Genomic DNA, 72,089 nt, shown 5'->3' with positions numbered 1-72,089 from the left:
CTTAGAGAATATGTTCTAGAGTGGGATTGTCCAAACTTTTAAACCCAGGGCTCCGTCCACAAGGGTAAAAATGCCACATGCTTCTGTAGTGTGCAAAATTAAAACATATATAGTGTGACTACTAATTGAGAGGAAAAGCACTGCTTTTTTCAGGCTACAGAAGGGATTGTACTGGCAAGTGGCAGAGCAAACAAAGTCGATTTCAATCCTTCCACGGCCTCGTGCTGGGACTTGCTTACAAAGCCCTCTGAGGCTGATCCAGTTGGTGAGAGAATGCTCTTGGATAGAGAGGAGGGGCAATGAGGGGCCCACTTTGCAATGCATGGTGGACAGTATTCCTTCCTCTACATCCCTGCTGTTTGGCTTGTTCTGTCCAGTTGGACAATGAGATTGAACCTTAAAAGTGACTCTCCTTGGGCTGGCCTGTTAGCTCACCACAATGTGGCCACAAATCCCTCTTGTGCAAGCAATCTAAGACTGAGGCATAGCACAGTAAGAAGCGATCCAAGAGAGAGGCAGAGGCATTCACAGACCTTTCCCAAAACTGAGCACGTGTTAAGCTACAATGAACATATGAATCATACAAAATAAAAAATGTCTTTTGGAACCTAAGTGTCAGTCAGAAGTGACAGATGACCACTTGTCTATATTCTACCGGTCATGCAGATCAGGCCTGAAAGAATGTGGGCGGGAATTACACAGAGTGTGGATAGCAGGAGTTGGGAACCATTGGGGACCACCTTGGAGGCTGTAAACTCTTGCATACATGAGAAATGTCAACCTTAAGTAATTAAAGAAATACGAAGGAAAACAGGATATATGTGATTCTTCACCTTTTAGAAATGTAGCAAAGGTCAAAACCAACAGTAAATGTTCATTCTAATAGGACATAAATTTGGTGTTACATGTCCAGAACACAGTTTAGCTTTACATATAGGAAGCCTGAGGAATGCAAGTGCCCGATGAATTAGTAATTTCAAGACTTCAAATGTTTCCTATGGATCTAACCATCTGCTGAAATGATTAAGGTTTTAACAAGCCTATACATCACAATATTCTCAGTAATAGCAAAGAGTTAATAAACCAGTCCACAGTAGGGAAACTGTTTAAATTATGATTCATCCTTTCAATAGGATAGATTGGAAGCATTAAAAATTACTTGTGGGAAAGTTATTTATTTCCAGGAAAAAGGATTCGTACAATATGCTGATCCAAGCAGGTCACAGATGGAGATGTATTCCATTACGTCTATAAGGTGATTATAATTTGTGTTTCTATACAGATGTGTTTACATGCCTAGAAGATATACATGAACCTGTTTAATGGGCACCTCGGGGTGGGTGAGATTTGGGATATGTTTCACTTCACTTTGCTCATCTTCATTTCTTATTTCTCTGCTGTGTATTGCTTTTATAAATAAGGGTTATTGTTCAGGTTAGGATTATGGTTCGGGATAGTTCTCAGGTTTGGTTAGGTGTTAGGGTGAGTGTAAGGGTTGGTTTCGGGGGCAGTTTCGGGTTTTGGTTCTGCTTCGGGTTCGGGTTAGTGTTAGGGTTTGGGTTTTCTTTCCAGTTTGGGTTAGGGTTACGGTAGTTTGAGGGTTCCGGTTTTGCTTTGGGGACTGGATAGGGTTTGGTTTAGGGTTCGGGTTCTGTTTTGGGTTCGGGTTCGGGTTCGGGTTCGGGTTAGGGTTATTGTTAGGTTTAGAGATTGTGTTTAGGGTTAGGGTTCTTGTTATCGTTCAGGTTTGCCTTACGGATAGGCTTAGGTGTAGTGTTAGGTTTAGGGTTTAGGTTAGGGTTAGGGTTAGGGGGAGGGTTTTCTTTCGGGTTCGGATTATGGTTAGGTTAGTGTTACAGTTCCGGTTTTGGTTCAGGTACTGGTTACTGTATGGTTTAGGATTAAAGTTCTGGTTTGGGTTAGGATTAGGATTAGAATTAGGGTTATGGTTATTGATAGGGTTAGGGTTAGGGTTCGTGTTAGTGTTCTGGTTTGTGTTTCGTTTAGGTTTAGGGTTAGTGTTAGGGTAAGTTGTTGGGTTAGTGTTGGGGTTCGGGTTAGTGTTCGGGTTCGGGATAGTGTTAGGGACAGGGTTATGGTTAGGCTTAGGGTTAGGATTGTGTTCGGGTTAGGGGTTTGGGTAGGGATAGCGTTGGGTTAGTGTTAGTTTTCGGGTTATTCTTCGGGTGAGGGTTAGGGTTTGGGATCGGATTCAGGTTAGGTTTTCCGTTCGTTTTGGGGTTAGGGTTAGTATTCATTTTAGTGTTCGGTTTCAGTTAAGTGTTAGGGTTAGGGTCAGGGTTAGGGTGAGGTTTAGGTGTTGGGTTTGGGTTAGTATGAGAGTTTGGGTTCGGGTTCGGGTCAGGTTCAGGTTCAGGTTAGGGTTGGGATTTGTGTTAGATTTACGGTTAAGGTTAGGCTTGTAGTTTGTGTTCATTTTTGTGTTAGGGTTCCTTTTAGGGTTCGGGTTAGGGTGATAGTAGGGTTTGGGTTCTGGTTCGGATTCGGGTTCATGTTACGGTAAGGGTTAGTTTTAGGTTTCAGCTAAGGCTTTGGATTTGGTTTAGGGTTAGGGTTATGTTTAGGGTTCTGGTTCGGATTAGGGCTTGAGTTACTTTTTGGTTTTGTGTTATGGTTCAGGTTAGTGATAGGGGTAGGGGTAGGGTTAGGTTTCGGTTTATGGTTAGAGTTAGGATGAGGGTTAGGGTTCGTGTTAGGGTTAGGGCCCAGGTTAAGGTTAGAGCTTTGGTTAGTGTTAGGGTGCAGGTTTGGTTTATGTTTAGGTTTAGGGTTCTGGTCCAGGTTAGGTTTCTGGTTAGGGTTAGGGTTAGGGTTATGCCTGGAGTTTGGGTTAGGTTTAGATTTCTGGTTCGAGTTCTAATTCGGGTCAGGGTTTTGGTTAGGGCTCGGTTTAGGGTTCGGGTTTGGGTTAGGGTTAGTGTTAAGTTTAGTATTCCATTAGGATTAGGGATCGGTTCCTTTGTAGGGTCAGAGTTAGTGTACAGGTTCAGGTTCGGGATCAGTTCAGGGTTAGGATTAGGGTTAGGTTTAGGGCTAGGATTAGGGTTACAGTTCGGTTTAGACTTAGGTTGAAGGTTAGGGTTATGGTTCAGGTTCAGGTTAGGGTTCAGGTAATGGTTAGGGTTAGGATTCTGGTCTAGATGTGGGTTAGTGTTAGGGTTAGTTTTAGGGTTAGGGGTAGGGTATGGGTTAGGGTTAGGTATCGGGTTTTGGTTACATTTAGGTTAAGGGTTAATGTTCGGATTCTGGTTAGGTTTAGCATTAGGGTTATGGTTAGGTTTAGGTTACGGGTTAGGGTTCTGTTTATGGTTAGGTTTATGGTCCAGGTTCAGGTTCTAGTTCGTGTTTGGGTTCGGGGTAAGGGTTAGTGGTCGGGTTCGCATTCGGGTTAGGGTTAGGGGTAGGGGTACCATTAGGCTTCGATTTAGGGTTAGGGTTAAGGTTCCGTTTGGGGATACGATTCGGGTTCGGGTTAGGTTTATGGTTAGGGTTCAGGTTAGGGTTACCCTTTGTGTTCGGCTTCTGGTTAGGTTTAGGTTTAGGGTTAGGGATCGGGTTCTGTTTATGTTTAGGGATACGGTTAGGATCAGGTTTTCAGTTCGGGTTTCTGTTAGGGTTAGGCCTAGTGTTATGGTTCAGATTCGGGTTCGAGTTGGGTTCGGTTTAGGGTTGGGGTTCAGGTTCGGTTTTGGGTTCTGGTTAGCATTAGGGTTAGGGTTGGGTTTCGAGTTCGGGGTCAGATTCGGGTAACGGTTAGGGTTAGGGTTATGGTTTTGGTTAGGGTTTGGGTTCGGATTAGGGTTTCAGTTAGGCTTAGGGTTAGGGTTAGTGTTAGGGTTTTGGTTAGGGTTCAGGTTGGGTGTAGGGTTAGGGATTGGGTTCGGGGTCAGGTTTGGGTCTGGGTCAGGGACAGGGCTAGGTTTAGGATTAGCATTCAGTTTCCAATTAGAGTTACAATTAGGCTTAGGGTTGTGGTCAGGGTCCTGGTTAGGCTTATGGTGAGGGTTATTGTTAGGGCTCTGGTTACGGTTAGAGTTAGTGCTAGGTTTCGGCTTTTAGTTCAGGTTCAGTTTCGGGTCAGGTCAAGGTTAGTGTTAGTGTTAGGGTTCGGGTTATGGTAATGGTTTGGGTTTAGGTTGGGGTTAGTGTTAGGCTTAGGGTTAGGGTTAGGGTTAACATTAGTGTCCTGTTAGGGTTCGGATTATAGTTCGTGTTAGGTTTAGGATTAGGGGTAGCATGAGTGTTATCGTTAAATTAAGGGTTCAGGTTACAGTTAGGGTTACGGTTTAAGTTCAGGTTAGGGTTATGGTTAGAGTAACGGTTACGTACAGGATTAGAGTTAATGTTACGATTAAGGATAGGCTTCGATTCTGGGTTAGGTTTTGGATTCTGGTTAGGGTTCAGGTTTCGGTTAGGTTCGGGTTTGGGTTAGGGTTAGGTTGATGGTTAGGGTAAGGGGTTGGATTTGGTATCTTGTAATGTTTTGTTTTGGATTAGGGTTATGGTTAGGTTTAAGTTGAGGGTTATTGTTGGAGTTCTAGTTAGGATTAGGGTTAGTGACAGAGTTATGGCTCGGGCTCGGGTTAGTGTTAAGTTTGGGTTTAGGGTTCGGTTTCAGGTTATGGTTAGGGTTCAGGTTAGGGTTAGGGTTAGTGATTGGGTGCCGGTTTGGGTTCAGGTCAGGGTGTGGGTAATGTTTAGGTTTATTGGTTGAGTTAGGGTTAGGGATTGGTTTAGTGTTCGGTTTTGTGTTATGGTTATGTTTAGGGTTAGGTTTCGGTTTAGGGTTAGAGTTAGGATTGGGTTCGGGTTAGATTTGTGGTTAGGGTAGGGTTAGGATTAGGGTTAGGGGTTATTTTTAGGGTTAGTGTTAGGGTTAGGGTTAGGGCTAGTGTAAGGGTTAGGGGTTAGGGGTTAGGGTTAATTTTAGTGTTAGGGTTAAGTTTAGGGTTAGGCTTCAAGTTCGCGTTAGTGTTCTTGTTAGGATTAGGGTTAGGGTGAGGTTTAGTGTTCGTTTTAGGGTTAGAATTAGATATTTGCTTAGTGTTAGGTTTAGGGTTATGGTTCGGTTTCATGTTCGTATTCGGGTGAGGTTTCAGGTTATGGTTCAGGTTTGGATTCCGGTATGGTTTCAGTTTATGGTTCGGGTTAGGGTAATGTTTAGGATTCAGGTTCGGATTAGAAATAAGGTTAGGTGACGCATTAGGGTTAGAGTTTGAGTTAGGGTTCGGTTTAAGGTTAGGGTTTGGGTACTAGGTAGAGATAGGTTTAGGATTCGGGTTAGTGTTAGTTTTAGGGTTAGTGTAACGATTAGTGTTAGAGTTCGGGTTAGGGTCCAGGTTAGGGTTAGTGTTTGGCTTCGGGTTAAGGGTTGCGCTAGGGTTAGGGTTCAGGTTAGGGTTCAGGGTCAGTTTAGGGTTAGTGTTATTGTTAGGGTTAGGCTTAGACTTAGGGTTAGGTTTAGGGTTCGGATTGGGGTAGGTTTCGTCTTCGGCTTAGGGATATGTTTAGGGTTTGGGTTACATTAAGGTGTAGGGTTATGGTTAGTGTTCGGTTTAGGGTTAGATTTTGGGTTAGGGTTTGGGTTAGGGTAAGGGTTAGGGTTCGTTTCAGGGCACAGGTTAGTTTTTTGGTTCTCTCTAGGTTTAGGATTACATTTCAGGTTAGGGTTAGATTTATGGTTCATTTTAGGGTTAAGGGTAGCTTTAGGGTTAGGATTACGGATAGGGTTAGGATTATGTTTAGTGTTATGGTTCTTCTTCAGGTTAGGTCTCTGGTTAGGGTTAGGGTTAGTTTTGGGTTTTGGGCTAGGGTTAGGGTAGGGTTCAGGTTAGGATCCAAGACAGAGTTAGGTTAGGGTTAGGGTTAGGGCTCGGATTAGGGTTCTGGTTTGTTTAAAGTTTAGACTTATGGTTAAGTTTAGGGTTAGCATTCGGGTTGTGGTTATGGTTAGGGTTCAGGTTCAGGTTAGTTTACTGGTTAGGGTTAGGGTTGGGGTTTCGGTTCACGGTTTGGTTAGGTATAGGGTTAGTGTAAGTGTTAGGTTAAGTATTATTGTTAGGGTTAATGTTAGGGTTATGGTTCGGGGTAAGATAATGTTTAGGGTTAACGTTCGCGTTAGTGTTAGGCTTAGGGATATGGTTAGGTTTAATGGTAGGGTTCGTGTTCGGCTGTGTGTTCGGGTTTATGTTCGGGTTCGGGTTAGGGTTATGGTTAGTGTTCGGGTTTGGTTTAGGGTTCTGATTAGGGTAGGTTTCGGGTTCCGGTTTTGGTTCGGGTTTGGGTTATGTTTCGGGTTCGGGTTAGGATTAGAGATCGGCATAGGGTTACATTTAGGTTTACGGTTAGGGTTGGGTTTAGGGTTTGGTTTCCAGTTAGCTTTAGATTTATCGTTAGGGTTAGGGTTAGGGTTCGGCTTAGGGTTAGGTTTAAGGCTATGGTTATGATCCGGGTTCAGGTCGGGTTTGGGTTTCATGAAGGGTTAGGGTTAGCGTTAGGCGTCTGGTTCGAGTTCGGGTTAGACTTAGGGATAGGGTCAGTGTTGGGGTTAGGTTTGGTTTAGAGTACGGGTCAGTTTTAGGGTTTGTGTTCTGGTTTGGTTTCGAGTTCAAATTTGGCTTATGGCAGGGTTCCAGGTCCGGTTTTTGTTCAGGTTAAGGTTAGGGTTAAGGTTAGGGCTTGGGTAAGGTTTAGGGTTCAGGTTAGTGTTCGTGTTTGTGTTATGGCTAGGGTGAGTGTTAGGGTAAGGTTTAGGATAAGGGTTATTGTTCAGGTTAGGATTATGGTTCGGGATAGGTCTCAGGTTAGGTTAGGTGTTAGGGTGAGTGTAAGGGTTGGTTTCAGGGGCAGTTTCGGGTTTTGGTTCTGCTTCGGGTTCGGGTTAGTGTTAGGGTTTGGGTTTTCTTTCCAGTTCGGGTTAGGGTTATGGTAGTTTGAGGGTTCCGATTTTGGTTTGGGGTCTGGATAGGGTTTGTTTTAGGGTTCGGGTTCTGTTTTGGGTTCGGGTTCGGGTTCGGGTTCGGGTTATTTTTAGGTTTAGGGATTGTGTTTAGGATTAGGGTTCGTGTTATCGTTCAGGTTTGCCTTATGGTTAGGCTTAGAGGTAGTGTTAGGTTTAGGGTTTAGGTTAGGATTAGGGTTAGGGGGAGGGTTTTCTTTCGGTTTCAGATTATTGTTAGGTTAGTGTTATGGTTCCATTCTTTCTATATATTTAACCATGTTATCTGCACAGAGGGACAAATTGACTTTCTCCTTTCCAACTTGGATGCCCTTTATCTCTTTCCCTGGCTCTATTCACAATTGCTAAGATTTGGAACCAACCTTAATGTCCATCAGTAGATAATTGGATAAAGAAAATATACATTGCACAATATTGCTCTGGTCAGAACTTCCAGTTCTATGTTAAATAAGAGTGGAGAGAGTCGGCATCCTTGTCTTGTTCCAGTTCCCCATTCAGTATGCTTTTATGTGTGGGCTTATATATGGCTTTTATTGTATGAGATTATTTCTATACCGAATTTGTTGAGAGTCTTTATAATGAAGTGATGTTGAATATTATCAAATTTTTTTCTGCATCAAGATCTATATATTATTTTGATGATTTGGTGTGTTACATTTCTTGATTTTCATGTATAGAACCATCTTTGCTTCCCTGGGATAAATCCCAGTTCATTATGGTACATAATGTTTTTGATGTGTTTTTGGATTCAGTTTTCTACTATTTTATTGAGATTTTTTGTATCTATGATTATGAAAAATATTGGACAATAGTTTTCTATTTTTTTTGTGTCCTTGCCTGGTTTTGGTGTCAGGCTAATGCTGGCCTAGTTGTATGACTTTGGAAGAATTCAGTTCACTCTGATTTTTTGAAATATTTGAATGTTGTATTATTATTAGTTCTTCTTTAAATGATTGGTAGAATTCAGCAGTAAAGCCATCTGGCCTTGCACTTTTCTTTGTTGAGAGACTTAGTAAAAACATAAAAATATAATTCAATCTTGTTCTCTGTTATTGGTGTATTTAGTTTTTCTATCTCTTCTTGGTTCAGACTTGGCATGTCATATATGTTTAGGAATTCCTCTATTTTGTCTAGGATAGAGAAATAAAAATTTTGAATTTACTGGCATATAGTTATTCATAATGGTCTCTGTTGATCTTTTATTTTTTAGTGGTATCATTTGTAATGACTCTATTTGCATATATCATTTTGTTTACTTGGGTCTTTTTTCTTTATTTCTTTGTTAGTCTGGCTAATGGTTTGTCAATTTTGCTTATGTTCTTAAAGACCTACTCTTCATTTATTGGTCTTTTATATTGCATTTTTAATTTCAATTTTATTTGTGTCTACTCGGATTCTTATTATTTCTATTCTTTTCCTTGTTTGGGGGTTAGTTTGTTCTTTCTTTTCTAGTGCCTTGAGGTGCATTGCTAGGTTTTTTATTTGATAGCTTTAGATTTTTTTGATATAGGCATTTATTTCAATAGACTTTTTTCTTGCCTCGGCTGTGTCACCTAAGTATCGTTATGCTGCATATCTGGATTCATTTGATCCAAGTTTTTAAAAATTATTTCCTTCTTAATCTATTTGTTCCATTGTTTGTTTAAGAACATGTTGTTTGATTTTAAAGTATTTGTGTCACTTTGAAAGTTTCTCTTATTATTAATATCTAGTTTATTCCATTATGGTCAGAAAAATACTTGGCATGATTTTTATTTTTTTGACCTTGTTGAAATTTATTTTGTTATCTAACGTGGTCAATCCTGGACTATGCCCTATGTGTTGAAAAAAAAATGTGTACTCTACAGCTGTTGAATAAAATGTTATGTAAATATATCAGGTCTGTCTTGTCCATGAAACCATTTAAACAGCATGTTCTTTTAAAAAAATTTTTTCATTATGTTTTTGTTCTAATGATCTGTCCAATGATGTGAGTGGTCTTTGAAGTCCCTATTATTCTGTTGACAACTATCTCTCTGTTCAGATCTAAGAATATCAACTTTATATACCTGGGTGCTCTGATGTTGGGTGCATATATATTTATAACTTATTCTCTCATTTTATTGATTCCTTTATCATTATATAATGCCCATCTTCATCTTTTAGAATAGATTTTGATTTAAAGTTTGTTTTATCTGATGTACTTATAGCTACTTTTCATTTTTGATTTCCATTTGCAGAAAATCTCTTTTTCCTTCCCTTCACTTTCAGTCTGTGTGTGTCTTTGCAATCTTCACCACTTTGGGCCTAAGATGTTCCCCAGTGGAACCTTAACATGCATTAACTTCTGGGAGTTTAAATGAGGTGAATGATATTACTTTTTTTGTGTATATGTGCAGATGGGATGGTAGTTTGCTTATTTCCTGCATCAATACTGTGGTCAAGTTTTCTTCTAACATACCTCAAAAATATTTATAACTTCCCACCAAAGGAGGAAGCTATAAAAACAAACAAACAAACAAAAGAATGCCAAGTTGATTGGACAAACAAAATTCTGCTTATTATCATCATTTTGTATCTGCTGCTTTTGTAATAGTAAAAAAAAAACAGACATTATTATGAAAAAACTTTGCTTATCTCTTTTCTGGTCTGGCTTCTCTCCAAAATTATTTATAAACTTGCTTTTCTGCCTGAATCATTCAATACCAGACTCATTTAGTTTATCTCTGGGAGCCACATGATTTTTCTCTAAGGATAGTGGTAAATTTTTCAGATTATTTAACTTTAAATTCATCATCTCCAATCTCAACTGTGCCCGTCATTCTAGACCAGGTTGTACTTTGAAGCTATTTAAACTGTTCCTTCATAGGGGCAACAGATTCTGATACCAAATTTTTTGGTTTTGAATTTTGACTCTATTGCTGACTACCTGTGTAACTTTGTGAACAGTACTTAATAATATCTGTGCCTATGTTTTCTCGTTTATTAAATAAGGATAATAATTTACCCTAGTATTATTTTTTTAACTATAAGTACATTACTTAAAAGAGAGCTGTGTATAAGTAAACGTGATATAAATGTTCTCTTATTGTTAGCAATCTTTAATTTTTATTCTTCTCCAGATTCTTTCCATTCAAATTTAAACATGCATGTGTTTTTCACATCTTAAGAATATTTATTTGTCCCACATCTGCCCCCAGGGAACATTCAGTTTCTTATGTCCAATTTATAGCCCAACGCCTCATTTCTGCACTTGAAATCTTTACATTCTTGTCTTCTTCCATTAATATCACTCATGCAAGCATCTTTTGCACTCTGACTTTGGAGTCCCCAACTATTAAAAAATCTTCAGCTAAGATCATCTTTTGTTTACTAAAATTTTGGTTACTAAAATTCCTGCTTCTCTGACTTCTCTGCATCATTTTACATGGTTGAGATATTTTTTATGGTGTTCCATGCTAGTTTTCTTTTCTTTCTAAAAAAATTTTCTTTATAATTGGCACATAATAACAACACGTTTATGGAGATACAGCATAATATTTAAATGCATGTGTACATTTTTCTAATGATCAAATGAGAATAGTTAGCATATTTATCACTTAAACAATTTATTTGTGGCGATAACATTCAAGACTCTGTTTTCTAGGTAGTGTAAAATGAACAATGCAGTATATTTAGCTGAAGTCACCCTACCATGTAATAGAAAACCAGAACATACCTTTTCTATCTTTTACTTTGTATCAGTTGACTAACCCATATGCAATTGGTTATTGCTATTTGCATTTACCCTACAATGAAAGAAAATACTGCAACTTATGTCTTCTATCTAATTGTAACTTTGTACCCATTGAGCACTTTCTCTTTATTTTCCCTCACCCTGCTCTTCCCAGCCTCTCATAACCACTATTTTACTTTCTACTTATATAGAAATAATGTGCTAAGATTCCAATATGAGTGAGATTACACATCATTTGTCTTTCTGTACTTGGTTTATCTCAATTAACATATTATTCTCCAGACTTATTTATGTTGTCACAACTGAGAGAATATACTATATGTAAATTTATTTATGTTCTCTCTATTCTCTTTCATTGTTCTCCATACATTTTTATGCCAGTATTATGCTACTTTGGTTACTATATTTTTGTAGAAATTTTGATGTCAGGTACTGCGATGCCTACAGATTTATACTTTTTGCTCAGGATTGCTTTGGCTATTTGGAGTCTTTCATGGTTTTCCACAAATTATTTATTTTTTCCTATTTGTGTAAGATTATCATTGGTATTTTTGTAGGGAGTGTGCTAGATATATAGAGTACTTTGGGTAGTGTAAATATTTTAATGTAAATAATTTTTTAGTTTATGAACACAAGATATCATTCTAATTAATTGCCTATTTCAATTTCTTTTGTAAATGTTTTATAGTTTTTATCACAGAGACTTTTAACCTCGTTTAAATTTATCACTAGTTATTTATTTTATTGTAGTTGTTGTAAATGCAATTACTTTCTCAGTATTTTTAGATAGTTTGCTGTTGGTGTTTAGAAACATTAAAATTTGTGTGTGTGTGTGTGTTTTTAATCCTGAAAGTATACTACATTCATTAGTTATAACAGTTTTTGTAAAGTCTTTAAAGTTTATATATGTAATCAAGTTTATGTATGTAATCACATTGCTTGCAAATAGATATCTGACTTCCTGCTTTACAAATTGTATGTCTTTATTCTGTTGTCTGATATTTTTGGCTAGTACTTCCAGGACTTTGTTTAAGAAAAGCAGCATAAGTTGGCAACTTTTCCTTCTTCAAGTTCTTAGAGAAAAAAATCTTTTAACTTCCCTCTTTCAGTATGATGTGGTTTTGTCATATATCACTCTTATTGTGTTTGACAATATTTTCCTCTGCTTACTTTTACAAAAAAAAAAAATATTATAAAACGATGTAGAATCTTGTAAAGTGCTTTTGTACATATTTCTTGGTTCTGTTATTATGATTTATCACTTTTATTAATTTGCATATGTTGAATCATCCTTATATTACTGGAACAAATCTTACTTGATCATGGTGAATAATCTTTTAAATGTGATATTGGATTTTGTTTGCTAGAATTTGCTGAGAATTTTTGCATTTAGGTTTATCAGCAATTGGTCTTTATATTTATTTATTTATTTTTATGTCTTTGCTTTTTGATACCAGTATAATGCTAGACTCATAATAAGTTTAGAAGTGTTCTATTCCTTTCAATTTTTTGATGGCATTAAAGAAAAAAAAATTGTTTGTTGCTTTTGTTTTGTTTTTAGTTTTTGGTAGAATTTAACAGTGAAGTCACCAGGCACTGAACTTCCATTTGACAGGTGGCCTTATTACTGATTCAACCTTATTGCTCATTATTGGTCTCCTCGTGTTTTCCATTTCCTCTTGACTTGGTCTTCATACATGTAATTGTACAGAAATTTAGGTATTTTTTCTAGTTTTTCCTGTTTGTTGAAATGTAGTTGTACAAAATGCTATTTTATTATCCTTTTTATTTCTGTGATTTTAATTGTAATGTCTTCTTTTTATTCATGTGAGTTTTCTCTTTATTTTTAAAGGTAGTCTAAAGTTTTGTCAACTTTGTTTTTCTTTTCAAAAATCACTGCTTGTTTTATCGATTTTTTAAATTTTTAAATCTATATCTTTTCTAATCTTTGTTGCTTTTTCTTCTACTAATTCTGGGTTTATCAATTTTTTTTTTTTTTTTTTTTAGTTTCTTAAATTGTAAAATTAGTTTGTTAATTTTACACCTTTCTTCTTACTGCAGACACTCTTTGCTATAAATTTTCATCTTGAACTGTGAATGTTGTATTGTATAGACATGTTGTGTTGAGTTTTCATTTTAATTTGTCTCAGAAATTTTTCAGTTTTCTAATTTTGTTAAAAACCCATTGATTCAGAAGCAAACTGTTCAATTTCTATGTATGTGAAGAGTTTTTAATGTTCCTTTTACTACTAATTTCTAGTTTAATTTCATTGTGGTAAGCAAAGATACGTTATATGATTTCAATATTTTTCTTAAATTTTAAGGCTTATTTTGTCACCCTACATAGGGCCTACTTTAGAGAATGTTTTGTGTGCTGTTTATAAGAATGTGTATTGCTTAGATGTTAGATAAAACGTTTTCTACATGTTTTGTGTATTTGGCCCTTTTAATCTAGAACTTCGATGTTTCTTTGCTGATCATTTGTGCATATAATCTCTTTATTGCTAAAAGTGGGGTGTTTAACTCTCCTTTATTGTATTGAGTCAATATCATTCTTTTGGTTTATAAATATTTGCCTTTTATGTTTGCATGCTCTGGTGTTTGGTGCATTTATATTTAAAATTATTATATGCTTCTGGTGTTTTGGCTTCTTTATCACTATGTAATGCTATTATTTCTGTTTTTTCTTTTGATACATTATTAGTGAATTGTATTTATCTGATATAAATATAGCTACTTTTATTGGTCTTTATTTCTATTCATAGTGACTCCATTTTGTTCAACTTCTAAATTAAAAGGTATTTTTCTTACTCTTGCAACCTGAATGGCATAGCTTGCAGCTCGACATTAGAATACAATGATTTTGGTTCACATGATTCTCTTAATTATTGTCTGTGGAGTAGTGAGCAAACAGACATTTGGGGTTTTGGTAACAAATGGATTATTTTTTCCCCATTTCTTCACTTTCAGCCTGTGTGTGTCTTTTTAGATGAAGTTTGTTTTGCGGAGGCAGCATGTGGTTAGGTTTATTTGTTAAAATGTATTAACCTACTCTAATCCTTTAATTAAAAACTGTACTGTATTTACATTTAGAATTATTGTTACATTAGTAGTCACTACAGCTATTTCATCACTTGTTTTTTTGTTCATATTTTTTGCTTTTGTAGTCTCTTTTAACTTTTTTTTTCTTCTCTTACTGTCCTTCTTGGTATTTAAGTGATTATCTCTGGTGGCATATTTTAATTCTATGCTATTTATTTTCAGTATATATATTATAAGGTTATTTTATGTTTACCATGTGTTGGGAAAATAGAATAGTTTGGTCAGGGCCCTCACCTCAGGCCCAGTTGGGTGTGGTTTTAGCACATCTTTGTAAGCAAATTGTGCGTGTGTGTGTGTGTGTGTGTGTGTGTGTGTGTGTGTGTGTGTGTGTAGTTAGTACAAATGCACACCGATGTATCTTTTAATGTTGTTGCTATTCTTGTGTTCTTCAGACAGAGAGAGAGAGAGAGCAGTTTTAGTGAATGAGACAGGTGGACATCTGCCTCAGGCATCTGCCCTGTGCAGCCATGTTTTCCCACCTTTTGCTCCATGACCTTTTGGCTGGTTACCCAGGTTATAGACTTAGGTGAAGGAGTCTGGTGACCCAGCCTGGCGTGTGTGGGGTCTGGTGACCCAGACTGGCATCTGAAGAGTTCGTGAGCCAGTCTGTGAATGGGCTTGAGGGGCCTGGGAGCTCCAGACCCAGCCCTAGTGCAACAGTTGGCCCAGTCAGCAGGATTACCGGCAGGTAAAAGAGCCCGACAACTGGTATGGCTGCCTACCTTTACAATTGGTTATGTTGACAGGATTCCAGACCTTAGCTGTGGTTCCACAATTGGTGTAGTTGGCAGGATTAAGAGTGCCACACCATGATACTAACAATAAACGTCTTACAGTTATAATAGGTTATTTAAAACTGATAACAACATAACTTTTATTAGAAACAAAAGGATGAAGCAAAAGCATATCTAAACTTTAACTTTATTATTTTTTACCTTCTGAGCTTTTAATGTCTCTGTTTACATATTTCATTCTGTCTCTTAACCAGTCCTCATAGTTATTACTTTCAACATTTTCTTTTTAGTCTCTATTAAAGATATGTTATTTACTCTCCACATTTACAATATTAGAATATTTTAAACTTGTCTGTATATTTATATTACCAAACAGTTGTATACTGTCTATATTTTGTTGTTACAAATTAATATCTTCTTTTTTCAGACTGAAGAATTTTCTGTAGCATTTCTTTTAGGATGGGTCTGGTGTTGATAAATTTCTTCAGGTTTTTCTTGTCAAAACTCTCTTCTTGCTAAAATGGTAGCTTTGCTGAACAATAGTTTTGATTGGCAGTGTTTTTCTTTCCTTTCATTTATCAGCACTCTAAACATATTTTCTCAATCTCTCCTAGCTTGTGAGATTTCTTCTGATAAATCCACTGAAAATCGTATTGAGGATCCTTGAAATGTGACGTATTTCTTTTTGCTGCTTTTAGCATGCTTCTTTATCACTGATTTTGATAATTTGATTATTTTGTGCCTAAGAAATATGGTAATCCTTTTAGGGTTGAATATGACTAGTAAATTCTGAGATCCATGTACCTGAGTGCTGTTGTCTTTCTTCAAGTGTAGAGAACTTTCAGCCATTATTCTAAAATATGTTTCTAGGCCATATTTGGTTTGTTTCCTTTGTAATTTATTTGCTTGGTTATAGTTTTCCATAATGTTTACAGGCCTTTCTCATTCTTTGTCTGTCTATCTGTTATCTATCCTCTATATAATCTATTTATTTTTGTTTCTCAGATTCGGTGGCTCCAGGCGTCCCTGGGCTTGTGGCCACATCACTCCAGTCTCTGCCTCTGTCTTCGCATGGCTTCTTCTCTGTGTCTGTGTCTCTTCTGCCCCTTATAAGGACAGCTGTCATTGGATTTAGGACCACCCTGATCCAGAATGACCTCATCTCAAGGTCCCTAACTAATCACATTTGCAAAGACCCTGTGTCCACATAAAATCCTCTTCAAGGTTCTGGGTGGACATTAATTTGGGGGTGTCCCGCTCCCCCCACTGCAGGTTTTATTATGAGGTCCATCTCTGGTCTCCACATTTTTTCTTCAACAAATAAGACTAGCCGAGACCCAGGAAGACTAATAAATCCAGTTTTATAAAGCATCTTTCACACGACCAGATGTTTAGCTCTGTTTGTGGCAACATAAGAAGAGAGCCACAGAAGCAGTAAAGTCACAGGTGTGAAACTGCCAACAGCAGCAGGGCAGATCAGCAGACACTGGTCTCGGACGCTGAGAAGATACTGTGCCAAGGGCATGGCAGCCCCAGCACTGTCCTCTGAGAACACTCAACACCCAGGATGGAGCAGGCTCTGGATGGGCAGGCAGCTGACCTCACGGTGTCTGCGTATGACCGGCAGGCCCCGGACCCAGCCCCCTGAGCGGAAGCCCGGTCTCCCCCCACATCGAGTCTTCCCCATGGAGATAGCAAACTCCAAAAAGGTGGACAGAGATCATCATCGGTGACAGCAATAACCACCTGCACAGAGACAGAGCCAACGGGTCCCAGGGCTGGGAGAGGAAGGCATCCCTGCGACCTAATTCTAACCCTCCCCACCAGGAGAAGAGCCAGGACTGGAGAAAACACAAACTGATGTTCTCAACCTGTAGAGGGTCCAGCGAAGCCAGCAGATGCACATGTTCTGTCTCCTAAATGCTCTGTCCTCTGGACACTCTGTCCTCGATGGTCTATCCCCTGGATGCTCTGTTCCCTGGAAGCTCTGTCCACTGAACACTTGGTTCCCTGGACACTTTGTCCCCTATTTGCGCGGCCTCTGTGTACATTGTTCTCTGGACACGCTGTCCTAAATGCTCTCTCCTCTGTGTACTTGGTCTTCTGTCTCATCTCCTGATTATTCCGTCCACTGCCTGCTTGACCCCAGGTCCCCATCCCCCAGGAGGAACCCCTCTTTTGGCTCTGCCTGAAACCCTGCTCTGCTCTGTCACCCAGGGATGTGGGGAGCACAGAGTTCTGTCCTGGATGTGGACACTGCTGTCCTCTGAAGGGCAGAGATGGCCGTGTGGTCATCGTGGGCTTTGCAGCCAGCAAAGGACCAAGACCTGGTCAGCTGAAGGAAAGAGGAAGATCTCTACTAACTCAGGCAGCGACCTCACTGAGTGACTGCCCCATGGGCAGGCAAGAGGCCCCCTTGTGGGGAGGCTGGTGGGAGGCGATGCTGATATCCATGCAACTACCTCCGGATCCAAGGTGCAAGATGTATCAGAGCCCCAGGAGCAGCAGGCCTGACACAGTAGGTGATAGGAGACACCCCTGGGGGAGATGGTGAAAAGGTGGAACCCCAACATGGCCCCAAACCCTGAGCCTCTGCAGTGGGGAAAACCCTCCCATTCCTCCAACAGGGACCAAACTCGAAGGGAAAATCCAGGAGAGTGGCTTGGACCCATCCAAGCAGTTGGCTGCGTGGACACTTCTGCAGTAGGAGAGGAAGGCCATCCAGTGGGGATGGAGGGAGTGGCTCTGCAAGCAGCCATGGCTGGGAGACCTGGGACAATTTCTCAGTGCTGGCAGTACATGTGCTGAGGCAGAGAGCTTGGCTGAGTGATCCTGACAGAGTGTCAAAAAGGCTGGTCCAGGAGGTGGCAAATGCCATCCAACCCAGGCAGCATGATGGGCATGGCCTGTGAAGACCTCAGTGCGGAAAGCTTTTGGCCACCTGGCAGAGAAGTCCAAGCACAGGACCGTGACTACTCAGAGAGGACCTGGAAGGCGCAAGTGTGTGTCCTCTCAGAATAAAGATTCAAGTCTGTGATTCCTAGGAAACCCTCATGGGAGCCAACACCACCTGCTTTTCAGAGGATTAGGACAAAACCTCTCATTCAGGTTAGGATTGTGGTACCAAGTCTCAGGACAATGACGACTCAGCACCCAGTGAGACAGTGTGATGGCCTCTAGGGCCACTGGCCTGTAGGATTACTGACCTCTGTTGTTGCTGACCTCTGACCAGCTGGCCAGCCTGCCCCTAGGGCAGTAACAAGCAAAAAGAAGCCCAGAGCCTTTAAGAACCAGCCTGACATCAGCCCCTAACATCAGCCTTGAAGTGTGCTTTGTTACAGTCCATGAATCAGTATTGACACATTATTGTTAACTAACACACACTGGGGTCTTACTCTCAGTGTTGTGCATTTTGTGGGGTTGGGCAAATGTGTAGAGAGCACTAACATTTATGGAGCAAATGTATTTCACAGGGCCTGTTTTCCAGGGCCGTGTGGCTTCAGGTTTAGCCTAACCTTTTAAAATTACATATAGAAATGTTAACCTTGCAAAAGACAGAAAACTTTCTTCAGGCTAGGGTCTCTGATGTGGATGGAGAGTTGTGGCAAAGCAAGGTTGCTGGCTCAAGGACAGACAAGTTACTGATTGATACGTAAAGATACTGGGAAATTGCTGCAGGGAAAAACAGTGTTTTCTAAGATCAAGCTTTTGTTGGTGGACCGACTTAACCTTTTGCACATTGCATTATGGAATGTCACGTTGCTGTTTCACATTGCTGAATTTTACCAGCCTCTACTGTTAAACTACAATTGATCATAAGTACACCTATGTTCCCTTCCTGTAACTTCCTGGTCTGGAGAATAAATGTGGGCAGAGAACCCCAGTGTGTAGTTAATTTCCCATAGGAAGGAATGCTTCTGTCTTGAGGGTTCCAGGAAATTAACCCCTTCGGGTCTCTCACTGCTCAGGAGAAATGGGCTTTAAGTAATCCTTTTTGTGGCTCCATCAACCAGGGGAAGAACGGTGACAAATCCATGTGAGGGAAAGCAACAAAATGCATAAGGTCATGTATCCCCATTAAAGTTGTAGTTTCACTGCCCTGAACATCCTCTGTGCTCCACTGGTCCATCCCTCCCTCCCCTGACCCCTGCCAACCAGATCTATTTACTGTCTCCATGGTTTTTTGCATTTTACAGGTGTCATGTGGATGGAATCATACAGGATGCACCTTTTTAGATGGCTCCTCTCACTCAGCAACATGCATTTCATGTTCATCCGTGTCTTTACATAGCTCAATAGCTTATTTCTTTTTATTGCTGAGTAATGCTCCATGGTGTAGTTGTAGCAGAGTTTGTTTTCTGCTCACCTACTGGAGGATTTCCTGTTTGCTTCCAAGCTTTGGCAATTTTGAACAAAGCTCCTATAAACACGTGTGGGCACATTTTTGTGTGGACATAGCTTTTCTGCTCGGTTGCTAAATGCCAGGAAGCAAGATTGCTGTGTCGCAACAGAGTGTTTAGTGCTGTTAAGAAACTGCCAGTCATCTTCCAAAACCACCACACCATTACACATTCCAGTCTTTCTTTTCTTTCTTTCTTTCTTTCTTTCTTTCTTTCTTTCTTTCTTTCTTTCTTTCTTTCTTTCTTTCTTTCTTTCTTTCTTTCTTTCTTTCTTTCTTTCTTTCTTTTTTTTTTGAAAAATTTCTGTTACCTACTACTGTCTGCTTAAACTAACAATCGTACCTTGTTTCCTGCCGATTCCTTAAAGAGCCATGGGGAGTTTAGTCTCCCCAGAAGGTCTGTCCACCCCTGAGGGCTGTACCAGCTTCCATCCAACAGACCAAGCTCTGAAAATGATGCCGTCTGGTATCAAAGACATCCCCCATTAGTCCTCACAGTCAGCTCAGCATAAGCACAGACACAGTCACCCTCCCTCACCCTGTCCCCTATCCCCTCCAATTCCTTCAAGGCCGGTGCATTCTGAAAACCTCTGGCACAAAACGGGATCTTAGGGGAAACAACGAAGCCGTTAGTGTCAGGATAGCTGCCCATCCGCTTCTCAGAACTTAGGCTCTTCCCCCAACACCCTCCTTCCTAAGTTCAAACCCTATGAAGCTTCACTAGACTGTACGGAGGCAGAACACTGACCTTTCAGTCTCCCCTCGAGGTTCACTGGAGATAAACTGTCTTATTTGATAACATTTGGCTTGGAGTCCTTAAGTCTCTTGGTCTCGCTGACCTAACACACCCATCCCTGGTCACAGGGCTGCAACCTTTCAAAAGTTCAGCAGAAATACAGCAGGTGCAGAGATACACCACGCACACATGGCAAAACCTCAGCAAGTCGTGAGTCACTAGCAAGCATCTCTAAGTGTTCATTTTGCTCTTCTTTCCATTTTTCCGTGTATTAGAAGAATTTCAAAATGCAAGTATTGGGTCAAACAACCTAGTCGAAGGGGAAAAGTCTTCCCAGCATATGTGGCTGAAGAGACTCCCCTTTGAGAATCTGCCCCAGGGAGGAACCAAAAGGTCCTGAAGAAATGTGAGAATGGAGGTGCTCATCCCAGTGTTATTTACTTTAGAAAAACATGAAATAAATGAAACACCTGCCAGTTCGATTGTACATTCAGGTGGTGAAATACTGTGCAGCCCAGAAAGCCGTGTTTTTGGAGCACGTTTGAAATGTTTCCACAACGCGTGCACACGAGGAGGCTGCAGGAAGTCGGAGCTGGCTCTCAGAGGATGGTGAGGAGGTTTTTGTTTCTTCACTGTACTGGACACCTGGGGCTGCTGGGCTGGGCAGGCATTGTGCAGGAATCAGACACAAGCCCACCCCTGCGACCCTTGCTGAGGTGTCAGCGGTGGGAACTAGAGGGCATTTTGTGGTGAAGTCGTGGTGGGCTCCAGGCACCTGCAGACCCACCTGTGGCTCTGCCCCAGCAGGTCAGGTGGGTGACTTGTGGCTCTCTGGCCATGAGGAAGGTGGTGAATCTGAGGTTCTCATAACAGTGGGTGTTTGTTGCCCCATATGGAATGCTCTCCTGGTTTACTGTCTGCCCCAGCAGGAATGGCAGGGATGGAAGAATGCTGTGGTCGAGGCAGGAGGAGGATGCAAAACCCCCTCAGGACCTTTGAATTCCACCCCCAGTGTCAGGGGCATTTCTAATACCACCATGTACATTTCCACCCTCTCCAAGGGATCTTCCATGCACATGCTGGACACACCATCAGCAAAAGCAAGTGATTAACGGCAGGAGAAAAGAGTGCACTTGTACCTCCCTTCCCAGTGTTCCCAGTGTTTCCGGTATCCCCAGTATTCCCAATGTTCCAAGTGTTCCCAGATTTCCTGGTGTTCCTAGTATTCCCAGTGTTCCCCGTGTTCCCAGTATACCGGGTGTTCTCGTGTTCCATGTGTTCCCGGTGTTCCCCGTGTTCCCAGTGTTCCTGGTGTTCCCCGTGTTCCAAACATTCCCAGATTTGCTGGTGTTCCTAGTATTTCCAGCGTTCCCCATGTTCCTGGTGTTCCCAGTGTTCCCCATGTCCTCAGTATTTCCAATGTTCCCAGTGTTCCTAGATTTCCCAGTGTCCTAGTGTTCCCTGCGTTCCCAGTGTTCCCAGTGTTCCCAGTATTCCCATTGTTCCTGGTATTGCAAGTGTTCACCATCCTCACCAGTCGTGCTCAGCCGGGTCCACTCCCAGATGACTAGGTTCACATTGGCCTTGCCCAGCTCCCGGATCCCTGATGTGAGAGTCTGTACCTGGGCTGAGGTCCCCTCCCCTGTCCCCTGGGACCCGCTGCCCATCCCCCAGGTTGACCCCTCAGTCAGGAGCACCTTCCAGTGGGCCTCATGTCCTCCCACGTTAATGAAGGTGGTCTAGTCCCTGTGGACTGTCTTCCTCGCTCTAGACCAGGACTTGGAGACCAGTTCCAGCACCCTGTTCCTTCACAGGAGGACAAGTCAGCACTTTGAAAACACGAGCCATGGGCCTCCACATCTGAGACACTGGATGGTGCAGCAGGCAGAACCAACTGCACACCCTCGTTTGCCCACACGCATGGCGAGACCCTTGTGGCCACATCACTCCAGTCTCTACCTCCATCTTCATGTGGCTTCTCCTCTGTGTCTGTGTCTTATCTCCTTCTGCCTCTTTTAAGTATTGTGTCTCGGGGCTGGCTTAGCTCAGCACAGCTATGTTAAGTGGCTTTTCCACTGTTCCCCTCCTGGCAAGGGGTAAACATTACGTTCATCATCAAGGGAAAGTCTTGTGCATTGTGTCCGCAGGCTTCAGGCTGGATTGCTTTGAACCAAGACAGTGGCTCATTGGGAGCCTGTGCCTTAACCAACCAGATGTTATCAGACCACAAGGGTGGTTTCACTTGCATACCACTGATTTCAAAACTGCCCCTTACTCTGCCAGAACCCGCAAAGCCTTATAATCCTCCTGCTTTCCTTTGTTGGTGGAAACTAACCTGGCTCAGTCTCCCTTCCATGTTACTGGAATAAAGTTTTTGGCTGAAATAGTGCCTGGCTCGGTCTCTCTCTCTTTCCCTATTCTGTGTCTCACTGTATCTAATAATAAGGGCCTTGTGATGACACTGAACCCACTCACACAATCTGGAGCAATCTCTGCATCTCAGGATCCTTAACCAAATCACATCTGCCAGGTCACTTTGCCATGTTAGGGGCCGACTCACAGGTTCTGGGATGGGGACGTGGGCATCTTTGGGGACAGCATTCAGCTGACCACAAAGTCTCACATACAAGAGGTGGAATTCTAGCACAAGAGCCCCAGCTGCAGGCACATCTCCAGGTGACCCTTGCTAAGAGGGAATGCCACGAGTACCCTGACTGGTTCCAGGAGAGCTTTGGGGCATAAGGAGCAGCTGCCTTGTGGTGGGAACTGCTCAGACCCCTGTGTCCTAGATACCTGGCAGGGCTGGCAGGAAGTCAGGGGCAGGGTCACACAGAAGGAACAGTGCCATGCGGGGATGCGGCTGCCCCTCCCCTCCCCATCTCCGCTCACAGCACCTGCCTCAGAGCTGAGCTCTGACCTGCCAGGGAGCCAACCCAGCTGAGGGGCCTGGGAAGAAGCAGCCCCCCCCAAATGAGCCCAAACGAGAGGGGAGTCTTCAGTGGTGGCCCTGCACTGCACATCCCAGGCCCTCAGAGACACTCTGTGGTGACAGTGAGTGGCCGTCCTCCCCAACTTTGCGTTGAAACAGAGCAAGGACAGCCCAGGCATCCCTTGTGCATGGATAGGTGGATACACATGGTCTGACCACACCATGGAGATGGTTCACCCGAGGCCTGAAGCTGTGACATGCTGATGCGGGTGAGCCTCACACAAGGAGCGGAGGGGAGGACGCCAGACACACACGGCACAGAGCATGTGAGGTTTTTCACACGTGTGTACAGAACAGGCGAGTCCACAGGGACAGAAAGCAGATCAATGCTAGCCGGGGCGGGGACTGGGGTGACTGCTGATGGGGACGGGGTCTCCTTTTGGGGTGATGAGAATATCCCGGGTTAACAGCACCGTGATGTATTAAAAACCAGTGAGTCGTTCACGTTTGAATGGTGAAAATGATTTTAAAAAGCCAAACCATCTCAGAGAAAAACGTCATTGGAATTTTGGGGGGCGTTCCATTGAATTTGTAGATCACTTTGGGTAATATGGACATTTTCACAATGTTCATTCTTCCAATCCAAGAGCATGGGATACTGTTCCATCTTCTCGTGTCCTCTTTATTTGCTCTCAACAGTGGTTTGTATTTCTCTTTGCAGAGAATTTTCACATCCTTGGTCAGCTTTATTCCTAAATTTTTTAATTTTATTTATTTTTTTTTCTTTTTTTGTGGCTCTTGTACATGGGTTAGCTTTCTTGATTTCTTTTTCTGCATGTTCACGGGAGAAGTATAAAAATGGTACTGATTTTTGTGTGTTCATTTTGTATCCTGCAAATTTGCTGATATCATTTATCAACTCCAAGAATTTTTCTGTAGAGGCTTTACTGTGTTTGATATGTAGGATCATGTCATCTGCACACAGGGACAGTTTGACTTCATCCTTTCCAGTCTGGGTGCCCTTTATTTCCTTCTCTTCTCTGATTGCTCTGGCCAGTACTTCCGACACTATGTTGAATACCAGTGGTGAGAGGGGGCATCCTTGTCTAGTTCCTGTTCTTAAAGGAAAAGCTTTCAGCTTTTCCCCATTCAGGATGATGTTGGCAGTGGGTTTATCATATATGGCTTTAATTATGTTGAGATACTTTCCATCTATGCCTAACTTGTAGAGAGTCTTTATCATGAAAGGATGTTGAATTTTGTCAAATGCTTTTTCAGCATCAATAGAGATGATCATATGGTTTTTGTCTTTGCTTTTATTAATGTGGTGTATCACATTTATTGATTTGCATATGTTGAACCAACCTTGCATCCCTGGGATGAATCCCACTTGATCATGGTGTATAATTTTCTGTATGTGTTGCTGTATTCTGTTAGCTGGTATTTGATTGAGGATTCTTACATCTCTATTCATCAAGGATGTTGGCCTATAATTTTCTGTTTTTGATTCATATTTGGTTTTGGAATTGGTGATAGTTGCCTCACAGAATGAGTTTGGAAAAAATGGCCTCTGTTTCAATCTTTCGGAACAGTTTGTAGAGAATTGGTATCAGTTCCTCTCTGAAGATTTGGTAGAACTTGCAGCGAACCCATCCAGTTCTGGGCTTTTCTTTGTTGGGAGCCTTCTGATAACAGCTTCAATCTCTTTTATTGTTATTGGTCTGTTCAGATTTTGTATATCTTCTTTCTTCAGTTTTGGTAACTTGTATGCATCCAGAGATTTATCCATTTCCTCCAGATTTTCAAATCCAGACATTTATATGGAACAACAAAAGACCATGCATAGCCAAAGCAATCCTGAACAAAGAAAAATAAAGCTGGAGGCATAACACTCCCTGACTTTAAATTATATTACAAAGCTATAATAACCAAAACAGTATGGTACTGGTGTAAAAACAGAAACATGGACCAATGGAACAGAATAGAGAACCCAGAAATTAAGCCATATGCCTTCGACATCTGATCTTTGACAAAGGCAGCAAGTCTACATACTTGGGAAGAGACTGCCTTTTCAACAAATGTGCTGGGAAAACTGGATAATCATATGTAGGAGAATGAAACTAGACCCATATCTGTCACCATATACCAGAAACAACTCAAAATGGATTAAAGAATTAAATATACATCCTGGAAAATAAAACTCCTTAAAGAAAACATAGGGGAGGGCTGACCGCATGGCGCACTTGGGAGAGAGCAGCGCTCCCGCTGTGCAGGTTCGGATCCTACATAGGGATGGCCGGTGTGCTCACTGGCTGAGCGCAGTGCAGGCGACAGCAAGTCAAGGGTTGCGATCCCCTTACCGGTCACGAAAAGGACAAAAAAAAAAAAAAAAAAGAAAAAGAAAAAGAAAACATAGGGGAAACGCTCCAGGAAATAGGAGTGGGTACAGAATTCATGAATAGGACCCCCAAAGCACAGGCAACTAAAGGTAAAATAAACAAATGGGATTATATCAAACTAAAAAGCTTCTGCACAGCAAAAGAAACAATCAACAGAGTAAAAAAACAACCAACAGAGTAGGAGAAAATATTTGCAACATATACATCTGACAAAAGTTTACTATCCATAATATACAAGGAACCCAAACAAATTTACAAGAAAATAACAAATAAACCTATTAAAAAATCGGCAAAGCAGCTGAACAGACATTTCTCAAAGGAAGATATACGAATGGCCAACAGACATGTGAAAAAGTGTCCAATATCACTCCTACATCTGGGAAATGCAAATCAAAACCACACTGAGATACTATCTCACCCCAGTTAGGATGGTTAACATCCGAAACACTGACAATGATAAGTGCTGGAGAGGTAGTGGAGAAAAAGGAACTCTCATCCACTGTTTGTGGGGCTGCAAAATGGTACGGCCTTTATGGAAAACGATATGGAGCTTCCTGAAAGAATTACAGAGTGATCTACCATAAGACCCAGAGATCCCACTGCTGGGAATAGACCCAGATTAATGGAAATCATCATGCCAAAGGGATACATGCACTCCAATGTTTATTGCAGCTCTGTATACAATAGCCAAGAGCTGGAACCAGCTGAAATGTTCATCATCTGATGAGTGGATAAGGAAACTGTGGTACATCTACACAATGGAATTCTACTCTGCGATAAAAAAGAAAGATATACTACCATTCACAACAACATGGATGGACTTAGAGAAAATTATATTAAGTGAAACAAGTCAGGGACAGAGAGAAATACCACATGTTCTCACTTATTTGTGGGAGCTAAATATGAACAAATGAATAAATACACAAACAAATAACGGTTGGGGGGAAGAAGACAGAATAAGCACAAAAATTCCTTGAAGTATTTAGGCCAACTGCACAGATATGATGTGGGGGTGGGGGAGGAGAAAGGGTAAAGAGGAACAGATAAAGGGGCATGAAAATCAAGTACAACGTATTTTGAGAAGTAAAATTAAATTCAATTAAATTCAAAACAAACAAACAAACAAATAATAATAATAAAAAGCCAAACCAGAGCAGCAGCCCCAGGCCCATGCTGACACCTGCTGACCCAGGACCTGTTCCTGGGAATGGGCTGGGATACAGCAAGGTTGTTTTCTTCAACTACAGTTCCCAGTGCTGCTCTGATGGGCCACCATCAGCCCATCTGGGCAGCCAGCCCCACCCTGCCAAGGCCAACCCAAGGCAGGCAGGCCCAGGAGGGCCAGACCCCACAGACCCAGAGGTCTTAATAAATCGCCTTCCCTGCAGCCACAGTGCACCTGAGGCTGCACTTCCTGCCTCCCATCAGTGCTGCAGGGCTGCAGGCCAGGAGGGGTGTGAGGACTCCCGGGCCATGCAGCATCCAGCTCAAGTGGCCTGCTGGGCCCACCGCAGGCAGAGCTGGACAGCGAGCTGCTGCTAAGGTTGGTGCGGCTCCCACACTTGCCATCTGAAGTTCTCCTACAGCAGGCAGACATCGGAAGCAAGAAAAAAGCCCTAAGGAGGCATAGCCTAGGTTAATCCACCCAGATAAAAAGAGCACCTGGGGCCAGAAACCAGGAGGCGTGACTCAACTCCAGCACTGTGTGCCTCTCACCTGGCTCCCATCCAGTGTCTGCTCCTTGGTGTCTAAAATCTTTGCACACATCTGGCCTGGTGTTCCCTGCGAGGGATGGGTGAGCCACCACAGGAGCAGCCAGCACAGGGACAGCTCACATTCATAAGAGGCTGGCTCTGGGGGCCTGCAAGCTTTTTCATGAGGACTGACCACTGGTGACTGTGAGAAAGTCCCCGTCTCCCTGGGGACTTGGTCTCAACTTCAGAATCCTGTTCATTTGCAATGCAAATGTCAGGAGTGGGTTTTCACAGATGTGGCTGGTGGCTTCCTAATCACCAGTGTGAATGGTGATGCTGGAGTCTCCACAATCAGAGGTTGACTGAGATGCGCCTGCCCCTCCTACTGTGGCTTGAGTATGGTGGGGGAGCTGGTCATGGGCTGCAGCCTCTAGGATGGGTCCAAGGCGTGCACTCCAGCAGCCTGTGACCAGACACTGTGCTATGACTCCCGGTGACCCCGAGGATGACTCTAAGGGGTGTGTGATCCAGCCTATACAACCCTTTAAGGAGACCCACACACCCAGGAGCCTACACAATGGGGACTGCAGGAGTGTCCTGGGGCAGCCATAGCAAAGGACCACAAACTGGGGACTTAACACAACAGGAATTGATTCTCCCCCAGCTATGGAGGCAGAAGTCTGAGATCCACAGAAGGCAGGGCCACGCTCCCTCCGGAGGCTCCAGGGGAGGATCCTTCCCACCTCTTCCAGCTCCTGGTGGCTCCAGGAGTCCCTGGGCTCGTGGGCACATCATTCTGGTCTCTGCTTCCATCTTCACATGGCTTCTCCTCTGTGTCTGTTTCCTCTTCCATGTCTTATGAGGACACCTGTCATTGGATTTAGGGCCCACTCTAATCCTAGATCATGTCATCTCAAAATTATTAATTACATCTGCAAGCACTCTTTTTCCAAATAAAGTCCCCTGAACGGGTACTGGGGATAAATCTATCGGGGGCACTATCCAACCCACTACAGTGTGTAATAAAATAACCTTTTGTGTGGGAGGTGACCGAGGTCTGGAGCAGACTGTTACAAATAGCACTGGGCAGGGTCTGGGCTGAACAAGGGTGCCAAAGGCCCTTCTGGTGGAAGGTCCATGGCCCGGCCTGTCAGAGTATGAGCCTGTCTGCAGCGAGGTTGTGCCAGTACCAGACCCAGAATGAGTTACCTTGGAAAGCTGGTTCTTCTGGAATTCATCATTAAGACCATCTTGTAACCAATAATTACAGGGTTAGAAGAAATCGATCACAAGACACATGATGGCACTGCTGTCTTAGGCTCAACAGGAATGAAATGGATGTTTAAAACAAGGAAAGCTCGGGCAGTTGCAAAGTGTGGCTGTCGAGGAAACTAAGCAGGCTTCACGATTTCAGGGAAGCCTCTCCTGAATGCAGACAGCAGAGTTGGGGGAGGCTGGACCCCAGGGTTCTTCCCGAGGGCATACATTTAAGCACCGTCGCGTGAGTAATGGTCTTGAGACACATCTCTGCAGCGTGGGCTGTGGTTGAGGAAGTGTGAGCTACATTAAGTCTCATTTTCTGTCACAGCTGGGGAGGGGTTTGCAAAGCACTTTTGTGTTTAGGAAAAAGTTGAGGTTATGAAGAGTCCCGACACACCAGGGGCTGGAAGGAGGAGGCATCCGTTTCCTCAAGTCAGCATTTAGGGATGCAGGTGGACAGCTCTGCTGCTGTGGTGACTCAAGCCCAGCCTGTGTCCTCCTGGCTTGTCACCTTCCTCCTGGGTGGAGGATCAGCAGCAGGACAGGTGGGTGGTTGTGCGGGGTGACCACGGGGCACAGCGTCCTTCCTTCCTCCTCACATCAGGCCAGCTGGGGTACACCTCACCTCCACCCACTTCCCACTGGAAACTTAGGGTCATTGCGCCTGAGCTGCAGGGTGGGGCAGGTGGGAGATGTTGTCTGGACACAATCTCAGGACAAAGGAAAGCAGACTGTGGTGGGTGCTGGGTAGCTCCAACACTGTGGGGTGAGCTGGACTCTGGGCACAGTGATGCCTGAGGTGCAGGTCAGTGCAGACCAGACCCCCGATGCAGTGTGGCTGTGGGAATCCTGTAAGAGGGGCGTGTGGTAGCTGCCAGCCTGACGCTAACAGTGGCGGTGATCATGCCAAACAACTGCAGTTCTGCATCAGGCATGGGAGTGGAGTTCCTGGAGAAAATCGCAGGAATAAACTCGCCTTCTGAGAGTGTGTGTAGCTGTGTTCAACACGGATGCAGTCATGTTATGCACAAAATTTCTCCTATTGCTTCCTCTATTTGTCTGCACATTATACACCCTTGTCTATCCTGTTGAATAATCCAGCTAAGTCCATGCAGATGGCTGTGGGCCACCGTGCTGCAGCAACTGGCTGGTCAGCACGCAGTCAGGGGCCAGGCCCACAGGGATGTTGCCATTCTCTTTCTTGGTGTGTTGGGGCATTCGTGGTATGTCGCTGCTTTGTAGTGAGCACTCGGGTGAACATGGTTGTAATGGAAACATTTTCAGGGTTTATGAGGGAAAGTGGCAATTAACCTGTCACTCAGCTGATTCCAGCCCAGCCTCCCAGAGAGCCTGCAAGTGGGACAGCTGTACTTACAGGAAGCCCGCTTTGTTTAACAACACAAACTAGCAAATTCGCTGTAATTGCAGACACTTGGTAGAGAATGGCCAATAGCTTGTCTGACATCAACCTGCATAGTTAAAATTCCCAGGTGCCATAAGTCTCTGTTGCCGAGAAAATATCCAGCACTCTCAATTGAGAGGCATTAAGTGCTCTCAGCACCCCACATAGCATTAGGGTCTCACCTTGTGTTCACGGGGCAGCTTAGGACTGGGGCCACACGTGTGACACACCCTTTCACAAAAGGATACCATGTGTGTGCAGAAGGCCAACTAGAGGTGCCTGGTAGCTCTGATGAGATCTGCAGAACTGCTTCTGTTTCCACTGCCCAGGGAGGTCACTGAGGCCCAAAGATGCCAGCAGACACCAAGCACCACTTCATCGCATGACAGGTAAACTCCTGGTCAGGGCCCGACACAGAACACCCATCTTAGCAGACAGTGGCCTCCTTGGCCACAGAACACACTAATCTTTGGAACCCAAGGGACACACCTAGAGGTCCCAAGTGGGGACCACTCCTGGATTCAGGAGGCCACAAATGAGTTTGGAATGATGGTCAAAATTAGTAGAACAGATGCAACTGTCCAGAAGAGCCTGGTGTGGCCTGAGCACACTCAGGTGAGGACACCTGGAGTCCCATGTTTGTGTGGTGAGTTGGGTGAGAGACCAGGTCAAGGCTGAGGCATGGGCACAATGGTTTCTACCCTGGTTCTCCTCACATCAGACACTTTGTGAGCCCAGCATCCCTCCCCAGTGAACCATCTGCCCCTGCAGAACAGCAGCGTCCCTGCTCCAAGGCTGAAATCCCTTCGTCACGTGGGAGATGTTGCTGGGAGGTGCAGGGAGCATGGAGCTGGAGGCAGAGTTGCATGGAGTTTCAACATTGACAGCGTGCACCCTGGGACAGCAGACTCTGCTATCCATGCGCCCAGGGCAGCCCCTAACTGCTCAGCATCGCAGCCTCGAGGCTGCCAGTTAGGGTTAGAAGAGTCCCAGTCTAAGCATGGCTGTGATGCTCAGCATAGTCAATTATGCACAGTGTCGAATACTCGAAAGCACTCACGCATCAAGCACACGTCGCAGCCAGACCAGCCAGACTGACAGAGGGAGCAAGAGGCTGCTTCCTGAAGGTTATGTACACCAAGGCACAGCCCTCTCCTCAGGACACCCCCAGCTCCCTGGGGACCCTGTAAAGTTACAGCGAACATACAAGGGGGGTGCGTGGGCTCCTTGAGTCTGGGATCTGATTTTACTCTGTGTGAGCCTGCCAGGGCCACCATAACAAAGTCCTACAGCCTGGGCGGCTTAAACAACAGACATTTATTTCTCCCAGTCCTGGAGGCTGGAAGTCTGAGATCAGGACGTGGCAGGGCTGGTTTTTCCTGAGGCCTCTCTCCTTGTAGACACCATTTTCTTCCTCTGACCTCACATGGACATCCCTCTGTGTGTGTCTGTGTCCTAATCTTCTTTTCTTATAAGTACACCAGTCCTCTTGGATCAGGGCTCACCCTAGTGACCTCATTTTATCTTAATCACCTCTTTAAAGACCCTGTCTCCAAACACAGTCACATTCTGAGGTCCTGGGGTCAGGGCTCCAACACATGAGCTTTAAGGGGACTTGGTGTAGCCCATGCACCCTACTTAGGGCTAAAATGCGTTCTAGTCCCTCTCGCCTCAAGTCCCATGGGGTGATGTGGTGGCTTGGGGGACACTCTATGAGCAGGGGTTGGAGTCCCAGCTGGGAAATCCACTGGCACTTTTAATCCCATGGTGAGGGGGCCAATCCCCTCCTGAGTTGAGCGGTTCTGGGGTGTCTTCCATCAGGCTGTGTCACCTCGACCTTCTGGGGCACCCATGCAACCCACCCAGGAGTGCTTGGTGTCAGGAAGCTAAGGGGCATCCTGGAGAGGACTTCGGGGCTGTGTGATGTCTCCCCTGACAGATGCTCAGCAAACATGGAGACCTTCAGGAGTTGGGAGTGGGGGTGCCCGGGTCTGACGTTTGGTTCCGGAAGCCTCATGGGTCTGGGTGTGTGATGCTGGGGCGAGGAGTGCATTAGGTGGTGATGCAGGTGGGGTCTTGACGGGGCTGTGGCTGCAGGTGGCATGAGTGGTGGGATTAGGTTCTGGAGGAGGAACCTTTAGGAGCACTAAGGTGCAGAGCTAGGGCGTGAACGGGAGTGGGGGATAGTGGACAGCCCCTGTGTCTGGCTCAGAGCAAACCCCCGGGGTGGGCACAGCAAACCCCATCTCTGCTGACTGGATGCCTCTTAGACCGCAGAGGAGGTGGTCACTTGGTGACTGCATAGATGCAGCTGGAGCTGGGGAGAGGAGCCCAGTTGGAGGTGGCACTGCTGGTGTCATCAGCATAGCGATGACAAGGAAGGGGCAAGGGGACGTCTGTCACCAGCAGACCCCAAGGGTGGTCAGGGGCCATCTTGGCTGAGGCAGGTTCTGAGCCACACAAGGCAGCGGCCTCGATGGCTTGAGCCTCTCAGTTCAGATGCGTCACACCTCTAAATCCAGCTGCTGTGATGTTGCCATGGCGCAGGCTGGTGGCTCACAGGGCTGCCCTGCTGGGCATCACTGGGGTGTCGGGCAGCAGAGACCCTCTGCCCCGGGGAGGGTCTAGCGTTGTCAGCACTGCCTCCTGGCTATGGGACTTTCCACCTGTGCTGTGGTTTCCATGGTTCCCACTCTGCATGGCACTGTGCATCGAGTAAGTCACCCTGCCCACCCCCAAGGTGTCCATGGCATGTTTGGATGACAGACATGGGGTGGAGAAGCTGCTGCTTCGGCTATCAAGGGAAGCAATTGGATCCCTGCCTTCTTCTCAGCCCTGAGCCCAAACTGTTGCTGCTGCAAATGGCCTGTTCATCTGACTGCCCAAAAACTAAATAGCAAGTTTTTACCTGTTCCCAGCTGCAACAGGACTTCCACAGGCTTGAGGGGAATCATGGCCCCCAGGGACAGGAACACTGGGACAGATTCTCTCCCACTCCTTCTCCATCTCCCAGACACCTGCAGAATAAAAGAGACTTCGGGGTTTTATTTGGGGTTTTTTTTGGAGGATCTCTTGGGGGAACTTAGGGGAAAAAAGTCCAAAAAATCATACCTTCAAAAAAGACGGAAGAATTATTTCATGATTCCAGCACCTTAAATATCGTGAAGGAACTTTTGTGAACCAGCAGTAAGTGCTTGATGAGGACACATGATTTCAACGCAGAGGGACGGTGAAACTTCATAGCAGACTCAGAACCTACTTACAGCACGCTTGCGGCATCGCCAGGGCTAGACTGGGCTCTGGGTGTTTAGGAGTGAAAAGGGCAGTCTGTGCATTAGGTTCCCGGGGCTGCCACAACAGAGGACCACAGGCTGGGCAGCTCGAACAGCTGAAGCTTGAACAGCAAGGTGTCCCCTCTCACTGTTCTGGGGCACAAGCCCAAGATCGAGTGTCGGCAGGACTGGCTCCTTCTGAGGCTGTGGGGAAGAACCTGCCCCATGCTTCTCTCCCAGCTTCCAACGGCCACAGCGGCCTTGGTTTGTAGACAGCCAGCTTCCCCCTATCGTAGACAGCCAGCTTCCCCCATCCATGTCTTTCCTATACCCAGATTTCCTCTTTCAAAAAGGACCCCAGTCGTCCTGGCTTATAGGCCCACGACAATGACCTCATCTTACCCTGATCGTTTGTAAAGACCCTATTCACAGGTACTGGGGATTACAACTTTTGGGGGAAACACAATTCAAGCCATACCAGTCTGCCTTTGAAAGATATACAAGCAATCAACGACATACATAATAATATGGAGAGCTAACTTTTATTGAGTACTTACCATGTGCCAGACATGGTGCTAAGTGTGTTATACACATTCATTAGCCCTGCAACAGCTCTGTGAGGTAGCACTATGGGCTGAATTGGGCTCCCCCAACCCAATTCATAAGTTGAAGCCCTAACCCCCAGTAGCTCAGAATGTGACTATATGTGGTCTCACGGTGATAAAATGAGGTTGTTAGGCCTGGCCCTAATTCAATGTCCTGTTCTTATAAGAAGAGGGAATTTGGGCACAAAGAAAGGATGCTTGTACACAGTGAAAAGACCACGCGAGGACACAGGGAGAAGAGGGCCTCACGAGAAACTGGCCCTGCCACACCTCGATCTTGGCCAGGACTCTGAGAGGATAGAGCTCTGCTGCTGAAGCCCTGTTCTTGGTATTTTGTTATGGCAGCCTGACAAACTCGTACAGGCAGGAACATATACTCTCTCTGTTCTTCTGACAAAGAAACTGAGGCACAGAGTGTTACCAACCGGCCAGGCTTGCCCTGCCCTCTCGCATTAAACAAATGACCTCGAAGTCCAAAAGCTGATGCAAGGATTGGAAGGTTTATTCAGATTACACGTACTCAACTAAATGTCTAACCAAGCAAACAAACAAAGAGAAAAGAGGAGCAGTGGAACCAGTTCAGCCTAGACCCAATCGGCAGGGCCAACCTACCCCATTAACAAGAATTGATAAAAGAAGTTCCCCCCCTTGTTTTCAGCATAAAGAAGAAAAGTACCAACTAGATTTAAATCAAAAAAACAAAGCATAGCCAGGAGCCCTCCACGGTGCACCTGCACAGACGTGGATACAATCCAAGCAAACAGAACAGGTCTCAGAAAGTCAGAGAAAGGTAAAGAGAATAAAGCATTGCCTTGTCAGAACTTAGGACAGGGACTCCAGGAGAGATCTGCCAGCAGCAGAGACATGGGAGCAAAATAGTCCCAGTGGCCACTTGCCTCTTGCAGCTGGAGTCCTCTCCGATGCCCTCCCAATTTTTGCCAGTGATTAAATTAGGCTCTCGGATTCCAAAGTCATAGAAATGAATAATGTACCCAGCAGTAAAGCAAGCAGCACTTTATGAAAAGAGGAGATGGACTTATTCATGAGGGGGGTAGCAACAGTAATTTAGCCCCCCCAGGGGAGCTGCTCAGGGTCTTTTTATAGGAAAGGAGTTAAGGGGTGGCAGGCAGCATCACTGGAGGTGGTCCGTTCTGTTCTTCCTGGTTGTGTCATGAGTGCATGCTCAGTAGGCAGTGCTGTTCATCATTGTCACCCCAGGAGGGTCATTGTAGCAGTCACCTTGATACTTTGTGCACAGGTGGGAATTCCTAAAGCGGTCTTAGGTTAATCTGTAACTTTTACAATTATAGTAAACAAGCCTTGGGAAGGGTTTTTTCCACTCAGGAAATATCTGTTTCCTGTCTTATGTCAGTCTGTTTTGTCAGGGCAGCCCATGGGGTAATCATTTGCCCGGAGGGGTCTCATGACTGAGGAGTGGAAAAGTAACGAAGTGTCTTCTGCAGGGAAAATGGAGTCAGTTTGGTTGCAGGCTTAGCCTTACTCTGTTTCAAGAGAGGTTTAGTGACTTAGCTCACGTGGTCAGGACCCGACAGAAACGAGGCCTCTCTCTGCAGCACACACACTCTGGGGTGCTGTGCTGCGCTTCCTTAGACTCCCTGGAAAAATGTGATTCCTCAGTGCACCCTCAGTGTGCAGGAGCGTGAGTGTGGAGATAAAACCCGTTTCAACCATCTTAAGCAAATGGGCACAAGGCGGAGGAGTATTGGATATGTTGGGGAAGGAATGAAGGACCAAGCCCAGGAGCGAGAGACAGACCTGGCCGCAGAGATAGCTGGGTGCGGACTGGATGCACTGGGCTTTGTCTCCTCTCCCCGCTGCACCCTCGGAGGAAGAACTGGCTCTTCTCCCATCACAGAGCATGTGCCACACCTCACAGTCTGTGACGAGGTAGATTGATTTAGCTAATGCCATTTTTACTGTTCAAAAAGTGTCCTTGTTTGAACCCACCCCCCAACACCTATGGTGAAAATTGAAGTTTAAAAATTGTCCTGTTCTTACACAAATTTTAAATTCTGCCTGCCTTTGCTGTTTCCCGCCTATGCTGTCCCTGACTAATAAAACCAAGAGCTGTTTCTGGATGTATCTAGACAACCTGAGGAGGAAACCGCTCTGTGGAAGTTTTTGTTGTCCCTAAGTGATTAACTGGCTTGTCTTGGCTTCTGTAGCCAGCTTGCAGGTGGCCTCAAAAAACCCCCTCCCTCCTCAAACTAGGAGGAAACGTGTGTGACTATATGATAACTTTAAGTGTGTGACTATATGATTTTCTTGCCTGTGTGACAATGTGCCTTTAAAAGACCCTTTCAATTTAAACTCAGGGCTCTTCTCATACCAGAATATCTGGAGAGACAGTTGCCGGTAAAGACCCCCTTTTACAATTCTCAGTTGGACGTTCTGGTTCCTTTTCTGTGCGACAGCCTCACCACAACTCCATCTGCGGAGATACTGGGATCCAGGGTGGTCAGATTCCCAAGTGGCAGATGTCCACTGGCTGCCGCCAGCCCAGCACTGCGGGAGTTGGTGTTTAGTGGGTGCAGAGTCTCAGTCTCGGAGATGAGAGAGTTCTGGAGAGGGACAGTGGTGATGTTTGCACAGCAGTGTGAACGTGCTCAATACCCCTGACCTGGACACTTAGATGGTCAAGATGGTCAGTTCTATGTTACGAATGTTTCACCACAATAAAGATTATTCCTTAGAGAGAGATACTGACGGGTGCACTGAGAGATGGGCTTAAATGGGGCCCACTTGGGTTGTTCCCCAACCTTAAGCCATGCAGCTTGCGTGGCGCCGTGGCTGGGCGCTCGCAGGCGTCCGTGGCATGGCCAGGGAGGTCAGTCCCCAGCCCAGGATGGCGCAGGCAGCAGAAAGGCGTCCTGGCGAGGGATCATCCCGGGGCTGTCCAGGGCCAGGGGACCCTCGGGCTGCAGCAGCGAGTAGGACTAATGGTCCCAGAAGGAGCGCGGCTGTGAGGGCGTCGTGTCCATCCATACTCGGGTGGCCAAATGGCAGAGAGCAGATGTCCGCAAGAGCCCTCTTGACCCGCGGGCGGAGCGGCGGACCCCGGGTCGCGGTGCGTGCGGCCCGTCTCTGGACCCTGCGGGCCGGGTCCACACAGCTGTGGGGTGGCGAAGCCTGGAGCTCGGGAGCCCGGGACCCCGGGCCGCAGCCGCACCGCATAGTGAGCCCCGGGGACGTGTGCCAGGCGCGGTCGGGGGCGGGAGTCAGGACGGGGAGGGAGCCAAGGAGCGACAGGGGCAACCGGGGCGCCGCCCAGGGCCATGCTCTGCCAGAGACTGCGCGACGGCCGCCGTGAGCCTCCCAGCGCCCGGGCACCGCCGCGCGCCCCGGGCCACCTGCTCCCCGGGGCCCAGCAGCCGCGCGGCTACCCCAGTCCAACGCCCCGCTCTCTGCCGGCGCCACCCCGCCCACCCGCCACACCCGTAACCGCTCGGCTCCACTCGGTCCCATCCGCCACCGCTTGGCTCCACCCGCCACCGCTCGACTTCACTCGCCACCGTCAGGCTCCGCTTGGTCCCATCCGCCAGCATTCGGCTCAGATGGCAGCCTGAGGGTGGGCTGCAGGTGTAGGTCCTGCAGAGCGACAGCTGAGGGGCAGGTGTTGGTGCAGCAGAGTGACAGCTGGGGTGCAGGTGTAGGAAGTGGGCAGCTCGCAGACGGGAGGTTTGCCCCTACTTTAGGTGGTTCCCGAGTGTCCACCTTCTGACTGCATCCTTCACCCTCTCCGCGAGCCAGACGGAGCCTGTCAGCAGGTGGGAAGCCGAGCGTGCAGGGCGTCAGCAGTCCAGGGGATCTGCCATCACCGGACAGGGGCTACCTCAGCAGAGCTTGAGCCACGACGCCAGGTGTAGTGGATCGAATCATGCCCCCCGCCAACTCATTGCAGCTTGAATTGTGTCCCCCAAGTTTTATGAATTAGAAACTTAGGGAGGTCAAGATGGCGGAAGAGGAGAGGTGCCTGCCGCTTTTCCGCCACCAGTAGAAGCAGCCTGAGGCCCGCGCCGGATGCAGCTGTAGCAGAGTCAGCGCAAAGGAACGGCTTCGAAAGGGTGTCTTTACCCTGCCGAGAACCGGGAATCTTCCCCCAACGCAAGCAAGGGACCCCCCGGTTCGCCGCAGCCCGCGTCTCAGCCGCAGCCGCAGAAGTGGAAACATGGAGGCCTGAACAGCGTGTGTCACCCCAGGCTGCAGCGGTGACCACAGCTTCTGACCCCCACCCCCCGCCTCCACCTGCCCATCCCTGGAGCTGGAAGCAATTCAACTGGCGGCCGAGAAAGGGAGACGTCCAGTGGGAGAGGCAGAATTTCCATGGACACCACATGCCCTGCAGGGCCGCCACTGCGTGATCCTCCAACAGGTAGGCTTCACAGCTGCCACCCAGCTTCATTCTCAGCTCAGCCCAGTGCACACAAAGCGGGGAGACGTCCGGCAGGGGAGGCGGGAACTCCACAGGGTCCACGCTGCTGCTGCACAATCCAGCAGCAGGTAGGCTTCACCACCGCCACCCGGCTCCATCCCAAGCCCCGCCTAGCGCACACAGGGCAGGGAGACATCCTGCAGGGGAAGGGGAAGCTCTGCAGAGACCACACGCTCTGCAGTGCCTCGGTGCATCCCAGCAGCCCGGAACAGAGCACACAGGAACAGGGAGTCACTGAGGTAGCGATACCAAATTGGCAACCACAGCAACATCTTAGTCAGTCAATAGTGCCAAACCTGTGGACTGTGAAACCCCCTGCCACAATGAATAAACAACAAAGAAAATATAGAAATACAAAAAATCAAGAAAGTACACCACCAAAAGATAATAAATCTCAAGCTCTAGATCCTATAGAACAAGAAGCCCTTGAAGTGACTGACAAGGAATTTCAAGTGATAATTCTGAGGAAACTGAATGAGATACAAGAAAACTCAGCTAGACATCATGATGAAATGAGGAAAAGTATACAGGACCTGAAAGAGGAAATGTACAAGGAAATCAATGCCCTGAAAAAAAATGTAGCAGAACTTGCCGAACTGAAGAAGTTATTCAGGGAAATAAAAAACACAACGGAGAGCTTAACCAACAGGCTTGTGGAACTTGAAGAGAGAACCTCTGAACTTGAAGATGGGCTGTTTGAAATAACACAAGCAGTCAAAAAAAAAAAAGAAAAAGAAAAGAAAAAGAAAGAAAGAAAGAAAAAAGAATCAAAGGCATTGAAGAAAATCTGAGAGAGATATCAGATAACCTTAAGCGCTCAAATATCCGACTCATGGGTATTCCAGAAGGGGTGGAAAAAGGAAATTGCATTGAAAACATATTCAACAAAATAGTGGCAGAAATCTTCCCAGGTATAGGAAAAATCACAGATCTTCAGATCCAGGAAGCTCAACGATCTCCAAATGTATTCAACTCAAAAAGGCCTTCTCCAAGACACGTTATAGTCAAATTGGCAAAACTCAAAGACATAGAGAGAATCTTAAAAGCTGCAAGAGAGAAGCATCAAATCATCTATAAGGGAGCCCCAATCAGACTAACATCAGACTTTTCATCACAAACCCTAAAAGCCAGAAAGGAAAGGGATGATATATTCAAAACACTAAAAGAGAGATTGCCAGCCAAGAATACTCTACCCTGCAAGGCTATCCTTCCGAAATAAAGGGCAAATAATATATTTCTCAGATAAACATAAACTGTGGGAGTTCACCACCACACGACCACCCTTACAAGAAATTCTCAAGGGAGTACTGGGTTTGGTTCCTGAAAAATAACTACCACTGCCGTAAAAACCCAAGAAAAATCTAAAGCCACTAGTATAATACAAATGGCATTCATGAAGAGAAAACAAACAAACAAAAAGGCTATCTGCAACCTAAGGAACCAACAAACACAGAAAACAAACAGTAAATCAGAAAGCAAGGAACAAAAGACACTGAAGCCAACCAAACAACAATCAACAAAATGCTAGGAATAAACCAACACTATTCAATAACAACTCATAATGTAAAAGGCTTAAATTCCCCAATCAAAAGACACAGACTTGCTGACTGGATTAAAAAGGAGGACCCAACTATACGCTGCCTTCAAGACACCCACCTCACCTATAAAGACTCACATAGACTAAGAGTGAAAGGATGGGAAAAGATTTACCATGCAAACAGAAAAGAAAAACGAGCTGGAGTAGCTATTCTTATATCTGACAAAGTAGACTTTAAACTAAAAACCATAAAAAGAGACGACGAGGGAACTATATAATGATAAAAGGCCTGATCCATCAAGAAGACATAACAATCATAAATATGTTCGCACCCAATGTTGGAGCAGCCAGATTTATAAAACAAACTCTATTAGAACTAAAGAAGGAAATAGACACTACTACCATAATAGCAGGGGACCTGAACACCCCACTGTCAATATAGGACAGATCATCTAGGCAAAGAATCAGCAGAGAAACACAAGATCTAAAAAATACTCTAGACCAGTTGGACTTGGCAGATATCTACAGAACATTCCACCCAACAACCTCAGAATATTCATTCTTCTCATCAGCACATGGATCATTCTCCAGGATAGATCACATATTGGGTCATAAATCAAGTCTCAACAAATTCAAAAAAATTGGAATTATCCCATGTATCTTGTCAGACCATAATGGATTAAAACTAGAAATCAATAACAAACAAAATTCTGGAAACTACACAAACACATGGAAATTAAACCGCATTCTACTTAATGACATATGGGTCCAAGAAGAAATCAAGCAGGAAATCAAAACATTTATTGAAACTAATGAAAATAATGATACATCATTATTATTATCCAAAAACCTGTGGGATACTGCAAAAGCGGTATTAAGGGGGAAATTTATTGCATTAAATGCTCACCTCAGAAGAATGGAAAGATGGCAAGTGAACAACCTAACACTTCACCTTAAAGATCTAGAAAATCAAGAATGATCCAAACCTAAAGTTAGCAGACGGAAAGAAATCATTAAGATCAGAGCAGAACTTAAAGAAATTGAAACCCAAAAAACAATACAAAAGATCAATGAATCAAAAAGTTGGTTTTTTGAAAAGATAAATAAAATTGACAAACCATTAGCATGGCTAAAAAAAAAAAAAAAAAAAAGGAAGAGAGAAGATTCAGATAACAAAAATTAGAAATGAAAAAGGAGATATTACAACTGATTCATCTGGAATACAAGGAATCATTCAAGACTACTATAAACAACTATACACCAACAAGTTTGAAAATCTGGAGGAAATGGATAAATTTCTGAACACACACCAGCTCCCAAAACTGAGCCATGAAGATACAGAAAATCTGAACAGACCAATAACAATAAAGGAGATTGAAGCAGTTAGCAGAAAGCTCCCAACAAAGAAAAGCCCAGGACCAGATGGATTCACAGCAGAATTTTACCAAACATTCAAAGAGGAATTGACACCAATTCTTTACAGACTATTCCAAAAGATTGAAACAGACGCAAGTCTCCCTAACTCTTTCTATGAAGCAAACATCATCCTGATATCAAAACCAGGTAAAGACATAACCAGAAAAGAAAACAACAGGCCGATATCCTTGATGAATATAGATGCAAAAATCCTCACTAAAATACTAGCAAACAGAATACAGCAACACATACGTAAAATTATTAACTACAATCAAATGGGATTCATCCAGGGATGAAAGGTTGGTTCAACTTATGCAAATCAATAAATGTGATACACCATATTAATAAAATCAAACACAAGGACCATATGATCATCTCTGTAGATGCTGAAAAAACATTTGATAAAATTCAACACTCATTCATGACAAAGACCCTCTATAAGTTAGGTATAGAGGGAAAGCATCTCAAAATAATTAAAGCCATATATAATAAACCCACTGCCAATATCATCCTGAATAGGGAAAAGCTGAAAGCTGTTCCTTTAAGAACAGGAACTAGACAAGGATGCCCACTCTCACCACTCCTATTCAACATAGTGTTGGAAGTACTAGCCAGAGCAATCAGAGAAGAGAAGGAAATAAAGGGCATCCAGATTGGAAAAGGTGAAGTCAAACTGTCCCTGTTTGCAGATGACATGACCCTATATATCGAACAGCCTAAAGCCTCTACAAAAAAAAAAAAAAAAAAACTCTTGGAGGTGATAAATGACTTCAGCACAGTAGCAGGATACAAAATCAACACACAAAAATTAGTAGCATTTCTATTCTCCAATAGTGAACATGCAGAAAGAGAAATCAAGAAAGCCTGCCCATTTACAACAGCCACCAAAAAAAATAAAATACTTAGGAATTGAGTTAACCAAGGATGTGAAAAATCTCTATAATGAGAACTACAAACCACTGCTGAGAGAAATTAGAGAGGATACAAGAAGATGGAAAGATATCCCATGCTCTTGGATTGGAAGAATCAACATAGTGAAAATGTCCATACTACCCAAAATGATATACAAATTTAATGCAATCCCCATCAAAAGTCCAATGACATTTTTCTCAGAAATGGAAAGAACTATCCAGAAATTTATGTGGAATAACAAAAGACCACGCATAGCCAAAGCAACGCTGAGCAAAAAAAATAAAGCTGGAGGCATAACACCACCTGACTTTAAACTATACTACAAAGCTATAATAACCAAAACAGTATGGCACTGGCATAAAAACAGACACACTGATCAATGGATTAGAATTGAGAATCCAGAAATCAACCCACACACCTACAGCTATCTGACTTTTGACACAGGCATCGAGCCTATACTCTGGGGAAGAGACTGCCTCTTTAGCAAATGGTGCTGGGAGAACTCGATATCAATATGCAGGAGAATGAAACTAGACCCACAGCTTTCACCATACACTAAAGTCAACTCAAAATTCATTAAAGAATTAAATACACACCCTGAAACAATAAAACTTCTTAAAGAAAACATAGGAGAGACACTTCAGGAAATAGGACTGGACACAGACTTCATGAATACGACCCCCAAAGCACGGGCAACCAAAGGAAAAATAAACAAATGGGATTATATCAAACTAAAGAGCTTCTGCACAGCAAAAGAAACAATTAACAGAGTTAAAAGACAACCAACAGAGTGGGAGAAAATATTTGCAAAATATACATCTGACAAAGGATTAATATCCAGAATATACAAGGAACTCAAACAACTTTACAAGAAAAAAACAAGCAACCCAATTAAAAAATGGGCAAAAGAGCTAAGTAGGCATTTCTCTAAGGAAGATATACAAATGGCCAACAGACATATAAAAAAATGCTCAACATCACTCAGCATCCGGGAAATGCAAATCAAAACTACACTGAGATACCATCTCACCCCAGTTAGGATGGCTAAAATCCAAAAGACTCTGAACAATAAATGCTGGCGAGGTTGCGGAGAAAAAGGAACTCTCATACATTTTTGGTGGGACTGCAAAATGGTGCAGCCTCTATGGAAAATGGTATGGAGGTTCCTCAAACAATTCCAGATAGATCTTCCATATGACCCAGCTATCCCACTGCTGGGAATATACCCAGAGGGATGGAAATCACCAAGTCGAAGGTATACCTGTTCCCCAATGTTCATCGCAGCACTCTTTACAATAGCCAAGAGTTGGAACCAGCCCAAATGTCCATCATCGGATGAGTGGATACGGAAAATGCAGTATATCCACACAATGGAATACTACTCTGCTATAAAAAGGAATGAAATAGTGCCATTTGCAACAACATGGATGGACCTTGAGAGAATTATATTAAGTGAAACAAGTCAGGCACAGAAAGAGAAATACCACATGTTCTCACTTATTGGTGGGAGCTAAAAATAGATAAATAAATTCACACACACACACACACACACACACAAGCAAAAAAAAAAAAACGGCGTGGGGGGGAGATATAATAGCTATAATTCCTTGAAGTTGATACGATGAGCAAACAGAAAGGACATTGTTGGGAGGGAGAGGGGAGAGAGAGGAGGGAGGGAGTTTTCAGTAATGGGCCACAATTATCAACAACATTGTATATTGACAAAATAAAATTAACAAAATAAATAAATAAATAAATAAACTTAGCCCCCATTCTGACTGTTAAGAGGGTGGGAAATCCTATTATGGTAATTGAAAGTTGGAACCTTAAAGAGGTGACTGGATTGTAGGACCATGCAGTAGTGAATGGATTAAAAATGGTGCTCAGGGGCGTGTTTCTGAGGGCTTTAAAAGAAGAGGAGAGCCTGACTCTCTCTCTCTCTCTCTGTCTTGCTTCCTCCCACCATGTGATCTGCTGGTACCCGCCAGCTGCTGCTGCTTTTCCTCCATGAGTAGAAGCAGCCGGAGGCCTGCGCCAGATGCAGCTGTCCCAGAATCCTAAGCCAAATAAAACTCTTTCCATTATAAATTACCCAGTCTCAGGTATTCTGTTACAGCAACACAAAAATGGGCTAATACACCAGGGTCTGTGACTAAATTTTGCCACAGACTGGCTGAGTTCTTGGATAATTTGCCAAGAAATGGAGACTTTTATGTAAGTGTGCTTATGTACAAATACATATACACCTCTATATATCTCTCTCACTGTATAAATATCTCACTATATATCTCTCACTGTGTATCTCTCATTATATAAAAACCTTACTATTTATTTATTTCATTATGTATCTCTCACTGTATAATCCTCTCATTATACGCATATCTCACTATATAAACATCTCACTATAAAAATATCTCATTATATATCTCACTATATAAATATCTCAGCATATCTCACTTTACATCTCTCACTGTATATCTCTCATTATACACACAATTGAACTCTCTTCTCTCATGTACTTTTCCATCTATCACAATATTATCGATGTCACTGGCTGCAAGAAGCAGCAATCACTGGCTGCTTCTGACCTTAATTGGGTCGACACACATGGAGTTTAGGACAAGGTCAGGCCGATGTCCTCAGTGTCAGCTCTCTGCAGGTCATCAGCTGGGGGACACTTGGGTTACTTCTGAGATGTGCTGACCATTCCTGCCCATCTCCAGGCACCACGGGTACATTGCTGAGGGTCAGACTGGACAATGGGTAGATTGTGGTGACAAGGCCCACCCAGGGCAATGTGGGTGCCCAGACACCTCAATCCCAACACCTGGCATGGTCCAGTGACTGCCATCCCTGGCTGCACTGCAGACACTCTCAGGATGCTTCTTTTTCATTCTGGCTAGTTGATTTGAAATTCTTATGTGGTCGTCATAGGGTTCAGGGCTACCTGTGATCCAGGTGGAGGCCCCTTCTCAGTCTGGCTTCCACTCTCATCTACTGAAAGGAAACAAGCAATGTAGACAGCAAGATGCAGACAGAAGTTTTGAGAAATGGTTCCAGGTCCAGAGCTGTGTGGCCCCCCATCCCCACCCCAACACCCCAGGGCTCTGTGAACCCATGGGGGTGGGTTCGTTCTGTTGATGGGAACTGTAGGGACAGAGACGCCAGTATTGCACGGGTTAATGTTAGGATTATGCCTCGAGGTTTAGGGCTGGATATCATGGTTGTGGTCAGGGTTGGTTCTCAGGTAACCTCAAACCCTTCCTTAACTTGAAAGGGCTGAGGCCAGTGTTTCCTGTACTCAGTTGCATTTTTCTAGGATCCCAATTTGCTCCAGCACTTGTTTAAAATTCCCCATATTACCTTGTAATATGTCCAGTGCAGTCAGTCTCCAGCACGTTGTTTCAATCCTGTAACCCTCAACAGGCAGGTGGATGTTTCGTCAACCTTTGATTTCCTTCCTCAGCATTCTGAGCACATCAGGACAGCCACGACACATCTGCAGGGATTACTTTTAGCACTTTTCTTAGAGGACTTAAATGCTGTTTTCGAGACTCTGGGTTTCATCACAACTTCATTGCTTGTGATGCACTTGCCAACTCCAGGTCAGCCTGTTGTTTTTCTGTGAACTCACCACCTCTCTCTCTCTCAACAGCAGAATCTGATCAGAAATTGGCTCCCACGTCCAATGCTGTATGCCAGTCACAGCCCTGAGGGAAAGAGGTCTTCAAGTTTGAACCTGTGGGCTGCCCACCTAGCTCCCTGGAGCTGTGCCTGGACAGGGCCTTGAGACCTATGGGGCCTCCATGTTGGGCAGTGCCCCCAATGCTCAGAGCCCACCCGGCACAGGATCAGTAGCTTTCTCCCCAGTGCCCACCGGCCTCTCACTGAAGACACACTCAGTCTGTGCAGAGACATGGTTTTCTTCTCTGTGTGAGGATTCACTCCCAGAAGGGACCAGGGGCAGAAGGAGGAGCAGAGGAGGGGGCACCATCCCCATCTCCCCCCTGCTCCTCTGTGGAACCCTGGCCCTGGACACCAGCCTTTTATACCCCATCCCAAGCTCCCCAGCTTCAGACAGGTCACAGTGGAGTCCCCAAAATGTTACTCCCATGACTCCATCCATCTACCACCTCCTAGAGCATTCTCCTCCTGGGTATCTGCCCAGGCAGATTTGTTCCATGACTCCTTCCCTTCTCCAGGCCCCGCCTCCCTCTCCCCAATTCCAGAGACTTCATTTTACAGGTAGAACGTTTGGGTCTGGGGGAGATGACCTACCCAGGAGCATATGCAAATTATATGTCGGGCAGCCTCAGACCAAGACCGCAGTGGTCTCCTCCCACCCCCCTCACGCTGTTTCCAGGAGCTGGAGGATCAGGGACTAAGAGCCCACAGCTGGGGAGGGCTCTGTGATTACAGGGTTTGGGCCCACCCCACCACCGAAGCCCTGCTCTGTAAACATGCCCCAGATCCTGGGGCTGCAATTGCCCCCTCTGCTATGATGCCTGATACCCAGCCTAAGACTGGACCCATAGAGAAGGGGTTGGGGGCTCGGGGAACTGGTTTCCTGACTCCTTTTCCTTGTCTCTTGAGTTCCCACTCACGTCCCTGCCTGGCTTCTGCCTCTAAGGCTACAGAGATCAGAGGAAACAGGAAAGGCCAAGGGGGTGCTGGTGGAGGCGGGCCCCTCCTGGCCCATCTCAGTCTCCATGTCCTCCCCTGGTTCTCTCCCTGGGCCCAGGAGGTGATTTAAGCAGGGCTTGGTTCCCATGAGACCCAGCTGAGAGTCCAAGTTCTCCGTGGCCTCCTGGACTCTCCCACCTTTGGGACTGAGAACAAGGTACACAGCCTGCACTGTAGCTTTGTATGGGGATGATGTTTATTGGAACAGGAGGCCAGAAGGACATGGAGGGGAGCCAAGTGGGACATGGAGGGGATCCGCACCCGTCCACAGACCATGAACCCTTAAGGAACCCCTGCCTCCCACATTTTCTGCCTCATCTCTGGTCATGAAAATGGAGGGTGTGTTTGATCGGTCACATCTGTCTCTACACTCCTGGGGAATATGAGAGGTCAAGAGAAGTTCTCTGAAGTTCCCTCAGTGCTGGGTTGTGGAGGTGTGTGGTGGCCACACACTCTCTGTTGAGATGTGGTTTTACTGCTGACTCACTTGCCCTTCCTGCAAACATAGGGCTTCTCCCCTGTGTGTGTCCTCTGGTGTCGCATGAGGTGTGACTTACAGCCAAAGCCTCTCCCACACTCCCTGCAAACATAGGGCTTCTCCCCTGTGTGTGTCCTCTGGTGTCAGATGAGGCCTGACTTGTTACTGAAGCCTCTCCCACACTCTCCACACTTGACTTTTGCAATTCTTGAGATTCTTACCCCCACAGATAACTTGCCTGTGTTCTCTGGATTCACCTTCTGGCCTGTTCTGGACTCTTCTTCCATCTCACTCTCCCTAGAACTCCCCATTTGGCCTTTGGGCGGGCTGGAAAATGTGCTTGAAATCCTCCTGTGCCTTGTCCTCTTATATAAGGGTTGGACCTTTCTTTGGCCTCTTGACCTTCGGCCTCATCATTCCAGCTGTGTGGATCAGGATGTTGCTGCTCCTGATTCTGACCCACTGCACAGAGATCTCCTGGCTGGAGATGTTCTCTTGCAGATGTCTCTGGGAAGGTTGGAGAGGAGTGATTGTGTTCCACATGTTGCCTGAGGAATTTCTGACTGGAGAAGGCCAGAGGGCATGAAGAACAAGGGTGGATCTCTGGCTTTGGTTCCACTGAAAGAAGAAGGTTTTGGTCAGGGGAGGTGTAGACAACTGGGCCATCTGCTTTGTTGTATGGTAAGGCCTGCTCCACTAATCATTCCTCATGTGTTAATACAAGCTGTCTCCCACCGAGCATTCCTTTACAGTCTATTTTTCATTCTGTTTTTGTTTACTACATCTTCCTCAGAAATCTAGAAAGCCCACATCAAAGGCCTTGTCTATGGATCAGCCAAACCAGGGACCTTCAATAGCATCAGAGGCAGCTTCAGTCTTTGTACAGAAGGAACTGCAGTGACTTCCCCCACACACACACTACAATTATCTTCTAGGTCATATCATATCCTCTTCTCTCCCTAATCTCTGGGTACTTTTCCTGATAGAGCATCTGCAGCTATTTTATTCTACTGAGAAATAATAACTCTGGATTACATAGATGGTGATAGAGTTTGGATGTGTTGTCCCCCCAAAACTCATGTGAAAATCTGATCCCCAATATGGCAGTGTTGGGAGCTGTTTGAATCATGGGGGCAGATCCCTCATGAATGAATTACTGTTCTCCCCGGAAGGTGGCAGTAGTGAGTGAGTTCTCACTCTATTAGTTCCCATGAGGGCTGGTTGTTTAAAAGACCCTAGCACCTCCCCCATCTCTTTCTCTTGCTTCCTCTTGCCGCTTGAACCCGCCAGCTGCCTACCACTTTCCACCATGAGTAGAAGCAGCCTGAGGCTCATGCCAGGTGCAGCTGTCCCAGAATCATAAGCTAAATAAAACTCTGTTCTTTATAAATTATCCAGTCTCAGTTATTGTGTTATAGCAACACGAAAAGGGGCTATTATGGATGGACTCATCCTTAGTGACTTTTCTTATGAGGGGAAAAGGATCTAGTAAGTCAGGAACCACTTCGTCTGGAGATGCACAAATGTAGAAGGCAGTGTAGAGTTAAAGAGCATGTGTAAGTACACCTGAGTTTGAGTCTCCCCAGTCAAAGACATCTAATTGAGGACTCTTGTGTACCTGGTTCTCCATCAGGAAGTGGGATTCAGAGTGGTCCAGGCCCCCTTGAGTAAAGGACTCTGGTTCCTGCTGCCTAAACTAGATTATGGATTGCTTCCATCTCAGTGTCCACAAATCATAAAATAAAAATATGTTCTTCCTTGGGTGACACATCAAGTATTCCTACTTGAGGTATTTCATTCAGTCTTAACACATTTCAAATTTAATAGGAAGTTCTGTTTCAATTGTATCCCTAATCAGACTTCTTTCCTCCTGACTCCCATCTTTATCCAACCCACCATCCTCTCTTACCTGGAGACTGATGTGGCGTCTGAGGGGATTACACACTGCAGATTATTTTCTGAAAATTAACTCAAAGTCCACAATTGTTTCCATCTCAGGAAAATCCCCAGTGTCTTGGCAGGAATCATGGGCACTACATGTCCTGGCTTCTGTGTATCTCTCTGACCTCTGCTCTCTTCTCTGCTTCCTTCACCTGGGTGGTCTCAGCCATTCCTCAAACACCCTCACTCTCTCCCGCCTCAGAGCTGTTGCACGAGCTGCTCCTTCTGCCTGGAGACATTTGAGCACAACTCTGAACCTCTCAAATGTTATGTCCTGAGAGGAACCTTCCCTCATGTTCCCTGCCATACCCTCCCTCCCCTCATGATGATCTCTAGGCACTTTTCTGGCTTAGTTTTCTTGAAAGCATGAATGACTATCTCATTTTATGCACATGCCTGTGTGTGTCTGCGTGTTTCCCTAACTCACATGTCAGCTGCTCAATAGCACTTATTCTGATCATCTTGTTCTATCCATATTTCCTGTTCCTCAAACATTGTCTGGCACAGAGTAAGAATTCACATGACAACTAATTGAAATAATGAATGAATGAAAAACAACATATGTATGTTATTTAGAAATACGGAAGAAATTAAGAAATAATTAAAAGAGCCAGAAGAAACTGCCTTGTTGAAACAGCCGGTAGGTGCTTGAGAACTTGTTCTTTGTCTCTAAGCCTGTCAGGACTATATGTTATTATATATTTTGCATATAAAGTAGTTAAAAAAATAAAATGAGAACAAAAAGTTTAAAATATAAATTGTCCCTAAAAGTCAAATGCATATAAAACAAAGCCTTAATTTCAGAAACACCTGATTTGAAATTTTTCTGACTTCAGACTGCATTTTACTCTACTTAACAGTTGTACCATGAAAATTCCCAAGGAGAATTCTTTCTCTTCTATTCTATTTAAAGAATAATAGTGGTGCCCACCTCTCCCTGCCGTGAGCTCTTTCTTCCACTTGCTGTCCCACTTGATACCCAGCTCCTGGCCATATTCATCCCCGTACCAGACCAGCAGTTCACAGCCTGGCCTGATGACCTGGCAATTTCAATAGAAGATCTGACCGTGGTATTGAAAGGCCACCAGGTTCTGCTCCTCATCATCCCGGGCACAGTTCACATACCTGGGGTTGAGGCAGACAAAGGGACAGAAAATAACAGGCAGTGAGTCTCCACTACCTGCCAGGGCCGTGTTGGACTTGTCACCAGATGGTCAAGGCCCCCATGCTGTGACTGGCCATGCCGTTACCCTCCTCCAGGAACCTGCTGTTCATACCTAAGCCTCTTTCTCCAAGTCCTGCTTATGGTGCTCATCCTGCCTGGAATGCTTTTCCCCCCTTGCCTACTTAACCATTCTTCAAAGCCCAATTACAGACTTACCTCCACCATGATTGGCCATAAAACACTGACTTCTCACTTCTCTAAACTCTCAATCGATTTCTACTTATACCACAGAATTTGGTGTTTAATCAATCATGTACTCTGCTTCTAGATTAGCTCACATCATTCTATAATCACCCCAAGTCTATCTTCTTTTGAAAGACCTTTTTCTAATCTCCCATAGTTTACCCAGGTGCCATTCACCTGCCTCCCTGGGTTCCCATAGAAACTTAGATGTTCCTTTGGCCTTGCATGATAATACACAATAATAACAGCATATCCCTATTCTTATCCTCTAATAAAACAAGAACCTTCATGGAAAGGGGCTGGTCCATGCAGCACAGAGGTCCATGACCACCCTGCAGCTCACTTGTCAGGCTTCAGGTTTTAATTTCACTGAAGTTGGGAAGAATTCCTGTCCTCACAGATTAAAGGTCCCTTGTTTTACATTGTCTTGGCCTTGTGTACTTCTACTACAATCAAATGTTTCATTTATGCTTGCAATAGTCCTTCACAAGGGCATGGGTTGTGTGATCTATTCATGAGATGTACTCCATTTTCTAAACTAGAGTACAGCAAATGCTTAATAAATGCTGATTAGATAAATTAAAGTGTGAATCCAGCATCCCCAATGAATCTAGGCTCCTCAGGGTTTATCCTGGTGCCCCAATTTTGTCTATCATAGAGATTTAGTTTTTTGATTAAAAAATGGTAATGTTTTTACTTTACCTCTTTTTTCCTGGATGTTCATAATAAGAAAGAACATTGTAAGGGGAGCAGAGAGTGTAAAAACCATCGAGGGAGGCATGCTGAGGAGGAAAGAAGCCGAGCTTGAGAGAGATGAGTGTCCCTGCTGGAACCCGAAACCTATTGGCCTTACCTCATCCAGTTGGCCCGAGATTTGTCCTTTCCATCCACATACTCATAGCAGTTTCTCCCCTTGGTGATCTGAGTTTCAGAAAAATAAGTTAGTCATTTTTGGGTTTGATGGGCAGGTAATAATCAGAATTATTTTATTCTACTGTCATCCATGCATTTGAGCCTGCATGGATTCAGCCGCCAATGGTGACACATGCTGTGTACTCCTCAGCATCATCTACACATCTGAGTTGATTTGTCCCGTCAGAGCTGAGGCACCATAGGGAGAATGCACTTTTTCTGTCTCTGTGCCACTTTTCTCCCACTCACCCACTGACCTTTAAATAGGAGTTCCAGGTTCATGCAAAGACCGCTAAGTACACAGATCTAACCATGTTGTCACTATCCATGTTCTAGCATGTAGAAGGTGATGTCCCACCAAAGGCACAGAAGGGATATAGGAAGCCAGAAGACGGGGTTAAGGTAGGCCCTTCTCACCATCCAGGAGTAGCCACTGTTGACTGCCTCTTCATCTTCTGTGATCTGGCTCTCATAGGGGCCAAAGTGCTGACCCAACGGCAGATCGGATGCCTCATTCCATACTCCAAGCCCGGCCTCGGGGATGCCCGACGGCCCAATTCTCAGCCCAGGGGGCAAAGTGAGGGCTGAGTGGTTGGGATGCCCCTTGTCCACTGCACTGTCCTTTACAAATGTAGGGGGTCTATAAGCCAGTCAGCTGTCGATGAAGTAGTCCTGGCATTGCTCACAATCTGAAGGCAAGAGCAGCAGGGATTAGGAAAAGTATAGTGTGTGTTCCTGGATATAAAGAGCTTCAGAAAGAGCCCAGCATTTACATAATTCAGCCTCAATCCTGTACTCCAAGCCACCAGAGTAAAGGAATGATTTGGGTTCAAACAACAAGATAAAATTATTGTACCGGGACATAGCCTTCTCCATGAGTGGGCCAAAAGGGTCACTTACACAGGTAGTCATCATCCTGAGGTTCACAGACCTCTTTGTATGCATGACCCTTTCTCGCAGGCTACACATCTTCATTTCAATCTCCTTTCTCTTGAGTTCTACATTGGAGAAGAGTAAGTGAGTGAAGTTAGGAGTCTGGAGTGTTTGTCCCTGTATCGTCAGAAAATGTGAAATCTCCTACCATCAAATTATTGTCTATCCTTCTACATACTCTGGCTCGCCACCCCTTCACTACCTCTTAACTATTATTTCAGAGAGACTAAGACTCTACACCCACACTGACTACAGGTGCATAATTCAATTTTAGTTTCTGGATTCCCAGGATCAGGATTAACTTCCGAAACTTTCTAGTAACAAACCGTTAATTCATGCATTTATTTATACATAAAATATTTGTTGAAGGTGCATTACATATTAGGCATTGAACAAGGGCAGGGATATACAATAAGAAAATGTGGTCTCTATTATCACAGATGGATTTATTGGACACCTTGAATGTATATTTATTTTAGTGCTTTCAAACAATATATGAGCCATTGGTCTTTATCTTCATTTTACAGATTAGCATTAATGAGCTCAGAGAATTTATAATGTCTTCCCAAGGTCCAAATGATTCTACGTGGATTATAACAAGTGTGTGACTTCAGAGTTAGTGTTTGTTCTTACATGTTATTCAATACAGCATCTAACTTCTGGTCTCAGCTTAGTCCAGCTTAAGCACAGGCCTATCGAAAGTCTACGCCACATATCTAGACCATACTCATCAACCTTTCTAAAGGACCTAGAGGGACTAAAGTCCCCAAATTATTTTCTCTTACCCAATTTTTCTCTAGAATGCTGTACGGAGGTACTTGCTTCTGCAGGAGGGGACACTCGTTTCCGGGCCTTCTCTGAGTCCCTTGTGTTCAGTAAATCTGTTGTTCCTGACAATTTCTTCAAAATAGATTCATTATTTAACAGTGATCTGGATATTCCCTTTAATGTTAGAATCACATATTAAAAGACAACATACATTTCTTTCGTTCCTTAGGGCTTGCAACCTGTTTTCACATGCATGACTTTAGTTAATGGGTCAACAATCCCTGGAAAAACTTGGAGTGACTGAATACCAGAGAGAAAGGGAAAGGCCTGTGTGGGCAGGACAGTCTTAAGGCTCTTTTGCTTCAACTTTCTATATATACATGAGAGCGAGGGAGGGCGAATAATCTGGAAGACTACCTGGAGACTCAACAAGGTCTGTGAAAGAAGGAGGTAGGGGCTTATAGGGAAAAAGAGGGGATCTTCTATGAACTAGGAGACATTTGACAGAAGGAGAAAGGTAGGAAAGCACAGAGGGTACAAAACACATCTGGAGAATGAACAGTGAGGTTGGGAAGAGAAGAAACAGTTGGCATAAAGGTTATCTAGACAACTAAGAGAGTGATGCTAAGAGCTGCAAACTGCCATATCCTGGAAGGGATATTTAACTTTGAAATTGAATTAACTAGTTCCTGTACCAATTCTGCCTAAGTAAGGGTGTACTACCAGCTAATTCTATTCACTTTCCCGATCCGTAAATTGGCATACATGCTAATTCTTAATGGTACAGTGAACATGAAATGTAATAACGCTCACCAAAGTGTTTTGAGATTAACAATTTCTCTTATAGTCTTGACATCAATTTTCCTCCTCAACCATCTCTACAGTCAAAATCTAATTCAAAGATATTATCTTCAGCACTCTCTGACCCTGTTACCTCTATTTTAATTTGAAAAATTTGGAATTATTCAGAAAACACTGAGGGGGTCATCAAGGGCTCTGAGTTGGGCCTGGGACTCCTGAGAATAATCAGGTATGGACCAGGCTCTCAAAGAGCTCGTAATACAGAGGTGGCAGGCTATACAAATGATTACAAACAGCATGAGATTTGCCTAGTTCGGGCCCAGAGGAAGGAGCAGTTAACTTCTTCCTACAGGGATGAGCATTTAAAATCAGTACCAGGATACATTTCTACTGAATAGTGTAATATACATGAAGTGCTAAGTCATTCTCCTATCTGTTGTTTCTCAATCAAACTTCAAACTTCTCAGGGCTAGGAGCAGTCTTCTCACATCCGAATGGGTCCCTTATGAGAGAGTAGGAACTATCTCCGTCTTCATCTGGGACCAGGCACAATGTAAATTGACTGTATATTGCCAAGCTCCCCTCAGACTGTCTTAGCGTATATCTCACTTAGCACATCAGAGAAGAATCAGGTTGAAATAATCAGTCAGATGAATAATGTAAAGGTGTATGAGTAAGGCAGCATGAACTTTACAAAAGAAGAAAGTTTTAATCAGCTCTTAAGTACTTTAGGGAAAGAAGGAGTATTGGATTAGACTGAACCACTACTGACTGTAATGTCAGGCATAATCTAACATTTCTGTACTTCAGTTTTCTCATCCACAAAATGGTTATGCTTATAGTACCAACTTCATAGGGTTGTTGTAAGGTTTGAGTGAGTTTATTCACGTACAATGCTTAAAATAAAGTCTGAAATATTGCAAAAATAAAACAAGCAGTAGTGATTATCATTGCTCTTCTTATTAACTCTTAAAAGGATGATGTCCGCCATTGTGCTAAAGAGATCAGAAAAGGGAGGCAGCAGTCCTACGATACTGTGCACATTCTCCTTCTCTTACCTGTGTTTGGATCTTACATGAGGAAGATTGTTGTGTCAATAGGATTTTTCAGGTATTCACCTTCTGGTGTTTACTCTGTTCCACTCTGAAGACCACCCAAGGAGGATTGACCAAAAGGTGATGAGAAATCAGTGTTTTGATGGGTAAATATTTCCAAGCTCAGAAGATTCTCATTAGGGACAGAGAATTCTGAACTAGAGAGTGACAATTCCAAGTATTATCCAAGGGTGATTTGAAAATGGTTTCTGAAGTACCATGAAGACCTTTGCTTCTATTGGAGGCACTGCTAATTTTCTTAAAATGTTTTTTAAAAATAGAGCTCTGGATCTTGGTGTTAACACCACACTCTAACCAACTGAAGTAACTGGTCACCCACCAAAAAACAAACAAAACAAAACAAAACCTCATCTGTGCTTCATCTTGTGTTGACAAGGTTTCTATTACATTTATTTAAAAAAATATATATATATTGACTTGACTTTCATGAAAAAACGCTGAAGAAAACCACACAATGGAGGGAAGGACAGTCTCTTCAAGAGATGGTTTTGGGAAAACTCGATCACCATATGCAAAAGAATGAAGATTGACCCTATGTTACACTACATACAAAAATTACATCGAAATAGATTAAAGGCCTTCATGTGACACCCAAAAGTATAAAACTTCAAGAAGGAGACATGGGGGAAAGCTTCAAGAAATTGAGTTTGGCCATGATTTCTTGGAAATGACACCAAAGCATAAGTGACAAAAGCAAAAATAGACAAAGAGAACTATGTAAAACTTAAAAACTTCTGAGCACCAAAGGAAACAATCAAGGAGTGAAAAGGCAACCTACAGACTGGAAGAAAATATTTACAAACCATATATCTAATGAGGGGTTAATATCTAGAATATATAAAGAATTCCTACAACTCAGCAAGAAAAAAACTCAGTTAAAAGAGTGGGTGCTATGACTGGGTTTTTTTCCTCCAAAATTCATATTTTGAAACCCTACTTCCTGGTGTGATAATATTTGGAGATGGAGCTTTCGGGAAGTAACTAGGGCTAGATGAGTTCATGAGGGTGGGGTCCTCATGATGGGATTAGTGCATTTTATAAGAAGAGGAAGAGAGAGATTCCCCCCAAGAGGTGGAAGTAACCTAAATATCCATTAAAAAATGAATGGATAAGGAAAATGTGGTATAGAAATACAATGGAATATTATTTAGCCTTAAAAAATAAAGAAACCCTGCCATATGCTGCCACATGGATAATTCCTGAAGACATTTTACTAAGTTAAATAAGCCAGTCACAATAAGCCAAATATGGCATGGTTCATTATTTGAGGTATCTAAAGTAATCAAATTCATAGAAACAAAGTAGAATTGTTGCCAAGAGCTGGGGCAGGAGGAAATGGGGTGTTGTTGTTCAATGGGTATAGTTTTATAGTCATGCAAGATGAAAAAGTTCTAGCAGTTTCTTGCACATCAGTGTGTATATAGCTAATAATATGAAACACTCAAAAACTGTTAGGAGGGTGAGTTTATGTTATGTGATTTCTTACCACAATAAGAAACAATAAATTGACTAAGATGGGGATTTAACTGAATCCAGATAATGATGTGTGACAAACCGTGGGGTTAGTCATTTCTTCTTCTAAGACACTTGATCCAATGGCTGCACTATTATGAGATTAGGGTTAGAAAGCTCTTTGGTGGATTTACAGTTCAATTAAGGTTTAGTTAAATTGCCCACTAATTAATTAACAATGTTTAGTAAAACCAGTCTTTCTTTATGACTTTAAAGAATGGTAAACTTTAAACGTATAGAAAAGTACAGAGAATAATGCTGGAAAAGATAAATCCACCACCATGCAGTCCCATTTCAACATTCTGCCACAGCTGATTGAGATGTTTTTATTTCTACTTTTTATTTCAAAATTCAAAAGTAAAAATAAAACAAACAAAAAAGGTAACTATGACATAGTGAAGCCACCTGCCAGCCCTTCCTCCTTCTCTTGTGATGATAACTTCTGAGTTTGGTATTTCTTACTCACATTCAGGTTTTTATACTTTTAGCACTTATTACTGTATCTGTAAATAAAATATGTAATCATTTTACACGTTTAAAACCTTTATATGAACAGCCTCTTACTGTATATACTCTTTCGCATCTTGCTTGTTTGTCGAACATTTGTTTTTGAGAGAACATGTTCTCCTTTGTTAACTCCTAAGATAAAGCCGAGACATCAACCCAGGCTGGTTTCAGGAGGTCACTTCTAATTCCACCTGGCCCCTCACCTTTCTGACTAGGTATCCATTCTTCATCGGAATCCTCAGTGTCATCCACATGGAGTTTGGCCTGCCTTCATTGACACATGAAAGCTGTTCGAGGGGCTCTAGAAAGAAGCCAAATCTTTGTCCTAAAAGGGAAGAGGTGGGAGGAGGAACAAAGGGTGGTGGCAATGGAAAGCACCACAAAGCCAGTGTGGCTCAGCATGGGCTGGGAGAGTCTTGAACAAGGTCAAGATGTGAGCTCTGCATGACTAGTGCCGACACTCAGCCATACCCTGACAAATAAAAAGAACAAAATTTCCCCTCCAGATTTGTCTCCATACAGAAGGGAACTGTGGGCAGATGCAGCCACCTAAGAGAGAGCCATAATAATACAGGGACAGAAGACCTGTTTTCTATTTCCCAGGCTGGTCTGCAGCCAGCACTTGGAGTAACCTATGTTAATCAGTTCATTATAGTTCCTTTTCACATTCCTATAGCAAATTTTCTTCGATTCTCCCATCTCTGCCCCTTCTTCCTTGGAGAAGTATATCGAAATGCCTTTGAAAGCATCTTTAGCCTAGAGAAAATAACATAGTTCATCAGTGATTTACTGTATACATCACAACACCGAGTGGGGCCTTTTCTTCTACCTTGTAATCATAACAAGCAGAACACAGCCTGGGGCCTTGGGGTGGTCTCTGTGAAACATGGATAAAGACATTTGTTCCCGCCCTCCCCAGATTGTGTCCTGTTTGAGAGGACACAGCATTTTTCTAGCTCTCCCCAACACAGAGAGTTTGATTCCAGTGTCCTCTTCTCTCCCATGTCCCAGACGGGACAAATTGTCCCCACTCCACGCACATTCACAGCCAGGGTCACACAGAGTTGCAGGCCATGGGTCTGTGGCCCCCCAGACACCAGCTCCTGTCACTCGATTCCCCTCTCCATCCTTCTTACAGATCCTGCTTGGAGCCCAGCTTGACTTCCCCCAACTCTCACCTTGGGCTTCTGCCCTGTACTCCCTGCATCTCCCTCAGGGGTCTCCTCCCGGGACCTGTTGGGGCTCTCGGTGCTGGGACAGGCTGGCAACTACCTGCTCCAACTCCAAGGTTGGGAAGAACCCTTGAGTCTCCCAGCTACAAGGCCAACGTTCCTGTGGAAAGAGATGGTGCTGAGAGGAGGCCACAGCCCAGACCATTATGCACAGCCAGGCTCTGTCTTCTCCACTTGGCCATGTTGTCCAGACCAGGAAGATGTGGAGACCTTGCAAGAACTGGAGGATGTTGGGGAGGTCTGAGGGCTATCGATGGGATAGGGGGAGGGTCTCTGCTGGCCATGACAGACCACCTAACATAAGCTGTACTGTTTCAGTTCCCCTGCATCTTGACGCGTCTGAGGAAGGGTGGCAAAGGTGCCTGAGGGTCAAGGCTCAGGTATCTTCGAGGGGAGTCCTGAGATGTGAGGGCTGGGGGAGGCCCATGGAGACTTTGAGGCCCCCTGACTGATGGGACTCGGGTCAGACTCACCAGCTCCACTGAGAGGAAATGAACATTTCTCATAGGAAGCTTCTGGGATCTTCAACTGGAGATTCTGGAAAACTGTGGGAGTAAAGCAGTCTGGATCTCTAAGGAGCAGCAATCCCACAGGCTGAGGAGATTGTGGGTCTCCAAGGCCAATGAGATTTGGGGTCTCTCAGGCTGAGGTTCTGGGGGTTTTGGGGTTGAGGGGATTTGGGGTATCTCAGGCTGATAGTATTTGGGGTTTTTCAGGACAAGATTTTGGGTCTTTCGTGCTGAAGAGATTTGGGATACTCAGGTCGAGAGGCTTTGGGATTCATCAGGTAAATGGAGTTTGGGGTCCCTGAGGATGAGAGGATTTTGCATTTTTGAGGCTGAGGAAACTCGGGGTCTTTCAGGCTAAGGAGATTTGGGGTCTCTCATTAGGGGGCATTAGGCTCTCTGACACTGACGTTATTTGGGGGTCTTTGAAGCAGAAGGACGTTTCCAGGCTGAGTAGGATCTCTGAGCTCGGGGAAATTCAGTCTCTCTGTGGCTGCGGTATTTAGCGTTTCCCAGGCTGAGGGGAATTGTGATTACTCAGGCTTAGGGTGTTTGGGCTCTAAGCATTAGAGGATTTGGCGTTCCTGTGGGTGAACGGTAGATTTGAGGTGTCTGAAGCTGAGGTGCATCGGGGTTTCAGGCCGAGGGGGTTTGAGGTCGGTCCAGGTTAGCGGATTCGAGGTCTCTTGGGGATCAGGGGATCTGGGGTTTCCCAGGCTGAAATTTGAAGGTCTCGGGCTAAAGGTTTACAAGGGTTTCTTACTGCACGGCAAAGACTTCCCGAGTTCCTGTCAGTCTCCCTGGCTTTCTCCTGCCCCGCTGCCCACCCTGACTGGCGCCCGCTGGGATCCTCTCTGGTTGAAACGGCCACGCAGCCACCGGTACCACCAAACCACCTATCAGAGTTGTGACCCAAACGCTCCCGCCAATGAGCGATGAGAAGGACATAAAGGGGCGGAGAGTAGGGAGGAGCCAAGCCTGTCAGTCACAGGCTCCCCTCAGTCCTAGGCTCGGGTGGTAAGGCGGGACCTGGTCTTTCCCGCCTTGGGGACAATCCACCCCAAACCTCAGGGACTGGCCGCTCTGGGTGGATCCCTGAAGGGGTGATTGGATTATAGCACCATGCAGTAGTGAATGGTTTAAAAATGGTGGTGAGTGACGTGGTTCTGAGGACTTTAAAAGAAGAGGAGAGTCTGTCTCTCTGCTCTCTCTCTCTCTCAGCTTCCACCATCTTGCAGCGTGAGACCCCTGGGTCACTGTTGCCACCACAAGATGGACTTTGGACTTCCCAGCCTCAGAAACTTTCGCAATAAATTTCATTTTCTTTATAAATCACCCAGTTCAGGTATTTTTTTATAAGCAACAAAAACAGACTAATACAGCAAGCTTTTCTCTCAGGCTCATCTTTAGGCTTCAGGTAATCCACAAGAGAAGACTTGAGCAGATGTAAACTGCTCGTATAGTTTTGACGGTGTAACAAAATTCTGAGCCAATCTGAAAAGAACAAGACAGCATTTTTTTTATTTGTCCTGTCTTACATTTTGTTCTGGGCACATAAAGAAATGTCTCCCAAATTACTGCTTAATGGAACAGAGACATCAGTGATTGCACACGACAAGTATGGTCTACTCAAAACAGTTTTGAAAAGTAAGTTTAAAAAATCGACTATAATGATCAGAAATAAACCATGGTGAGGGAAAATAACGTGTTCTCCAAAATTACTACATTGCAATAATCATAAATTCCAGGTTTCAAAAACAAAACAAAACAAAAACCTAACAAACGGGAAAACTTTTCAAAGCATGCAAAGAAACATGAAAGCACTTCCCATTCACGGGAAAATAGTAATGATGATGATGATGATGATGATGATGATGATGATGATGATGATGATGATGATTTAAAAAATGGTGGGTGGGGACTCCCAGTCAATGAACTTATTAGACAGTCTTTAAATCACCCAAAACAACTGTCATACATATGTCCAAGAGGTAAAGGGAATGATGCACAAAGAAATAAAAGAAACCAAGGGAACAATGTCTAACCAAATAGAGATTCTCAATAAGGAGATAGAAATCAACAGCTCGAAAACCATAACATGTGAATTGACACCTTCACTAGAGGTTTCAAATGAAGGTTTGAGCATGCAGAAGAAAAAATCAGAAAACTTAGTTAGTTCACTTGAAATGATCCTGTATGACGAGCAGAAAGAGAGAAGAAAGAAAAAAATAAACACAGCCTAGGAGACTGTGTGATCCCCATAAAGCAAGCCAATTGTATTAATCCACTTCTGTTGCCGATAACAGAAAACCTGAAACTGAGTGATTTATAAAGAATCAAAACATGTTTCTTACAGTTCTGGAGGCTGGCAAGTCCAAGGTCCAGGAAACATATCCGGTGAAGGCCTTCTTCTTGGTGGTGACTCCACAGCAATGCAGGCTGTCACAGGGAGAGAATGGGTGAGCAAGAGAGCTAACCTGCTCACTTGCTTTCCTTCTAAAGTTGTCAGAACCACACCCATGATAACTCATTACTTCACGGACAAGGGCATAGTACTCACAATCCAATCCCTCCTCAAAGACCCTATCTTGCAAATATTATAATAGTACTTCCCACTCTCTTAGCACTGTTACAATGGAGGTCAAGCCCCAGTGAGTTTTGAGGAACAGTCGAAGCCCAGAATGACAGTCCCAGAAGAGAGGCTAAAGAGAAAAGGGCAGGAAAACAAACAAACAAACAAACAAACAAACAAACAAAAAAACATTTCGAAGAATAATTGCTCGAACTCCCAAAATTCTTGAGAAGACATGAAAGTTCAGATAGAATGTTCTTTGGCTTAGAAGCCTTTAGACCAAATTATCTCTTCCTGAAGCCCTCACATTTCTTCAACACCCAGACCCTGTAGGCAGAATAGGCTCACACTGTTACCTGCCCTTTCTGAATGCCCTGTTTAGTTTATGTCCCCCTCTCACTTCTCTGCAGGAGGTCAACGAGAATAGAGATTTTTTGACAACTTCTCATGCAATGACAAACCCATACATAAATAGCTTAGAACAAACAAATCATAAAGAAATTGTGCATAGATTAAGGTTTTTAAAGGAATAATCCAGTTAAAAACTGGAGGGGCTGTGACCATCAACTCCATTCACCACTGCACTGTGTTTACAGAACACTTACAAGTAAACCTGACAAGTAAACCCAAGATTCCCCCCCGCCCTTGAAAACGACCTGACACATTCCCTTCAAAGCGTTCATTCTCTTCTGGGGGCGAGGGGTAAAGGGGGCAGAACTAGGAGGCATAGTTGTTACTGACTTTTCCGAAAGCCTCTCTTATGTGATCCAAGTGGGATTTATGCTCCTCGTTAACTTCAGTGAGTGCACAAGCTATCCCTGTTTCTAAATATGTAACAAGGTTAGTTATGCCTATAAGTAAAGCATTTCCGTGACTCACAAAAATAACTCACAGATAATCTCAGTTAGAAGAGATAGACGGATTTGATGCAGAAATGGAGAAAACAGCCAAATTCACTTGGAGACAGGCTCAGACACAAACTATATATGAATGAATGAACAAACGGTAACAGTGGCAGATAGCAAAGCAAAGAGATGAAAATATTGAAACCACTGTAGAGATGTGAGTGTTCAGTTTACATCAGCAAGGATAAATGATATCAGATGATAAAAGTATAGGCAGAGTCAGAGGAAGAGACACACACTCACACACAGAATGAGAAAGACACCTGGTGAAATGCAGACACTCAATTTGAATTTTAAACAGAGAATACCAAGACACTGATATCAGGAAAAACAAATGTGGTTTAGAGATATCAAGTCAGAATGCTCACAAATTAATCATGTGATTATGAGGCCCACATGCACTGATACTCCATGGAAGGAAGCATTAGGGAAAATGTACAATTTCACACTTCTTTTGGTAACCCCAAAACAGCGGGACCATGTGAAAGCAGTAATATGACTGAATTACACCTATGAGTCAAGGACGAAACTCAGGAAGCTGCATTCTCTTGGGTGGACATGACCAAGCCACTAGGCAATAGCAGTTTAGTCAACAGTAGACAGCTACGGTTTTGCTAGACCCTCCATGGAAGTTCTCCTCACATTTCACTCCAAGAGCAGCTACAGTTAAAACTGGCAACCAAGGGCTAGCGGGAGATAAGTATTTCGAGAACCCTTTCCTAACCTTTTCTCCATTCATTAAACACTAAGTAAGACCCCTAAACTTGCAGCTAAATACTCAGAAAAGGGCACACAGAAATCTGCTGACCTGCTCTCATGCAGGGCTTCTGGAACTGCTCTCTTTTACAAGCACAATGGAAGATAGGTAGCAGCACATGGCACCGGAAAAGGTTCCTGCTGTTTGGATCAAGATGGACCAAGTTGCTTAGAAAGCCTGTCCCGTTCTTTCCTTTTATGTTAACCTTATGCACAACATGCTGAAAACACCACAGAAAATGAAAGGTTTCTGGGTTCCTAATACGGTGTGGGGTATCATTTACTAAGACAACATTCTCACTGGAGTATACCAAGAAAGGAATGTACTCATAATGGCTTACCTATTTACATTTTGGGATCTTCACCTAATACACAGGGTCTTGGGTAAAAGCTTAGACCATCTGAAAATAGGAATATTAAGAATAATGTCTACATCTAGGATCATCTAGGGACAGACAGCACATGGGTGAAAGTCTAGCAGTTGTATATTTAACCACTCCACCTCCCTGCTCTGTTTATATTTTTTGCCCAAACTCAGTCACCTGGAAAAACAACGGGACTCACATACAACTACAAGGAGACCCGCTTTTTCCCAAAAGTTTATCTTTTCACTTAGTCACCTTTGCCAGAAACAAAGCCACACCTTCACTGCCTTCCCTCATCCCTTTGTGTCCTTTCCCACAGTCCCTTCATATACCATATATTCCCATTTCTTAAAATGTTGCTGGGAAGCCTGGCCCTGACAGGTTGATTGTCCCAGCAAAGCACTGTGCATTCATCTACCTAAGGATGACATTTGGTTCAGAAGAGAAACGAACTTTAATATTTCCACCTTGAATTCTCTTAACGCACAAGAGAGGATATTTGGAGGAGCCCTGTGCAAGAAAATTTCACCCTGATTATCTTACTTCTGTAATCACTAAGTCCTTTCCTTGAACTACCCTCACATTCCTGGGAAAAACAAGAAGTGTCAAACTAAACTGTTTCTCTTTCCTTTCTTCTTTCTCCACAACCTCCTGCTCTGTGGGGAAGGAATAAAAAAAGTCCTCAGACGGAATCCCAAACCTTGGTGTATCTGCTCTCTACAACTTTATAAGCCCAGATCCTCCACAGACTGACAGTTCCTGGACAAAGAATTAAAAATCCCACATGGATTTGACCTATGTAGAATCTCACCCCACTCCGGTACACAAGCACACACACAGAGACACATATGTTTGATGGTGTTTATTTCTCCTTCACACCAATCCGATTTTATCCAAGTGTCTTGCTGTCTGCATTTTTCATCACCTGACCGGCTTTTCTTTCAATCCTGAGCATGAGAACACTGTATCTGAAGTCACTTTTTAGAAGTTCTGCTTTTTTAGGTAAAGTCTGATGCTCCGAGATATTCAACTCAAAAACTTGGAATACTCTAAAACACACAAACACACATAAAAACTCATTTTCTCTGAAAAATGTTAAAAATTGCTTTAATTATGCAAAGTCCTGCCCAGGAAAAACTAGCCCTTCCCCGTTTGTGACCTCTTCAATTTCCCCTTACCATGTGTTAGAAATTGCTCTCCGTAACATCTGCCCCACTGCCAGTGTTCTCTGTATGAGTAGAATAAGCTAAGGAGATAATTAAAAGAAAATTAAAAGACACTGATTACCAAAATGGAAAATTGATGAGAGAAAGGAATGAGACTGTACAAATATTCATAGCCTTTTGTGGAAAGGGTGAAAGGAGGAACATTTGATGAGCCAAAATTTAAGGGGGTGGAGAAATGACTGAGGGTGGGGTTGGCTGTCATGGAATTAAGTTCAGAGAAGTAAAGGATTGAGCTTTGCTTCTGTCCAAACGACTCCGGACACTGACTATAGTGCAGTGGGCTTAAGCTTCCCCAGCTATAACTTGTTTTGCAGTGCAGTTTCTCCAACGTTCCTGTTTCATCTTGATGCCCTGGGTGACCTGGTTTGTGTCATTCCCTGTCTTTCAATTTCTACACTTGTGAAATGAGTGTCCAGGTACCTAAAAACATGCATTTCAGCCCCTACTTCCTGAGCTGCTCACCTGCCCTCTCGGTTCCCTGTCCAGGCACCTGCATCCTCATGTGGTACCGCAGGGGATTGAGCCATAGGTCTTTACAGATGATCTGTTAGGGGAACCAGGACAGGACCGCTCAGGGTTCAGACACCATTCCCAAGAAGGCTGGGAACCCTCCCTGGTCATTTCTGAATTTTCGCAGTGAGGCCCTACCTCAGCGATCCTGTTAGATCCTGCAAAGTTGTGGTCAGAAAACCAGTTGAAGAAGTTAACACTGCTGTTGTGGTGCCTGCGGCTATAAGCCTCATGTTCATAATCCTGATACCACTGAACTGGAGTGGAATGAGATGCCCTGTATCCTGCAGGGAAGAAAAGTATACAGGAAGGGGTTGGAGCATGCTGACGATGATAAACCCAACACCTTCACTACCCATCCTGGGATCCACCTCCTACCGGTGACATTAATGAGATATTCCTTAATAATCACTTTATTCCGGAAGTACGGGTTGTTCCGAAAGAACAACATGATCTTGCAGCAGTGAATGGGATGCCTGATTTCCTCCACCTGTCATGACAAAGTGGAGAAGGTTAAAATTTCTCTTCAGGTCACCTACCCTTTTCTGTTTGCCTGAAAGTATTGCTTCTCTTATCCTTCCCCGCTCAACCTTCCAGCCTCAGTCTCACTAGTTCTGACCTCCAAGTCGATCATGTAGCTAAGCAAGTCTTCATCTTCATCGCTGATCATGGCCAACATCTCGGGGTGGTTCACAATCTGCCTCAGGTCAAGGAGCCTTTCCATGCTACGGAAGTAGGCGCTAGAAGCAACTGAGCATGTATAAACAGCTAGGAGAGTGTGTTGCGCAGGGGTCTCCCACACCTCACACATTGTGTCTCCCACACCTTATGCACCGTGCCCTCCCTGCCTTTCATGAGACACACTCAAGGCAATGGGTGCCTTGCATGGCCTTAAATGGGAGACTGTCCACGTTGACACAGGGAGGGGCTCCTTTCTGAGGGATGCTGAGCTCTATGTGTCCCTGATGTACTAGGGGCAAAAGTGAATCTGCTTGTATCTAAGTATGCACTTTATCAGCTCTTACTGACTAGGGTGGGAATTCATACACTTTCCTACAGCATTATTGTCAGCAAAGCCTGTCCTTCAAACACTTTTTCTACATGAGAACTCCTTTGTGATATTCACGACACTGATCCAGAATGACTTCTAATTCTCCGCCCCAGTTAGTGTCTCTGTGCCATAAGTATTTGTATTTGCACGAGTGTGGCTGCAGCTCCGTCTTCCCTCAGTCTGTACCTTCCCCCACAACCCCCAAGTAGATGTTTTCCAGTACAGGAATGGAACACTGGTCCTTGGTGCTATCAGTTCCATTCTCTAAACAACTGAGCAACCGGCCAGAAAAGCCTGTATATTCTCATGTTGAGCTGTCCCGTGGATCGATTGCTATTACCCTTGCCCATGCTCCTACTGGTCAGTACAAAGCGAGATTCAAAAGGATACGGCTTTGGCCCAGAAGCCAGGGATGCCCTGGATGATGGCCCTTCGGTGACCGAGATGAGTCCTGCGTCTCTGCACCAGGTTCTGCCTCAAACGAGCAAAGGCCCTCCTGGCTTGGTTGTTCACGGGCTCCAACTCTAACTGAAGGGCCTCCAGTGACTACAGAGGGGATAAGGACAACATGGGGCTCCACAGAGTCTGTGTCGGGGTCTTCTATTCAAGCTTCTCCTCAGGCTCTACAAGTTGCATCAGAGTTTCCTCCCCCAGGTCTTCTTCCTGAACTTTTTCCTCAAATTCCTCCTCCTCCTCTTCCCTGTCAGGCTCCTACACCACCCTCTCACCGTCCATCACGTGCTGCGCCCACTCCCCCTTCCACTGCTCCTGCTCCTCCTTCTCCTCGTCCTGCTCAACTGCCTCCACCTCCTGAATAACATCCACCAACACAAGCACCACATCCTCCTGCTCCTCGACTTCTCTCTCCCCTTGTCCCTCTTCGGATTTCCCCTTCTCTTCCTGCTCCTCCTGCCACTCAACGACCTCCGCCACCGCCATTACATCCACAAGCACAGCACCACGTCTTCCTGCTCTTTATCCTCCTGGTCCTCGACTTTTCCTTCCTCACACGCCTCTTCCGGTTTCTCCTCTTTCCTCCTCCACAGCGACCTCCACCACCTCCACTGCCTCAAACAAAACTGGTGCCACCTCCTGCCCGGTCGCCGCCGCCTCCCTCTCTGCCAAGGCCTCGCTTTCCTGCACAGCTTCAACCCCGGTCCCGGAGGCCTCCTCGGGCGTCCCACCCAACTCTGCCAGGGTCGCACACCCCACGCCATTACTGGCCTCTGGCGGCTGCTCCCCAAGAGGCCTACCGGCCCCTCCCTCCCCAGGGCCCTTTCCCACACCTACCTTTATCCAGGGTTCGGCGGAAGCCCCTTCCTCCCGGGAGCCCGCCTCACTCGCCATGCTGCCCTGGTCCTCAGCAGGCTCAGCTGCGCCGGGTACGCAAGGTCGAAAGCCTTGAGCTGCACACCCCCAGCAGCAGCTAGAGAAGCCGAGCCGCAGGCAGCTTCCGGCTCTGAGAACTTCCGGGAGCCTCGCGGTCGGTCACGGCATTCTGCGCATGCGCAGGACTTTGGCCCGCTCTGCCGGCTTCATGGCGCCAAGGCACCCAGCCACGCCCAGACCTCTACTGTGGGTCCACGGCCAATGGATGAAGAGGTAGTGGCTGTCACGCAGGATGGCCCCGCCTCCCGTACTCAGGCATCTGGGGCACAAGTGCCCCGCCTGCGAGCCCTGGCCGTTGTCTCTAGGAAGCCCTCCAAGCTTGCCCGGTGCAGTGCACACACACAGCCGGTTTGCACTTTGTAAAGTCCAATGAGTGTTCCACTCCAAAGTCCATGCCTGCGTCTTGTGTGGCACCGAACCCAGACAACATAAAGTACTTAAGGACACGAAGTGGGAGCATTGGACAGTACTGGGTATTTCAGTTCCAGCCCACAGACAGAATGAGGTTCTCTGAGGGTCGGGCCCATGTGTTGCTCTATATGATGCTGCGCTGGATTTCATCGGGTCTAGAGGCAGAGAGCAGTACTGCAAGCCCTCCCTCAGGATTAGGAAAATTAGGGGTCTCAGAAATAGTGCACGATTGTCTCTGCAAGTATCAGACCCACTCCTCCTCAGTGCCTGGCACAATGGAGGTGATTCAGCAGAATGTCCGTCCGCCTGCATGCACACATTTATGCAATGCCTTCCCAGAGACTGAGAGAGCAAGCCGTGGCCTCCTTTCTACCAATGGCAGATGGCCACCGGCCGTTTGTGCTTTGGAAGAAAGGAAGTCGTGCGCAGGTATGTAGGTTCCTCTCTTCGGTATGTATAGTGGGTCGGTAGGTCAAGGGTGTCGTCCAGATCTCCTACACCCTTCTTCCTCGTGATCTTTCTCTTTACTCCCCTCCCTGTTGGGTAGAGGGTACCGATCGTGGTTCCCCATGGGCTGTGTTGAGTGACTGATGTCACTGTCTTGTTTTCTAGTGTCTCGATGGAATTGTACACGGGCACCCCCTTGCTTCACAACTGTGTTTTCTGCCCTTCCTTCTTTATTCTGGTAACCTGGTTTTGCACTTTCACTTGCACAAGTAGACTCCCGGGCTACCTCTTGCAAAAGAGGCAAGGTGAAAGTGACCAGGGCAAAGAGCACATGAAGTACACAGTAAAAACTGCCTGGGACCAAGTTGTGTGAAGTCCTACCCTGTCCTTCGACCCTTTTGATGATGACAGAGTAGCACCAATTAGTACACCTGTACCACCACATCCTTCTTTCTCGATGCTGCCTGTCCTCAGACACCATGCTTGAGCCTCAAGCACTCTCTGGTCAATCAGCCTCTGAGTCCAACTTTTACTTCACGACGCTCACATGTTCCCATGGTTTTCCCTGAACTTCCCTGGGAGTGTCCTCACACCAGCTGCTGTGTGAGCCCATGTCTTCAGTGGCTTTTATTTTCTCTAACAAACGTAGAGGAGGCCCCTGGGAGCCAACGAGCTCTGAGATGTTCTCCTTTGCTCCTGACATGCAGAAATGTAAACTGTCTAGGTAAATATCAGGAAGGGGATTTTGAGGGAAGTAGAGTCATGCAAGCTTGTCGAAGCATTAGGTCATCTGAAAGTGAGGAAAAGAGAAGGCATCCTCCCCTCCTGACCGATGGAGACTTTGCACTGCACACTCATGGACACCGCATGAGAGTGGCTGTCCCGGGAAGTGTCCATGCTCTGGGGATTGTCATTACTGGTCTCTTTTCCAGGAGCGAACATTTCTTAGTATGCCTCCTGGTCTGGGTGGAATGTGAACGCCCTCTTTGATTTCTTTGTAAGAGTCACTCCTTTTTTTTCCTAAAGTGTATGTCTTATCTGGACATTACACCACCAAAAGCAATCCGTGAAGCCTAAACACGTGAAATCAATCAACCACCTACCAGAAACATCTTGGTTCATTGAGGTATGAAAGAGTTCCCCTTTATCTCAGTGAAACAAGGTGAGATCTCCAAGTCACCCTCAGACGGGCTGCAGAATAATGGTGACCAAGATGAGAGAAAGAGCAGTAAGGGCATGTGACACAGAGTGCTATGGACATCTTGAACTGAAAATTTTGACATGCAGGCATAGAAGACGCGAGACTCATCGAACAATACACCTAGGGAGATCAGGTGACACCGTCTCACTGACACAGACACTGAGAGAGAGAGAGGTAGAGAGAGAGAGAGAAGCAGAGACTGAGGATATGAATGGACGAGTACGGGGACATCCTCACGTGCACGGTGCACTGTAAAAGAGTAACAAGAAACACCTCATCGAAGAGGACACGAGGAAAGGAATTGTTACAGAGGGAGTGAGCCAGAAAACTCACAAATTGATCCGGTCATTACCCCTGGATTGTGACGGGCTAGGGCCCATTGGAACTGGCATTGAAGAGAGGACAGCAGGGGCAAATCAAACCCATGGAACCTCACCTGGGATAACCCCCTATCATTTGGCCCTGGAAAGATCCCTAGTGAGAATGGGTTCCCCCTATGTGTAGATCTGTGCTCCGAGAAGACACTCAGCGTAGTCGTGTTCTCTGGGATGGCACCCGGGACGAAACGTTGGCACATGAGTCTAGAGACGGCTCCCTCAGACTTCCCTGTGCAGTGCACGTCATAGCCCTCCACTTGCACGCTTCATTTTAGGGCCGGGCAGAGTTTAACGGTGCCGTCACTTGTCCCTGCCGGGAGATGACCTTGCTTTAGACAGACGGCTAAGGCTTTCCCCTGCTCTTCAGAGCCTGAGTGCTTTCTTTTCTTTCTTTTATTTTGTAAATATAGAATATGGATGATTCTTGTGGCTCATTACTGAAACCTCCCTCCCTCCTACCTCTACCGCCTCCCTCCCAACAGCCTCATGTCTGTTCACTTGTCATGTCAACTTCAAGGTATTGCAATTTTTGTGTCGTTTTCCCTCCTCCACCAGTTTATTTATTTATTTATTTTTAGTTCCCACCAATAAGTGAGAACATGTGGTATTTCTCTTTCTGTGCCTGACTCGTTTCACTTAATATAATCCTCTCAAGGTCCATCCATGTTGTTGCAAATGGCACTATTTCATTCGTTTTTATAGCTGAGTAGTATTCCATTGTGTAGTTGTACCACAATTTCTGTATCCACTCATCCGATGATGGACATTTGGGCTGGTTCCAACTCTTGGCTATTGTAAAGAGTGCTGCGATGAACATTGGGGAACAGGTGTACCTTCGACTTGATGATTTCCATCCCTCTGGGTATATTCCCAGCAGTGGGATAGCTGGGCCACATGGCAGATCTATCTGCAATTGTTTGAGGAACCTCCATACCATTTTCCATAGAGGCTGCACCATTTTGCAGTCCCAGCACAATGTATCCCACCATTCTATATACTATTTTTATGAAGTGCAACTTCTTATTTAGATTCCATAGATGACTGAAATAGCGTGGCATTTGTATTTCTGTTTCTGAAATTTTACTCATAATTTCCTGCAATGTTATCCATGTTGTTGCATATGACAGGTTATTGTTTTTAATGGCTGAATAGTATTCCATTGTGAATATGTGCCATATTTTATTATTCATCTATCCATTTCTGAAAACTTACCTTGATTTAACGTCTTGGCTATCGTAAATGGTGATGCAACAAACATGAGATTGCAGATATCTTTTCAAAATACTAATTACATTTTCTTTAAATATATTCAAATTAGTCTGTTCCTTGACCATTTTGTTCTACTACTTTTAATAGTTCAAGTAAATTTCATACTATTTTATATAATAGTTGTACTTAAATTTTATTTCCACTGAAACTGTGTGTGAGCGTTTTCTTTTCTCCACATTCTCATCAACACTTATTGGCCATTTTGATAATAGCCACCCCAGCAGGAGCAAGATGATATATCATTTTGGGTTTGATGTGCATTTTCCTGATGAGTAGTGAAGCTCAACATTATTTTCATATACCTGTTTTTCTTTTGTATGTCTCCTTTTGAGAAACGTCCATTTAACTCTTATAACTATTTTTAATTCGGTGTTTGTTTTATTACTATTGAGTTGTTTTAAGGTTGTTATATACACATATTTTGGGTGTTAACCTTTATAAGATTTATAGTTTGAAATTTTATTTTTATATTCTGTAGATTGGCTCTTTACTCTTCTGATTTCCTTTGCTAGTTTAGTTTGATGTAATCCCAATTGTTTATTATAATTTTTGTTGCCTCTGCTTTTAGACGCATCCCTGAAATCATTACTCAGCCTGATGTCATGAATTTTCTTCAAGACTTTATGGCACAGCCCTGCATTGTCTTGTAATATTTTTATAGTTCATAGTCTTACACTTAAGTTTTTATCTACTTTGAGTCAGTTTTCATAGAAGGTCACAAACAGGGGTCTAATTTTTTCTGCAGGTAGATATCCAACACATTTGACAGTACTTCTTTCCCATTGTGTGTCCTTGGCACCTTTGTCAAAAATCATATGGCTATGAATAAGTTTATTTTGAGTCTCTCCATACTGTCTCATGTTTTGTTTCATTGTTTTGTTTTAATACTAGTCCATTTCTGTTTTGGTTACTATAGCTTTGTAGTATATTTTAAAGTAAGGTGAGGTAACCCCTCCACTTTGTTCTTTTTGTTAAAGATTGCTTTTCTTTTTCGGTTTTATTGGGGGGATTATACAAATTTTAGGACTTTTTTTTCAGTTTTTCTAAGAAATTTCTTTGATATTTTGATAGACATTGCATTTATGTCTACATTGCTTTGGGTAGTGTGGATTTTTGAACAATATTTAGTTTTACAATCCACAGACACAAACTATCTTTTGATTTTTGAGTCTTTCTAAATTTTCTTCATCAATGTTTTATGTTTTTTTATTGTATAGATCTATTAGCTCTTTGGTTATATCTTCCTAGCCTTTTTGTACCACTATAAATA

The 72,089-nt window shown here is 44.4% G+C and overlaps 1 pseudogene; it reads right to left on the bottom strand.

Annotated features, from left to right (window-relative positions):
* Window positions 1-36,748: 36,748 nt before the first annotated feature.
* LOC134369039 (histone-lysine N-methyltransferase PRDM9-like) lies at window positions 36,749-67,264 on the bottom strand (annotated as a pseudogene).
* Window positions 67,265-72,089: the final 4,825 nt, after the last annotated feature.

This window comes from Cynocephalus volans, unplaced genomic scaffold, assembly GCF_027409185.1.
Source record: "Cynocephalus volans isolate mCynVol1 unplaced genomic scaffold, mCynVol1.pri scaffold_35, whole genome shotgun sequence".
Lineage (NCBI taxonomy): Eukaryota > Metazoa > Chordata > Mammalia > Dermoptera > Cynocephalidae > Cynocephalus > Cynocephalus volans.
The sequence above is the reverse complement of the archived record's forward strand: the minus strand, read 5'-3'. Positions and strand labels throughout refer to the sequence as shown.